Source organism: Pseudorasbora parva, chromosome 14, assembly GCF_024679245.1.
Source record: "Pseudorasbora parva isolate DD20220531a chromosome 14, ASM2467924v1, whole genome shotgun sequence".
Classification (NCBI taxonomy): Eukaryota; Metazoa; Chordata; class Actinopteri; order Cypriniformes; family Gobionidae; genus Pseudorasbora; species Pseudorasbora parva.
In genome coordinates, this window is record NC_090185.1 from 5,794,311 (window position 1) to 5,866,399 (window position 72,089).

Consider the following 72,089-nt stretch of genomic DNA (forward strand, 5'->3'; position numbering starts at 1 on the left):
CCCCATAGAGAATCTGTGGGATATTGTGAAGAGAAAGTTGAGAGACGCAAGACCCAACACTCTGGATGAGCTTAAGGCCGCTATCGAAGCATCCTGGGCCTCCATAACACCTCAGCAGTGCCACAGGCTGATCGCCTCCATGCCACGCCGCATTGAAGCAGTCATTTCTGCAAAAGGATTCCTGACCAAGTATTGAGTGCATAACTGAACATAATTATTTGAAGGTTGACTTTTTTTGTATAAAAAACACTTTTCTTTTATTGGTCTGATGAAATATGCTAATTTTTTTAGAAGGAACTGTATAATATATATATATATATATATATATATATATATATATATATATATATATATATATATATATATATATATATATATATATATATAATCACACATTTTTATCAGTTCTAAATGTACCTTAAATTTATATGTTTCTAAGTTTTAATACTCTATGTGTATTATCAACATGAGTATGGACAATTACATGCATGCTTTATGCAAATGTACGTTTATTATTAGTGAAACCATAGGCTACTCAGAACATGAAGACTAGACATGTATCAAAGGTCACAGATGTTTTTCAAAGAACTAGTTCATGTCTCTTAAGCCTAAACTTAAAAATTCAGAATAAGCTGTGATTTCTCTCATTTTAAGAATATTAATAAAGGGAGTTTTTACACTGACAGCTTAATTCAGAACAGTGGGGCACAGTTTGTATGAAAAATTGGTAATGTGAAAGCTGTCATGCGGACCTGAGAGCGCACACCATACCTGGAGGACGTCCATATTCCATGAGTAGGAACATAGTGCGGCCCTTTAAGAGATGCACGCTCTCTTTTGAACTGCCGATATTTTGTGTGTGCGCGCCGCACTGTGCCACGATTCTCGTGAACATTGTGAAGAACACGAACTCGGAAGCGCTATTATTCAGAAAAGTAACCTGCATATTCGTTTTAGCCAATTGTAATGTATTTAGTTCAATAAAATACATCTAGCTACCGTAAGCGGTGATGGTGTAAATGATTTACCTGAGCGAGAGTGAGCTTGCAGTGCATCGCGCTCAGACTGCAGAGAATGAGCTCAGTGAAAAAACACACTTTTCTTTCGACCTGTCCTGGAGTCTAATAAAAGTTCAGCAGAAAATATGGTGTCATACATCTATGGATGATCTCAATTTCTCCAACTATGGGCCACGGATCAAACAGAAAAGACATGCTGCGTTAATCGCGTGTTAATAAAATTAGTACCGTTAAAATGTATTTACGTTAACACGTTTATTTTGACAGCCCTAATATATATATATATATATATATATATATATATATATATATATATATATATATATGAATGCAGTGAAATTGTTATATTCCTATAGGTAGATGTGGATCAGCTGTCAGCCGATGAGAGCTTGACTAACATGACCTGCCAGAACTGATGCTAATGGTGAGTTCACACTGCCCGATTTTAGGCCTGATTTTGGCTCGCAAACAGGTTTTTGCAAAATTGCCCACAATGCCCTAAATCATAGGAAAATCATTTGACAATAAAAATCCATTGTTTTGGTCTTGAATGAGCTTGTGTGTAAAAGAAGTTCAAGCATTTTTAAAAAACTCCTTGCCCTCGTCCTTATCCCACTCCTCACTCTCGCCCTCACTCTTGTCCCACTCCTCGCCCCACTCCTTTGCCCCACTCCACACCCTCATCCCACTCCTCACCCTCGCCCCACTCCTTTGCCCCACTCCTCACCCTCACCCCACTCCTCACCCTCACCCCACTCCTTTGCCCCACTCCTCACCCTCACCCCACTCCTCACCCTCGCCCCACTCCTTGCCCTTATCCCACTCCTCACCCCACTGCTTGCCCTTATCCCACTCCTCACCCTCACCCCACTCCTCACCCTCGCCCCACTCCTTGCCCTTATCCCACTCCTCACCCTCACCCCACCCCTCACCCTCGCCCCACTCCTTGCCCTTATCCCACTCCTCACCCTCACCCCACTCCTCACCCTCGCCCCACTCCTTGCCCTTATCCCACTCCTCACCCTCACCCCACTCCTCACCCTCGCCCCACTCCTTGCCCTTATCCCACTCCTCACCCTCATCCCACACCTCTCCATCGGTCCACTCCTCACTCTCACTCCTCGCCCTTGCCCTGGTACTCATCTTCTTCTCCCTTGTCCTGGTACTCATCTTCCTCTACCTCATGCAGGCATTTTTCTTACTTTCTTTGTGTTGCTCTGTATTGTTCCTTTTCCACACACGATCAGTCCAAAGAGGAACACCTGAAGAATTCTGATAAAGAATTTGATATATTAGTGTTTCAATTAACAATGTATACAGCTGTTTACTTTGACTTTAGCCTATAAGGTTAGGTTTAGAATATGGTGTTATCTGTTCTGACATACAGTGTTAAAGAATTGCTAAATTTGGCAGTAAAAATCCATTATTTTAGTCTTGAATGAGCTTGTGTGTAAAATAAGTTCAAGCATTTTTAAACAACTCCTTGCCCTCGTCCCACTCCTCACTCTCGCCCTCACTCTTGTCCCACTCCTCACCTCCTTCCCACTCCTCACCCTCATCCCATGCCCCACTCCTTGCCCTCATCCCACTCATCACCCTTGCCCCACTCCTCGTTCTCACTCCTCGCCCTAACTCTTGCCCTTGCACTGGTACTCATCTTCTTCTCCCTTGTCCTGGTATTCATCTTCCTCTACCTTGTGCAGACATTTTTCTTACTTTCTTTGTGTTGCTCTATATTGTTCCTTTTCCACACAAGATCAGTCCAAAGAGGCCCTCATTTACTGTTTATGGTCATGTAAATAAAAAAAGAATATCAACACCTGAACAATTCCTAGACGGTTTCTCTATACCAATGGAATAAAATACAGGGGATATATTTGTGTTTCAATTCACAATATCAGAATCAGAATCAGAATCAGAATCAGAAAGAACTTTATTGCCAAGTGTGCTTTCACACACAAGGAATTTTTTTTGGTGCTGAAGCTTCCAGTGCACATAAACAATACAATACAACACGGTAATAAAAAAATTCTAAGAATAAAAATATGAAGAAAAATATGAACCGTATAAGGTCACGGTTACGTTTAGTCAGAAGACGTAGATTATGAGCATTTACAGTATTTGGGTGGAGAGAATAAATATAAATAATAAATAATATAAGTAATATAAGTAATCACCTGAGTTTAGGAGATATTGCACTAAAAAGTGGGAATAATTGCACTTACAGGCATTTGCCTTGGGGGGGGGGGGGTTAACTGTTCAAGAGGGAAATGGCCTGTGGGAAGAAACTGTTCCTATGCCTAGATGTTCTAGTGGCCAGTGATCGGAGTCGCCGTCCTGACGGTAACAGTTCAAACAAGAGGTGTCCGGGGTGAGTGGAGTCTGTGATGATTTTACCCGCTCTCTTCCTCACTCTGGAAGAGTACAGGTCCTGGAGGGTTGGCAGTTTGGCACCAATAATCCTCTCTGCAGTCCGGATGGTACGTTGCAGTCTCCTGATGTCTGATTTGGTAGCTGAACCAAACCAGACAGTGATGGAGGTGCATATAACCGACTCAATGACAGCTGAGTAGAACTGAATCAGCAGGTCCTGTGGCAGGTTGAACTTCCTCAGCTGACGAAGGAAGTACAGTCTCTGCTGAGCATTTTTCACATTGGAGTCGATGTGATTGTCCCACTTCAGGTCCTGAGAGATGGTAGTTCCCAGGAACCTGAATGACTCCACTGCGTCCACAGTGCTGTTCATGATGGTGAGTGGGGGGAGTGCTGGGATGTTCCTCCTGAAGTCCACTATCATCTCCACTGTTTTGAGCGCATTCAGCTCAAGGTTGTTATAACTGCACCAGACAGCCAGCTGTTCAACCTCCAGTCTGTAAGCAGACTCGTCACCGTTCTGGATAAGGCCGATGACAGTGGTGTCATCTGCAAATTTCAGAAGCTTGACAGAGGAGTCTTTAGAAGTGCAGTCATTGGTGTACAGGGAGAAGAGCAGTGGGGAGAGAACGCACCCCTGGGGGGCACCAGTGCTGATTGTAAGAGTGCTGGATGTGAGTTTACCCAGTCTCACTCGCTGCTGCCGGTCTGTCAGGAAGCTAGAGATCCATTGACAGATTGAGGATGGTATGGAGAGCTGGGTCAGTTTGGCTGTGAGGAGATCAGGCATGATGGTATTAAAGGCCGAACTGAAGTCCACAAATAGGATCCTTGCATAGGTCCCAGGTCTGTCGAGATGTTGCAGGATATAATGCAGTCCAATGTTGACTGCATCATCCACAGACCTGTTTGCTCTGTAGGCAAATTGAAGAGGATCCAGCAAGGGTCCAGTGATGTCCTTTAGGTGGGCCAATACCAGTCTTTCAAATGACTTCATGACAACAGACGTGAGAGCAACAGGTCTGTAGTCATTTAGTCCAGTGATTTTGGTTTTTTTGGGGACGGGAATGATAGTGGAGCGTTTGAAGCAGCTGGGAACTTCACACTGCTCCAATGATCTGTTGAAGATCTGCGTGAAGACTGGGGCCAGTTGGTCAGCGCAGGCTTTCAAACAAGCAGATGAGATGCCGTCTGGGCCTGAAGCTTTCTTGGTCTTCTGTTTTTTGAAGACTCGGCTCACGTCCTCCACACAGACCTTAAGCTCAGGTTGGATGGCAGGAGGGGGGAGGAGAGGGGGTGCAGGAGGTGATGGTGAGGGTGTGAAGTGCAGATCAGGGTGGGTGTGAGGTGTGAGACTGGGCTTTTCAAACCTGCAGTAGAATGCATTCAGATCATCAGCCAGTTGTGGATTCTCTACAGCTCGGGGGGATGGTGACTTGTAGTTGGTGATGTTCCTCAGGCCTTTCCAGACTGATGCAGGGTCGTTGGCTGAAAACTGTTTTTTCAGCTTTTCAGAGTAGCTTGTTTTAGCAACTCTGATCTCCTTTGTCAGTCTGTTCCTGGCTTGGTTATACAAGATCTTATCCCCACTTCTGTAAGCATCCTCTTTGGCATGACGAAGCTGTTTGAGTTTCCCAGTAAACCATGGTTTATCATTTGTGAATGATAAGAATGACTGGGTAGGAATGCATGTATCCTCACAGAAACTGATGTATGATGTTACAGTATCTGTGAGCTCATCCAGATCGGTGGTAGCAGCTTCAAAAACAGTCCAATAAGTGCAATCGAAGCAGGCTTGTAAGTCCTGCTCTGCTTCATTAGTCCATCTTTTTACAGTCCTTATTACAGGTTTAGCTGATTTCAGTTTCTGCCTGTAGGTCGGTATAAGATGAACCACACAGTGATCAGACAACCCCAAAGCTGCCCGTTGGACGGAATGATATGCATCTTTTATTGTTGTATAACAGTGGTCCAGTATATTACTGTCTCTGGTGGGACATGTAACGTGCTGTCTGTATTTTGGCAGTTCACGGGAGAGATTTGCTTTGTTAAAATCTCCAAGAATGATTAAAAGAGAGTCTGGGTAGCTTTGTTCTGTTTCAGCGATTTGTTCAGCCAGCTGCTGCAGTGCCGCGTTCACACACGCGTCTGGAGGAATGTAAACATTCACGAGAACGAACGAGGAAAACTCTCGTGGCGAGTAAAAAGGTTTACAGTTTATGAAAAGCGCCTCTAAGTTAGGAGAGCACATCTTCTTCAGCGTTGTTACATCTGAACACCAACTTTCGTTAATGTAGAAACACAATCCACCACCTCTCGTTTTCCCTGTAAGTTCCGTGATGCGATCCGCTCTGAACAGCTGGAAGCCCGGCAGATGTAGTCCGTTGTCCGGAATGGCTTCACTCAGCCAGGTTTCAGTGAAGCACAGTGCAGCAGAGTTATTAAAGTCCCTGTTAATGCGGGAGAGGAGAAGAAGTTCGTCCGTTTTGTTAGGAAGGGATCGGAGATTCGCAAGATGAATACTGGGGAGTGCAGTGCGGAGGCCGCGCGAGCGGAGTTTAACCAGCGCGCCGGCTCGCTTCCCTCGTTTGCGTCCGGCCGCGCGTTTTAAAAACACAGCTGCCCCTCCAACGAGAATGTCCCGCAAAACGTCCGAATATTCAAAAAATGTAGATATGTTGTCTGGTGTGTGTGTCCTAATGTCCAGTAGTTCGTCTTTGGTAAAACGGATCGGAAAAGAATGACTAAGCGCAGAACAAACAAAGAAAAACAACACAATAACAGAGGAGCTCCACACCGAGGCGGCCATCCGCGGCGCCATCATGATGTAAAAGGTCATATAAACAGTTGTTTACTTTGAATTTAGCCTGTAAGGTTAGGCTTAGAACATGTCCCACACCTTTCCCTTGTCCCACTTCTTGCCCTCGTCCCTCTCCTCATCCCACTTTTTACCCGCATCCCACTCCTCAACTGTATCCCACTCCTGGCCCTCGTCCCATTCCTCACCCCATTCCACGCCCTCATCCCACTCCTCACCCATGTCCCAATCCTCGCCCTTGTCCCACTCCTCACCCTTGTCCCACTCCTCACCCTTGTTCCACTTCTCGCCCTTGTCCTACTCCTTGCCCATGTCCCACTCCTCGCCCATGTACAACTCCTCACTCTTGTCCCACTCCTCGCCCTCGTCTTACTCCTTCCTCTCACTCTTGTCCCACTCCTCACCCTTGTCCCACTCCTCGCCTATGCCCCACTCCTCGCCCTTGTCCCACTCCTCGCCCTTGCCCCACTCCTCGCCCTTGCCCCACTCCTCGCCCTTGCCCCACTCCTTGCCCTTGCCCCACTCCTCGCCCTTGCCCCACTCCTCGCCCTTGTCCCACTCCTCACCCTTGTCCCACTCCTCACCCTTGTCCCACTCCTTGCCCTTGCCCCACTCCTCGCCCTTGCCCCACTCCTCACCCTTGTCCCACTCCTCGCCTATGCCCCACTCCTCATCCTTGCCCCACTCCTCGCCCTCGTCCCAATCCTCGCGCTCGCCCTTGTCCAACTCCTCACCCACTGTCCCACTCCTCGCCCTTGTCCTTGCCCTAGGTTTATTTGTTCTGACATACCGTGTTAAAGCATTGGTAAATTTGGCAGTAAAAGAACATTGTTTTTGTCTTGGTTGAGCTTGTGTGTAGTAGAAGTTCAAGCATTTTAAATTTGTGTTAACTATATGCATTTTGTTTCAAAGCAACAATAAATGTGGTAAGTGTATAGCCTACACATACAGATGTTGTGCTAACTGGGTTGAGAGTTTAGGAAATTTGTTAAAAGTATCGACAAAATTGTCATAGTGATAGATAAAAAACTGTAATGACAATAATTACAACATAATTGAATAAATGAATCTGATTCAAGAGAAAAATCAGAAATCACAGCCTAGACTGGACGATAGGAGAAGCTGGGGATGGAGGAGGGTAATTAGCGCCAGAAAAACACAATAAGCTGCTGATAATACTGAATGAACCATATAAATACAGTATGTATATATATATATATATATATATATATATATATATATATATATATATATATATATATATATATATATATTTTTTTTTTTAGGAATGCGGTGATAGGTGTTGTATTCCTATAGGTAGACGTGGAGAGCTTGACTAACATGACCTGCCTGAACTGGCGCTAATGCAGAGTTCACACAAGTTAATTTTAGGCCCGATTTTGATTCGCTGACAGGTTTTTCGAAATTGCAGACAAATGTCCTAAATCATAAGCAAATCGGTGCGTGTGCACACGAGTAACAATAACGCAGAGTTCATTTTCAAAGACGTGATCTAGGAGAATCGCTGACAAGTCACTGACGCCTGTGAGATATTTGGCATGCTTAATATCTGGACCTGTCGGTGATTCAAAATCCTGCTGTGTTTATGTGATGTGTTCATGTGCCAAAAGGAGAGCAAGATACAGGGCAGCAGGAGGTTCAGGGAGGAGTTCCAGACCAGAATATCAGTATTTTAATAAATATTTTTACAATTCTATCAAACAGAAACAAAGCAAGCACAAATATTTGCTTGTCCAGCCGCAGCAGCAGAACATTGCAAAATTATTTATTTACATCAAATTCTTTTCGCAGAACACAATTGTTCCTCCCTGTGTCTCCTTAACCATTGCCCCTCCACAATCTTTTTTCTTTTTCTCATTTTTGCTGCAAATCAGCACAAAGACAATTCGGATCACAAACTTTCTGTAGTTAATCATTTTTAATAGCAGAGCGTGAGCACAAGACACAACAGAACGATCCGACAAAGAACTGACAAGCACAAAGACAATATATACACACACGCTGACAAGTCGCAGCTGCAGCTGATCGCTAATCAGTAATCGTAAACTACCCAGCAACACATGGCAACCAATGACGCACATACATACACACACGCACACCACACATCAGAACAACCTCCACAGACCTGTAAAACGTGACAGTGTTTGGTTGTGAAATGTATTTTGCGGACTGGAAAGAGTTGTCAGTGACTCTTCCTAAGTTCCTTTTGTAAAGTCATGCAGTGTGAAACCTCCTGTTACCGATCCATCGTTCAAAAACACAGATTCATTCACTAACAAAACACCACTGTGTGTGTGTGTGTGTGTGTGTGTGTGTGTGTGTGTGTGTGTGTGTGTGTCAGATGTGTAACTGCTTTTTTGTGGATTTGTTTGGAACTATATTGTGTCTAAATGTAACTCAGTGTTAACTTTTTGTTTGTTGAACTGTTGCATAAAATCATTATCACATTTGCAATCATGCTGATGTTCAGAAAAACGGCACTCTTGCAACATAAGTAAAAAAAAAAAAAAATCAGATTTTATCTCATATATTTTTTCTGTGGAAGATTCAAACCGCATTATAATCAGGCAGTGAAAGCATGCACTCTTAAAGTCATGCGCAGGAGTTTATCTAAATTCTCCTAAACATCCAGCAGAAGCTGTTTATCCACCCAACAGATCAAACCACATTTCTCTGCAGATAACACAAAGAAAAATACTGCAACAACCATTTTGACACCGAAAACAGTGAATAACATTTGTGTTTGCTTATATTATTAAAACAAAATTCATCAGTCAATGTTAATGAGAAAACATTCATTTTTAGAGAAGTTTGCATGTGGTTACCTGAGAGATTTGGTGTTTGGGAAATCTGTGTTTATAACAATTTTTGGAAATGAAGCCAGCGCAAGTTCTGCCAGGAAGACTCAATCGTTACATCACTAATTACTTTCTCATCTATCCAATCACATCCTTTACCGGAGCATATAAAGGTTGTACTTACTCATGTTTGAGTTCCTCCCAACCACCACCAGGATGGGACCTTTCCTCCATCCCCCCCTAGACAACTAGCCAAGCTTTCATATCATCCTCAACACCACCAGACGGGATCTCCCCTCTACCCTGAAGACTTCAGGATGTCTCTCCCTCCATCCATCCCACCACCACCAGATGGCCCCCCTTTTTACTTCGTGGGGGGGGGGGGGGGGGGGGGTGAGCTGCGCCCCTGCCTGTATTCAGGCGGGATACGCAGATTCCGTACCCTCGGACTGCGAATCACAAATGGGGCCTAATCCAAAGAACTTGATTGCTTGCTGAGCTCCTAAATAAATGTTATTGTTACAGCATTAATTCTCCCGAGTCTTTCTGGCAGAACTTGTGTTTATAACAAGTTCCATCAAAAAATAAAACCGAGGAGTGGGACAAGGGCGAGGAGTGGGGTGGGGTGTTTTTGTGAGCGCAGACCTTGGTATTTTGGCAAATCTGAGTAAAGCAACTCTTTTGAAACTCTAGTTAAAACATGTGAGTTTACCTTGGTCTTTTCATCTTAAGAAACAGAGAAGTGTCAAGGCCTGGATCAATGTTTGATTAATGTATGATCAATTTATGATGAGTGTCAATTTATGACAATTACAGTTGGGTAGAGTGTCATAGAGTGGGTATAGATTAATAAGTAGGTTTTAAACTTGACAAAAACCAAAAGTATTATGTTTGGATTGTTAGGGGTTGTTTTGACCCATAGACCAGATATGCGAAATGATGACCAGGAGTCAGGATGTTCAATCATCAGAGAGAATTTTACTGAAGAATAGTTTGCAGTTTCATCGTTAGAGTCAGCTTCAGAGTCTCTCAGGAAGGTGTCAGGCCAGACTCTACTCTACCTTACACAAAATTACCACACCAGTTATACCAATTTCAAGGGCATGATTTACATCATTATGGACACGTGGAATATTCCTGATTGGCATAAAGTCTTAACAATGTGTCACGCGAGAATAGATAGGAGACGTTGTTGTTGTTAATCAGGATGTATACATCAGACAATCCCAAGATTGGGGTAGTGTTGACTTCAGGGGAGTCCTAGAAAGACGCCAAGAGGTCTAGGGTGTGAGAAAAGCGGTCCAATCCAGTCGGAAGACCTACACGGAACATGTAACACACACACACAAGACTCTAGGGCACATCTCTCCTCCAAGGTTAGCGCAGCAGTGAGCTTATCAACAGGACAAGATATCAACACCACATGACAAACGAATCTCCAGAAAGAAAAGTATGACTAATGTCATCTACCTCATTCTATAAAAAAATATAAAGACAAAAATGTACTTCTATCAATGGGAAAAATCACACTATATAAATGGGAAGAAATCACGATTGGGAGACTCAAATCCTCCCACCCCTTCCTGTCCTGGGGTTACCAACAACAGGCAGGATTCACCTCTTGGAAGTTCTAACTTTCTCTCCAAGGCCCTGTTGGTCAGGACCCAGAGATAGAGGTCAGGCTATCTATGTCAGGGCACATAGATAGGGGTCAAACTGTCTTTGTCAGACTGTCTCTGGAAAGCATATTAGACACCATACAGCAGACATAGAGTCAAAATCATATTAAATAATAGTTAAATGTATTAATGATCACATAAAATTGATTGTCAATAATTCATTATTTTGAAAGGATAATAACTGATTATTTAATTCATGAGGTTATTAAAATCATTCAAAAGGATAAGATGCATATGATGAAGATGCATATGATGAAGAGGCAAGGGTGTCGGCCCACTACCCCTTCAGGATCAAACAGGTAGAGGAAATAAGACTTAAGGCCATTTTGATGTGCTAATAATTTGCGTAATGGTTTTATTTTTTGATCAGCTGTTTGTGTAATGAGTGCTTCCACACTGAATGCGAATGTGCTGCAGCAGAAAAACAACATTTATTTTTTCCATTTCGTTTTTTTTTAATCTAGTGGCGACAGAAACGGCTTCAACCATTCACATAAAAGGAAACAAAGGATGACAAAATGTCCAGTTGATGTCACGAGCTATTCAGTCAACGTTAACCTTTGCCAGGTGTGGTGTTTCAAAGTGAACGTGTTGCCATCAGTACTGTGCCACTTAAAGGAAGTGTATGTAAGATTGTGGCCAAAAACTGGTACTGCAATCACTCCCCTCCCCCTGACTCGAGGTTGCCAGATTGGCTGCAGGACCAGCAGGAGCATTTGTAGATCTGCAGCTGTGTTAACTAGAGAAGATCTGGCAACCCGGATGCCCAAACACTACTGACTTCGTGATTGGTCCATAGGTTGAGGGCGGAGCTTCAGGCCAAAACACAACATGTCAACATCAACATCAGTTGAGGGCAATAACGACAACTTTTAGATAACAATATTCTGGCCAGACTACTGTTGTCAGTGATATAAGTATTTGAAATTAACACGATTTCGTAATGTCTAGTGACATCTCAGGGCCATTTTATGATTCATTAAAATACATTTCTTACATACAGTTCTTTTAAATGTAACATTGTGACTCCAGATCAATTGGTCCCTGAAGTGCGCGGTTTGTCTTGTCGGATGCGCTGCTGTCTCTGGAGGAGCTCCTCAAATTGTCCCACAGACTTTCGAAAGTACAGTATTGTTCAAAATAATAGCAGTACAATGTGACTAACCAGAATAATCAAGGTTTTTCGTATATTTTTTTATTGCTACGTGGCAAACAAGTTACCAGTAGGTTCAGTAGATTCTCAGAAAACAAATGAGACCCAGCATTCATGATATGCACGCTCTTAAGGCTGTGCAATTGGGCAATTAGTTGAATTAGTTGAAAGGGGTGTGTTCAAAAAAATAGCAGTGTGGCATTCAATCACTGAGGTCATCAATTTTGTGAAGAAACAGGTGTGAATCAGGTGGCCCCTATTTAAGGATGAAGCCAACACTTGTTGAACATGCATTTGAAAGCTGAGGAAAATGGGTCGTTCAAGACATTGTTCAGAAGAACAGCGTACTTTGATTAAAAAGTTGATTAGAGAGGGGAAAACCTATAAAGAGGTGCAAAAATTGATAGGCTGTTCAGCTAAAATGATCTCCAATGCCTTAAAATGGAGAGCAAAACCAGAGAGACGTGGAAGAAAACGGAAGACAACCATCAAAATGGATAGAAGAATAACCAGAATGGCAAAGGCTCAGCCAATGATCACCTCCAGGATGATCAAAGACAGTCTGGAGTTACCTGTAAGTACTGAGACAGTTAGAAGACGTCTGTGTGAAGCTAATCTATTTTCAAGAATCCCCCGCAAAGTCCCTCTGTTAAAAAAAGGCATGTGCAGAAGAGGTTACAATTTGCCAAAGAACACATCAACTGGCCTAAAGAGAAATGGAGGAACATTTTGTGGACTGATGAGAGTAAAATTGTTCTTTTTGGGTCCAAGGGCCACAGGCAGTTTGTGAGACGACCCCCAAACTCTGAATTCAAGCCAAAGTACACAGTGAAGACAGTGAAGACAGTGAAGCATGGAGGTGCAAGCATCATGATATGGGCATGTTTCTCCTACTATGGTGTTGGGCCTATTTATCGCATACCAGGGATCATGGATCAGTTTGCATATGTTAAAATACTTGAAGAGGTCATGTTGCCCTATGCTGAAGAGGACATGCCCTTGAAATGGTTGTTTCAACAAGACAATGACCCAAAACACACGGGCAAAGTCTTGGTTCCAAACCAACAAAATTAATGTTATGGAGTGGCCAGCCCAATCTCCAGACCTTAATCCAATTGAGAACTTGTGGGGTGATATCAAAAATGTGAATGAATTGTGGAATGTTGTTAAAGAATCATGGAGTGGAATAACAGCTGAGAGGTGCCACAAGTTGGTTGACTCCATGCCACACAGATGTCAAGCAGTTTTAAAAAACTGTGGTCATACAACTAAATATTAGTTTAGTGATTCACAGGATTGCTAAATCCCAGAAAAAAAAGTTTGTACAAAATAGTTTTGAGTTTGTACAGTCAAAGGTAGACACTGCTATTTTTTTGAACACACCCCTTTCAACTAATTGCCCAATTGCACAGCCTTAAGAGCGTGCATATCATGAATGCTGGGTCTCATTTGTTTTCTGAGAATCTACTGAACCTACTGGTAACTTGTTTGCCACGTAGCAATAAAAATATACTAAAAACCTTGATTATTCTGGTTAGTCACATTGTACTGCTATTATTTTGAACAAGACTGTAAGTGCAGAACCGGCTATGATAAAGTTTTAGCTCCTGTACAAGATTAGCAGACTCCCCTTCAGACTCTCTGTTCTTTAAGACAGGGTACACCCAAAACCTTCTTTTCGGCTTTTAAATAAGATGAAAAGCTCGTCTTCACTGAATGATGAAGTGTCCATGTTTTGTCAGCTGTTGCCGCGAATGTTTTGGAAAGTTGGAGCTCTGAAACGTCGCAAATTCATGTCGCGGCTTATGTGAATGTTTTTGACGCGATATATTCGCATGCAGATATTTGCTTATTCGCTTCGTTTTTTCGTTACGCGTCCAGTGTGAAAGGGCCTTTAGGCAAAACAGTTATGGGAAGAAGTTTGTCAGTTATTAAGAGATTTTTTACCATAACTCTAGTAAACACCAATGCAAAACAACGGACTATAAAGATAAAATAGGCAGGGGCTACTCTTACTGGGGTCCCAACAAGTAAAAAATACAAAACTGCATTAATCAACTACAAGTCAATGAAACATACAAACCCAAAATTCATTCCAAATATCAAAATCAACAATTTACTATATATTGTGCCATTAAATCTTCCTTTAAAGATTTTTTTAGAAGTAATTTTACTTAAAAAAACAAGAATTTAGAGAGGAGAAACATTCAGAGACTGTGATGATGGACTTCCACAATTATTAAAGGGACAGTTCACCAAAAAAATGAACATTCTGTCATGAATTATTCACCCTCAGGTTTTATTCACCGCCAATATCAAGATATTTTTAAAGACATCAGAGTACTCTCTAACCAATCAATACAAAGCTGTTTAATGAACACTTTTAAGGTCCAGAAAGGTAGTAAAGACATTTTTAAAACAGTCCATGTGAGTGGTTTATTATGAATCAACAAGAATATTTTTTATGTGCGCCAAAACAAACAAAAATACAACTTTATTTAACCATTTTGTTCTAGCCTGTCATACCCCCTTTTCACGAGCATAAATCGGGTGCTATTTCAGCGCTAGTGCTGCACGAATGTAGGACCGTAAAGCCATGTACATCAATAGTAACGCAACGTTCACCATTGTTGATGGAAGGCTTGTTCGAGATGCATCGATCCTACATTGGCATCAAAACAGCGAATCCAACACATTCATGCAGCTCGCCGTAATTTGTACAGATGGCGATTGCAATCGAGCAGCTGCTATTTTAAAATCATCTTTTTGGTCATGGTAACCCCGCACCAGGCTGCTTACGCAAGCGGTTCTTACTTCTAGACCAGCAATGTTTTGTGCTACTTTAGAACCACTTTTCCTGGTTCAGAGCTGGTGCTTTGGGTGTCAAAAGACAAAAAACTGATTTGAAACTAGGCTCTGGCTCTCAAACTGCCTTGGTGGAAAGGGGTATCAGTGTCCTACGCAGTTTCCGCTTTAAACGGCGCAAGCGCTTTCCGTCCTACGGCAGCCGAGGCTGTTCACGTGAGCACCGCGACACGTGTGTGAAGATGACGCGGGAGCTACACTGTACTGAAATGGTCTGATCTACTCTACTCCTACTGCTTTGCCCGGCCCCTTAGATCATCTGAGCTTGGTCTTTATTCCATTCTTCGTTTTCAGTTGTCCACTGTAGATGGAAGGTTGTTTAGTATTAAAAGATTATTTTTATAATGTAAAGCTTATATGTGGCACTGCTGAAATTGTTAGAATACACATCAAGTCTGTATTCCTGCAGGAGCCGCTCAACATAATAAATGTAATAAAACATGGAGAGACTCTTGAACCTCAGAGTGAGAAAACTTTATTGATAAAGGCAAGCACATATATATGACAGATATACAGCAGAAGAAGTGAGATCTGTGTGACTCTTATATGAGAGAAATATTAACATCAGTTTCTCGAATAGGATATTAACAAATCTAAGACTTAAAGAGAGCAGAAATAATCATCAGTATTTGTTATGACAAAAACACACTTGAAGAATCTTTCAAGTTCAGCTTTCTGCTTTCGATTTCAGTACTTCCTGGAAAAGATTAGCCTTAAAATAATAAAATCTCACAAATATAAAAATATTCAGATAGTGGGAAATGACAAATCAATCATGAACCTGATGTGTGAATATGAGCTTGATCTCGTTCAGCTCTTCTGGATCTGATCTCATAAACCACAAGCATGACAGTAGCCACGCCCACCAGAGCAGAGAGGACCAATCGGATCACAGCTTCAGTGGGACCACAGCAGTGGACTGAGGAATAAAAACATCAAACTGAGATCAGCTCAGTCAATAAACGCTAATATCAGCGCTGACATCAACTAATATCAGCCGTGCTGCCGTACCTGCACATGTGTGACAGAGTTGAGTGATGTCCAGATGTTGAGTCTGGTGGCTGATGGGATTGTTCAGCACACAGCTGTAGGTGTTTTTATCCTGATATTCCACCTCCAGAGGTAGAGAGAGACTGATGCTGAGATCAGACGCACTGATGCTGGACAATAAACTGTTTCCTTTGAACCAGGAGAGAGTCACATGACTCACATTCACCACTGATGAACACACCAGTGAACAATATGAGGATGATGAAGATGAAGAACAGTTTGAAGAGTTACTGCTGATGACAGGAACAGGCAGACGAGCTGAAAACAAGAGAGAATAAAGAGAAATGAGGATGAGTGAAGATATTCAAGCAGACGAGGAAGAAACATGGAGAGGAACCAAAACTGATCAAAAGTAGAGCATTTAAAACTCTGATAGAGAAAGTGAAATATAAACCTGATGTTAATGTGAAAAGGGAATTAGTCATGATAAGATGCTTCTTTAGATCTAGTTATATAAATTAACAAAACAAAAAAATTAAACTAATATTTAACTCACCATAGACAGTGAAACGAAAATAAGAACGCCGTCTCCAAAAGTTGATCTCTAGTTTATAATCTCCAGCATGTTCAGTTGTGATGTTTGTGATGGTCAGAGATCCAGTTTGATTGTCCAGCTTCAGTCTGTCTCTGAATCTCCCATCAGGACCATCATTTTCAGAGACTCTGTCGGTCCCATAATTGATTTGAGCGATTAAAGTGTTATGATCTCCAAATCTCCACTGAATCACATCATCCTCTATTTCAGTGAGCTCAGAGTCTAGAGTGACTGAATCTCCCTCCATCACTGACACTGAATCCCGAAACAAACAAACACACACACACACACACACAGAGAGAGAGAGGGGGGGGGGGGGGGGGGGGGTGTCACGGATAAACAGATTATAATGGTTTATTAAATTAAATAGTTTAACATACATTTGAAATAATATCATAAAACAAACAAAAAAGAAGCAAAATCTTGTTTCAATTAATTTATTTTTTGTCATTAAAAAACAGGTGTAAATGTTTTTGACCTCACCAATGACAGTGAGATAAAATTCAACCCTCACTCTGTTGATCTTTAGATCATAATCTCCAGCATGTTTCATTGTGATGTTTGTGATGGTCAGAGATCCAGTTTGTTTGTCCAACTTCAGTCTGTCTCTGAATCTCCCATCAAGAACATCATCATATACAGAGAAGCTGTCGGTCTGTTTATTGATTTCAGCGATTAAAGTGTATCTAAATCTCCACTGAATCAGATCATCATCCTTCAGTTCAGTGAGATCAGAGTCTAGAGTGACTGAATCTCCCTCATTCACTGATATTTGAACTGTCACACTCACACACACACACACACACACACACACACACACACACACACACACACACACACACACACACACACACACACACACACACACACACACAGACACACACACACACACAGAAAACAAACAAAAACAAAAGTTTACATGAATATCATCATTAAACAACAGAAGCAAAATAGATTTTGGATTAATAATTAAATCTCTGTGCTGATTCAAATCTAAAACAGGAGAAACTGATATTTAACTCACCAAAGACAGTGAGACGTAAATTCTTCAACCTCTCCCTCACACCGCTCATCTGTACTTTATAATGTCCATCATGTTCAGTTTTGGTGTTTGTGATGGTCAGAGATCCAGTTTGATTGTCCAGCTTCAGTCTGTCTCTGAATCTCCCATCAAGAACATCATCATATACAGTGAAGCTGTCGGTCCGTTTATTGATTTCAGCGATTAAAGTGTTTCCAAACCACCACTGAATCAGATCATCATCCTTCAGTTCAGTGAGATCAGAGTCTAGAGTGACTGAATCTCCTCTTTTCACGGACACTGAATGAACAGGATCACTACCGAACACTTCTGAAATGTTTTTTCACAGAATAAAGCTTTAAAATCACTTGATATTGGTTTGATGAAGCTTCACTAAAATACTTTTATTCATTTAAATGTGAAGATTATGATATTCTGCAGCAGCACAAAGACAAAAGATGATGAATGAAAAGAGAAATAGATTTATATATGGAACAATAACTAAAGACACTTTTACTTTAATGTTTAATTTCACACTCAGTCTAATGCTGTCGAGTATCTGAGCTTCATATTTATATTACTTTATTTAATGAGATTTAATTTGATCTGACAGTAAAATAACGATTGAATTATTTCTATATGAGACGAACTGTAACGTGTTTGTTCTGTTCAGGGTCAGTTCTTCGTACGTCACCTAAAACATCTGAGATGATTTGACAGATCCCAGATCTTTTAATCCTGGTAAATGATCTCTGGCTAATTTGGTTCTTCAAACTAATTTGTGGATTGGATTAACATCTCTGGATTAAGTTATCTGAGATTACTGCGTGGTCTCATGTTCTCTAAAGAGGGCAGATGATCGATACTCGAAACCACGTTCAGCAATGCAGCGATTGGCTGGCGGCAAGACAGCAACGAAATAACATCATATAACTAAAAGGGTGGTAAAACACGATTTCACTTTTCTAACTTTAGCTAGTGTGTAATGTTGCTGTTTCAGCATAAACAACATCTGCAAAGTTACAACGTTCAAAGTTTAAAGCAAAGGGAGATATTTGCTTTTAAAGAAATCATTTTCTAAGGTCTACAGAAAACGGCCGGTAGGGAACCACGGCCTTTTCCTCCAGGGTTGGTGACAATAGCGGCTCCAATATTTACATAAACCTCTCCTATGAGAATATTACATAAGGGGGCCGAGGCCATTTTGCAATGCCGACGAAATGCTGTTATTTTTATCCGGATTGCAGGTCCACTTTGTTCAGCCTTCCAAGGGACAGGGGAGTTAGGGATCAATTGTTTTAGCACGTTGACTGTGTTTAAACATATAACGGCAGCGCGGACGCCCACAGCCTGTGATAACTTTACCAATCAAGTAACACAATCATTTTCTACCATGTTCCCTCACGTAATGTCACATAAGGTGGATACAGGGTGATTGGGACACTTTTCCCAAGTCATCTCAATGCCAAAGAGTGTCCCAATCACCTTGAACTGGATGTGAAGTGGATGATCTTGTCTTGAAAATCCAGCAGGCTCTGTCAGTGTTCTAATATAACGGCGGCGCGGACGCCCACAGCCCGTGATAACTTTACCGATCAACTAACACAACCATTTTCGACCCTGTTCCCTCACATAATGTCACATTACATGCACTCACCTAAAGGATTATTAGGAACACCAGTTCAATTTCTCATTAATGCAATTATCTAAAAAACCAACCACATGGCAGTTGCTTCAATGCATTTAGGGGTGTGGTCCTGGTCAAGACAATATCCTGAACTCCAAACTGAATGTCAGAATGGGAAAGAAAGGTGATTTAAGCTATTTTGAGCGTGGCATGGTTGTTGGTGCCAGCCGGTCCGAGTATTTCACAATCTGCTCAGTTACTGGGATTTTCACACACAACCATTTCTAGGGTTTACAAAGAATGGTGTGAAAAGGGTCATCCAGTATGCAGCAGTCCTGTGGGCGAAAATGCCTTGATGATGCTAGAGGTCAGAGGAGAATGGGCCGACTGATTCAAGCTGATAAAAGAGCAACTTTGACTAAAATAACGTTACAACCAAGGTATGGAGCAAACATTTGTGAAGCCACAACACGCACAACCTTGAGGCGGATGGGCTACGACAGCAGAAGACCCCACTGGATACCTCATCTCCACTACAAATAGGAAAAAGAGGCGACAATTTGCACGAGCTCACAAAAAAATGGACAGTTGAAGACTGGAAAAATGTTGCCTGGTCTGATGAGTTTCGATTTCTGTTGATACATTCAGATGGTAGAGTCAGAATTTGGCATAAACAGAATGAGAACATGGATCCATCATGCCTTGTTACCACTGTGCAGGCTGGTGGTGGTGGTGTAATGGTGTGGGGGATGTTTTCTTGGCACACTTTAGGCCCCTTAGTGCCAATTGGGCATCACTTAAATGCCACGGCCCACCTGAGCATTGTTTCGGACCATGTCCATCCTTTATGACCTCTGATGGATACTTCCAGCAGGATAATGCACCATGTCACAAAGCTTTAATCATTTCAAATTGGTTTCTTGAACATGACAATGAGTTCACTGTCCTAAAATGGCCCCCACAGTCACCAGATCTCAACCCAATAGAGCATCTTTGGGATGTGGTGGAACGGGAGCTTCGTGCCCTGGATGTGCATCCCACAAATCTCCATCAACTGTAAGATGCTATCCTATCAATATGGGCAAACATTTCTAAAGTATGCTTTCAGCACCTTGTTGAATCAATGCCACGTAGAATTAAGGCAGTTCTGAAGGCGAAAGGGGGTCAAACACAGTATTAGTATGGTGTTCCTAATAATCCTTTAGGTGAGTGTATATCAGGTGAAGTGGATGATCTTGTGTTGTAAATCCAGTAGGCTTCGAGTCTCTGTAAGTGTTGAAAACATGCAATGGCGGCTTCCCGCCCACAGCTCGTGATAACTTACCGATCAACTAACACGTGCACTAGCCGGTTAGCGAATCAGAACACAGTTGGAAGAGCTAACCAATCTGAGCCCATTGCGTATTTTTGAGGGACTGGCTTCATAGAACCCAGAAACCATCAGACCGTTTTTACAAGGAGGGACAGAGGATTGTAGAATAAAGGTAAAAAATGAAAAATAATGCAATTGTTCAAAACCGAAGCATGAACACGTTACAGTGCACCCCACAAATACAATATAGCCTTTGAAAGAATGTGTTTTACCACCACTTAAAAAAAGACACCTGGTGAAAAACTTGACCAAACTGTTGGACCTTTATAAGGAAACAGCCAAGCAACCAAAACTACCCCAGTTATAATAGATAAATGAAATGTGTACCGTTTTAAAATATGATTCCCAATAATTTATATTACTTTTATATTTGAAGCAGATTTGTTACGTTTATCAAAGTTTCTGAAGGGTCACGATCAAGTTACCTGCATCAAGCCATACCATAATCTCTATAACCACTCAAATGAATGCACTGTAGACTCCAACAAAATTATAAAGTAATTGTAGCGGAGGGGGCGTGGTTTCGCGAGGTCTGTAGCGGGAGAGAAGGTACGGGCCAGAGCGGAGAGTAAGTTGGTCAAGTGCAAATGAATAACAACAATAATTCTATATTCTATAATAAATCTAATTGCAGTAATTGCCGTGGAGAGACAGCACAAAGCCGCTGCGGGAGGAGAGGAAGAGAGAGAGAGTTTGGACTGGGACTAGTTGATCACCCTGAGCCTGAGACGATATATTGAAGAGTTTACGAGTTGTGAGATTGTGTTGGAGAGACAGAGTTTTACGCCCTTGTGCGTGTTTGTGTTTACCTGTTGTGTTTGAGAAATAAAAGTGTTACTAGTCCCAGTCATACCGATCCCGCCTTCTTCTTTCCCCACAAAAAAATTCCACCAAAAATAATTATATCAATCAAGTGGTTGTGTCTATATTATAGACTACACAACATTATATTGTAGCGCACAGACTCTTCATAGTTGTGAAATTGCTGTATTGTTTTGCACCGCCAGCGATGAGGTTAACACCGAGAGTTCAGAGGGGTGGGAACAAAAGCGAGAGAGTTAGATGGGTGCGCTTGTGTGTGACTGTGTGTTTTTCTTCGTTCCTATTAAAGTTCAAGAACAGAGCCTTCCTTGTCTGTCATTTTTTAGACATTACAATATGATGTCAATATAATACAATATTTTATAATAATATAATATATTTTTTTATTAATTATTATTATATTATTATTATTATTATTATTATTATTATTATTATTATTATTATTAAATTATTATTATTATATTATTATTATTATTATTATTATTATTATTATTATTATTATTATTATTATTAAATTATTATTTCCCCTAGTTCAGTAAGGAAATCTTGTAATAACGCAGCAGTGGCTGGGACAGATTTTAACTATCAATGCTGCTTAAAAAAATACAATCTAATCCTGTTTACATGAAATAAGCTCCTGAACTTGTTTAAGTTTACGGACCTGTTGCTATGACAGCAAGCCCAGGATGAGCGTCGAAGAACCAAACAATCCAAGATCGTGCTAAATCGTCAACAATCAAATCCAGCTAACTGAGATGGTGACGTATGCAGAACGAGCCCCTGGTTTAGTTTTCTCTCTGTTTCCATTGGCCTGTGTTCTCTATCATTAGTTCATTAATCCCAGTCCTGTTTCTGTTCTTCCCATGATCTCCCTGTTATTTAAACCCCGAGTTCTGTTCAGCTCATCGTCCGGTATCGTCTACGTTACGTGCTTGTGTTTCTCCCCATGATTCTCCTGTGTATTGTGTGGATTATTAGAGTAAAGACTGTTCTTTGAGTTATTTCCTGAGTCGTGCGCTTCACTACAGCCACCGTTGCTGACACTAACAGTGAATGTTAATCTTTTCTAACTCATTTAACCAGTAATTTATCACATGATACCAGAACAGAAACAACTGAAGCCATAAAAACACATTTAAAACTCACCATCCAGACGCCACAAACACGAACAGAGCAAAACTAATCTGAGAAACATTTTCTTCATCGGTTCACTGAAAAGCCCACGATAGTTACTCTTCAAATGTCTGAAAGATTGATCTAATACACAAATTAACTGTGATATTTATCAGGTTAGGTGTGAATCCTCCCCCAACCTCAGTTAGTTTCCGCTCACACATCTCCTTTAGCATAATGAAACAATTTTTTGCTGATCTTACATTTTCAAATGAATTCTGGCCCTAAAGATAAGCCATTTCCTGATACACATGCTCCGTTTCCAAGAGTTAAAATTACAAATGAATGCATACTCCACAAGACATGTTTGATTTCGCCATCCAGATGCTCAAAGTTGATCGGGAGAATGCACATTTTAAACAGCTTACTGTACAGGTCAGTTATTGGTCCACAGTACTTTAAAAAGCATGGCATCCCTTCCTCTACCCAGAGATCTTGGGTGTTAAAAGAGATTTGTGTCCTGTATAGTGGAGAGTTTGACTGTATTAATAATAGAGACTGAGAGTATTGCTTGTTTGTTTAAATTGAACACTGTTTGTATCGGAGGAATTTTGTTGGTATATTTGACCCTTTGCCCCGATTTTTTGACACTGATTTGGACTGTCCTTTAGTTTGTTTGCCTGATTATAAATATATTGTAAATACTGATTATTTGGAAAAGTAGGGAGTCTGACACATTTTTTGTCTATCTGGAGCAGGTTTATATCAAGGATGACTCTGTACATGTGTCTGTGATCGCAGGATCGCAGGACTACATCTGTACATGCAGGACTGTGATCGTAGGGACGCAATGGGCAATCCAACTCCAGGAAAGACGACTCGACCAAGAACCCCAGGGAACAGGAACGCACACCACACACACACAGGAATCCTGTAACGATCTGACAATGATAGTGGGTGAGTGGGGTGAATAAATAGGGGAGATAATTAGGTGCAGCTGGAGATGATGATGAGAGCAATCAGTAGCCACGCCTCCAACAGCACCACACAAACACAGTGGGAGAATGAGTCACTGAACCCATGAACCGTGACAGTACCCCTCCCCCTAGGAGCGTCTCCTGACGCTCCCAGGAGGACCTACCTGTCGATTGTAATCATCGATGAGGGAGTAAGCAGGAACTAGCAAGAACCCAACTCCTCTCCTCCGGACCGTAATCCTCCCAGTCCACAAAGTACTGAAATCCGCGTCCCCTCCGTCTCGAGTCCAGAATACGGTTGACCGAATAAGTGGGTTCCCCATCTACGAGTCACGGCGGTGGGGGAACCGGGGCAGGCGGGTTAATAGGAGAATGAAAAACAGGCTTTAATTTGGATACATGGAACATGGGATGAATCCTCCCGTACGGTGGAGGTAGTTTGAGGCGGACTGCTACTGGACTAATGATCTTGGTAACAGGAAACAGACCAATAAATTTGGGAGCCAATTTATTACATACGGAGCGCAGAGAAATATTCTTGGATGAAACCCACACCTTTTGACCAACGACGTAGACGGTAGGCTTAGACCAGTGGGGATTGGCTTGGGCCTTGGTGCGCACCCCTACCTGGAGAAGAGTCTCACGGGCTCTGCTCCATGTATGGCGACACCTCTGGACGAAGGCGTGAGCGGAGGGGACTGCGACTTCGGATTCCAGACTAGGAAATTTTGGTGGCTGGTACCCTACACTACATTCAAATGGAGAAAGGCCCGTGGACGACACTGGTAACGTGTTATGTGCGTAATCAACCATTGACAGTTGTTTACTCCAGGAGGAAGGATTCTTGGACACCAAACATCGCAACATTCTTTCAAGATCCTGGTTGTTCCGCTCGGTCTGACCATTGCTCTGGGGATGGAAACCCGAGGACAGACTTACAGTCGCTCCCAGTAATCTACAAAACTATCTCCAGAATTTGGATATAAATTGGGGCCCCCTGTCGGAAACCACGTCTATCGGGAGGCCATGTATTTGAAAGACGTGATCAACGACAGCCACCGCTGTCTCCTTGGCAGAAGGTAATTTTGGCAAGGGAATAAAATGAGCAGCCTTCGAGAACCGGTCAAAATGACAGTCTTGCCCTGGGAGGGCGGGAGGGCAGTAATAAAATCTAGCGCAATGTGGGACCAGGGTCTTGAAGGAACTGGCAGCGGTTGGAGTAACCCATCTGGAGGATGATTGGAAGTCTTACCAATGGCACAAACCGAACAAGCCAAAGCAAATTCCCGAATGTCACGAGCCATACAAGGCCACCAGAATCATTGCTTAACCAAAAAATCGGTTCGATTAACTACTGGATGACAAGCCACATTAGAACAATGACCCCATCGTACAACTTCGGACCGTACACTCTCGGGCACAAATAATCGACTCAGTGGTCCGTCGGTTGGAGGCATTACCCCTTCTAAGGCCGATTTGACCCTCGATTCGATCTCCCAAAGGAATGTGGAGACAATGAGTCTCTCAGGTAAAATACACTCTGGAGTGGACGGACATTCGGAGCGATCAAAAATGCGAGATAAAGCATCAGGCTTGATGTTTTTGGAGCCCAGGTGGTAAGAGAGAGAAAAATCAAAACGACCGGAAAAAAGGGACCACCGTGCCTGCCTGGAATTGAGTCTTTTAGCAGTTTTGATGTACTCCAAATTCTTATGATCGGTCTAAACAATAAAAGGAACCCCCGACCCTTCTAGCCAATGACGCCACTCTTCCAATGCCAGTTTGACAGCCAACAACTCTCTGTTACCAATGTCTTCGGTAGGTGACATGCGATGGGAAAAAAACGCGCACGGGTGCATCTTGTCATCCGAGGAAGAGCACTGTGAAAGAACCGCACCTACCCCCACCTCCGACACATCGACCTCCACCACGAACGGACGTGATGGATCACTGACTGTGCATGAAATGTGCATTTCTCCGCCTTGACAAAAAGCCCATTCGCTAGCAAACTCTGGAGCACTCGTCTGATGTGCTGAACATGTTCCTGGTGTAGTGGACAGCATACTCTAGGGCCCAGTTTATGGCAGGACCCCTATTTGCCCGTAACAGTGGACAAAGGTTTGCTACATTTTGATTGGATCTTGTTGGACTAGCACAAACAAAATGTCCAATGGCATCAGATAAAGATGCTTGGACAACAGCCAGACACCTCTTTGAGGGCAAGAAGAAGACCTCTAGTACCAAGCCCAGGAAGGACAGGACTTCTCATTGGTCCACATGCAGTTTCTGCTCTTCACCCATCTAGAGACGGATCCCGAATGTCCTGATTTGTGACGGCCATAAACATTCCTCGGGACTTCAGCAGTAGTGGGTGAAACAAAGAAAGACCAACACTGATCCATCCAAATCCATTCACAACTATGTTTGGAAACCTTAAGACTGATGTAAACTACACACATCCATCTCATACTTATTCAGAGAAATAAGTATTCTCAGTGACAGCTATTTGTAATGCAACATCTTCCACAAATTCAGCTGTTAATGAACAAATGAATGAACACATGACAGTTCAATCTTTTTCCATCATGCTTGGTGCCTATGTGTTTAGTATATTGCCAAGGGTATTCTGATGGTGGTTTGGAAAGTGAGAAATGCATTGATGAACTTTAAAGACCATTTAAAGACTTCTAACTGTGTACAGTATCCAAATGAGTTCCACAGGGGAAAGAAGGGTGGGCCACACTGTGTGCCCTCTCTGATGCCAGCAGCCAATAGCAGCACTGGAATGGAGAAGCGCCAAATTGCAATCTCCTCCTATTCGGGAAAGGATAAAGGTACCCTTTCAATAGACACTCCAAGTTCTGAGTCTGTCCGCTGAGGATTAGACTGAAACAGTTCACCAGGTTCTGAGTCTCCTCCACGCGAGAGACAAACAGTTCACCAGGTTCTGAGTCTGTCCGCCGAGGATTAGACTGTGACAGAGCAACCAGGTTCTGAGCCTCCACATGCGAGAGACAAACAGTTCACCAAGTTCTGAGTCTGTCCACCGACAATTAGACTGTGACAGAGCAACCAAGTCCTGAGCCTCTGGTTTAACCAGAGAGACAACACAAGTTTCGAGGATTGTAGAAAAAATTCATTTTCATTAGGCCTTAGTAGGCCTCACTAGGCCTTAGCTGCAGTATAAGCTGGCCTCAGCTGGGCACCAAGAAACCAAGGTCTGCCGCTTGTAAGAAACATCAAAGCGTGAGAAACAGGAGTTGTTACATTAGTTGCAAGGGAAAATGGGTGAGAAGCGCTGGGCCACTGTCATGTACTGGGAAGGCGGGGAAGGCCCACAGACAAATATGATACATTGTTGATATATAATTGTGGAAAAAACCAGGAGGTGACTGTAAAAAGAATAGTGCCTAATGGATGAGAACGAAAAACTAGTGGCAGTCGGCCACCATTACAAAGAAGACTAGATAAGTTTATGAATAGAGCAACTGTGGCAAAAAGTGTGGGGAGTAATGCACCTCCCATGAAACCTTGAGCTAGAACTGTATTAAAGTGTGAGCTGAGGAAGAGATGGTCAGATGTTCAGCTGGCATCTCACTTTGTTGTTCATACAATAAAGTTAATTTCTTCTGAGACCTGGAACTTCGACTCTGATAGATTTTTCTTTAAAGAGTTAGAGACAAGTTAGAACTTAGAATTTGCCACGACAGGATCTGAATCTACAGCTTGTGAGGCAGCAACAGATACGACAACATTCTGAGCCTCCAGCCTTTGAGGAAAGAGACATTAACCAACACTACGTTCAGATTTTTAGTCCATGAGACGACTACAGCACGTCCCGAGTCTCCATGCTAAAGAGACCAGAGCAGACTGACCAACTTCTGTCAGTGTCTGGTCCAAAGAGGCAGAAGACACACAGAGACATTTGCAACAAGGTTAAGCTCAGGAGAGCAAACCTTCACTTCAAGGTTCCTTCGTCTGCGTGTTCCAGGTTAAGGACCTTCTGCACCTACTTCAGGGCCTCATCTGCGTGTTCCAGATTTTAGGACCCTTTGGTGCCCCAGGAGATCAGCATCCCACAGACCTTTGTGTTCAAGGCTGTTGAAACCGATTCCAGCTCCTTTCTTCACTGCACTGTCTCCCAGCAAAACCAGTGGAAGAAGTCATCACCATCGGACTGCTTACTCAACCACGTGGAACGTAAATATCACTTAACCAAACCTCTTTCTAGAGACCTTGGCATTGTTGATTATTATCAGTATATGATTTTCTAATTTACATTAGAGGCAATATAACTGATGCTAGTTAATAACAAATAATCTTTCGTTTATTTGTTTAATGCATAATAAGGTTCTTCACCTTAGTTTCAGAGAAAAAACTGTTTATCTTTCCATAAGATAACGTAACTCTTCTATAGCCACACTTAACTTACTCACATGTATTTTACGCATTTTACGCACTTTATTCCTTTATCATTCATTGTATTCATTTAGTAGTTGTGTTAATTGTTCTGTTTATCTTTTGTTAATAAAATCTATTTTATTAAAATTGTGTCTTCCTTGTGCTGATAAAGCAGAAAAGCCTCTACAAGTTAGAAATCTCACCAATCTTTCAGATAAATCAGCTGACCAACTCTCCCCCCTTTACATTCATTATAAATGACTGGGCAGCCTCCTGTGCGGAGTGTTCTCATACAGCCAAGGTAAAAGGCCTTGACTAGTGTCCCAAACTAACAGGGGGGAAGGTGGTCATCTGATGTACTCATAACCACACCTTAAGTGACGTGTGATCCAAATTCACAACGTCAGCGGTGACGTGAGTACCAATCACTACCTTACTTAGTGTCTTTGGGTGGACAAAAGTAAAAATCACTACACTGGAGAGAAGAGGAAAAAATCAATATGTCGTCCAGGTAGACATAAATGGACTGATCGACCATATCTCTCAGCACATCATTGACGAGTGCTTGGATGACCACAGGGGAGTTAGACAGCCCGAAAGGCATGACTAAATTTTCAAAATAGCCCCTGGGGGCATTAAACGCAGTCTTCCATTCATCCCCCTCCCTTATGCGGACCAAATAATAGGCATTACGTAAATCCAGTTTTGTGAATATAGATGCTCCTTGCAACCTCTCGAAGGCTGAAGACATCAACGGCAAAGGATAAGTATTCTTAACCGTGATGTTGTTCAACCCTGGGTTATCAATGCAAGGTCGCAAGGAATCATCCTTCTTACCCAGAAAAAGGAACCCCGCCCCCGCTGGAGAAGAGGAAGGCCGGATGAACTTGGAAGCTAGCAAATCAGAAATGTATTTATCCATGGCCTCCCTTTCTGGAACAGAAAGTGAGTATAACTTGCCTTTAGGCGGAGACGTACCTAGCTGTAATTCTATGGCACAGTCATAAGGACGATGAGGGGGTAGAGAAGCAGCCCGGGACTAACTGAAACTCCTGGGCACGTTAGACAGGTTCACCGACTCATCCTGCAACACAGAACTAGACACATACGTGCAGGCAGACACAAGACAAGGGGCATAACGCTGATTGGTCCATGCAGATATGGAGTTGAGTCCCCAGTCAACCCGAGGATTGTGCTTGACTAGCCAGGCGTGACCGAGGACGATGGGAACCAGCGAAGAGTCCGTCAGCAGAAAGTCAATACTCTCCGTGTGGTTCCTTGAAGTCACCAGACTAAGGGAATGTGTAATGGCAGGTAGATGCTGTCCATTAAGGGCGTGAACAGTGATGGGATGGTGAAGTGGAACAATGGGTATCTGGAGCCGTACAGCGAGAGAATACTCTAAAAAGTTACCTTCGGCTCCAGAGTCCACAAGTGCCTGACAGTCATGAGTCCTGTTTGCCCATTGCAGTCTTCCCGAGAGTAGGGTGGTGGACGAGGATTTCCCCAGCATGGACTTACCCGACTGTAACCTCTTATCTACTGTCGGGCTTGATCTTTTACAGAGCAGTTGCTGAGGAAATGCCCCGCTGCACCACAGTAGAGGCAAAGGCCTGCGATCGCCGATGTTCCCTCTCCTCCCGGGAAAGCCGAGCTCGTCCGACCTGCATGGGCTCGTGATCGACCTGTGGGCTGACCGTGTTCTCCCAGGTGATCTCGTAGAATCCAGCGCCGCGTCTTGAACGTGAACGTTGATCCTGAAGCTCTAGCCCAGTGTCGACCCGTAACGCCAGATCCATCAGCCCGTTGATATCCTTAGGTAGGTCCAGAGCATATATCTCTCTGTGAACACGGTCAGCCAGCCCATGCAGGAACATGTCCCACTGCGCCTCCTCGTTCCAGCGGCACTCAGCAGCTAGAGTCCGGAAGTCGATCATGTAATCTCGGGTCGATCACCCTGCTGCAAACTAGCCAGTCTCCGCGCTGCCTCACAACCCGCTACTGCGCATTCAAAGACCCGCCTCATTTCCTCTGAGAGTGCCAGGAACGAGGAACAGCATGGATGGTCATTGGCCCACACCGCCATTTCGCAACGAGCGGCACATCCCGATAGCAACGTCAACACTAGTGCCACCTTTGAGGCCTCCGTGGAGAAGGTAATTGGCTGTAAATAGAAGTATACAGAGAACCAAGTCAAAAATGATCTGCACAGATCAGGTTCACCTGAATATCAGTCAGGTTCCTGACTGCTGGGGATAACCGCTGGAGTGCGGGGAATGGGCGGTGGTATGGGCGCAGTGGGTGGTGTTAGTTGTTGCATCTGACTGGTGAGCTCGGACACCTGCGTCACTAATGCCTGCATGGCCCGTGCTGTATTAGCTGCCTGATTCTCTTGATGCTCCATGCGCTGGTTGCTGGCAGTCAGATAGTCCTGTAATTGGTTAGCACTCGCTAGATCCATCTCTGCTCAGATCGTTCTGTCAGCTTAGGTGTACTGGAAAAATACACAAGATCCAAAAGCAAGTTATAGGCTTTAATGAACCGACTCTCACAAAAAAGAAGAAAAGCAGGAAGTCACAAGCAGAAGGACAGACAGGATCCCAGGCAGGAGATGCAGGTATGAAGGACTGTGATCGCAGGGACACAATGGGCAATCCAACGCCACTGATCCTCCAGGAAAGACGACCCGACCAAGAACCCCAGGGAACAGGAACGCACACCACACACACACAGGAAGCCTGTAACGATCTGACAATGATAGTGGGTGAGTGAGGTGAATAAATAGGGGAGATAATCAGGTGCAGCTGGAGATGATGATGAGAGGAGCAATCAGTAGTTACGCCTCCAACAGCACCACACAAACACAGTGAGAGAATGAGTCACTGAACCCATGAACCGTGACAGTACATGGCTGCATTCATAAATTTCCCTTAATCCTGACTAGTCTCCCAGTACCTGTTGTTGAAAAACATCCCCACAGCATGATGCTGCCACCACCATGCTTCACTGTAGGGATGGCATTGGCCAGGTGATGAGTGGTGCCTGGTTTCCTCCAGACATGATACTTTTCATTCAGGGCAAAGAGTTCAATCTTTGTTTCATCAGACCAGATAATTTTGTTTCTCATGGTGTGAGAGTTCTTTTGGCAAACTCCAGGCTGGCAGTCGTGCTGTCTGGCCACTCTACCATACAGGTCAGATTTGTGGAGTGCTGCAGAGATGGTGGTTCTTCTGAAATATTATCCTCTCTCCACAGAGAAAAGCTGGAGCTCTGTCAGAGTGACCACCAGGTTTTTGGTCACCTCCCTGACTAAAGCTGTCTCCCCTAATCACTCAGTTTGGCTGGGCGGCCAGCTCTAGGACGACTCCAGCTGGTTCCAAATGTATTCCATTTATGGATTATGGAAGCAAATGCCCATACTTCCATTTACTTTCAGTGTGGCATGCCCATCAAAACCCAGCATTCAGGAGAGAGCCTCAAAACCAGTGTGAAAAATAGACTATTACTTATTAGCGAGAAAAGGAGAACACCTACAAGAGAAGCTTTTCCCGAGGTTGGTTCAATTGAAAGACTTGGATAACTGTGGATAAAGACCTCACATATAAACATATCTGTCCAACTTACTCTTTGAACCCCACATACATACAATCTCAGAGAGAAATATAAACAAAGCCTTACAAATATATATCTATATTTTTTTAAATCTGATACTTAAAGAGGAGCAGAAGCTTAAATATTCATCGTATTTATTCATCGTACATGTCGTATTTATTATGACAAAAAACACACTTGAAGAACCTTTAAAGTTCAGTGGTCTGTTCAATTCTTCCTGAAAAAGAAGAACATATAAAATAGATAAATGAATAAATCCTATAAATATTTGTAAAGCAAAATTAGTTTGTAAGAAATTACATCAATCATGAACCTGATTTTTGAATATGAGCTTGATCTCGTTCAGCTCTTCTGGATCTGATCTCATAAACCACAAGCATGACAGTAGCCACGCCCACCAGAGCAGAGAGGACCAATCGGATCGCAGCTTCAGTGGGACCACAGCAGTGGACTGAGGAATAAAAACATCAAACCGAGATCAGCTCAGTCAAAAAAACGCTAATATCAGCGCTGACATCAACTAATATCAGCCGTGCTGCCGTACCTGCACATGTGTGTTGAGTCTGGTGGCTGATGGGATTGTCATGAGATGATGATGATGATGATGATGATGATGATGATGATGATGATGATGTTGATGATGATGATGATGGCTATTCTGTGCTGACAACAGTTACAGGCAGACTAGCTAGAAAACATGAGAGAACAAAGATTAATATGAAAAAAATCTAATCAACAGTCTTATTTTTGGTCCAATCGGTGTGTTGAGTGAGTGGTTATATGATCTATCATCTCAAAACTATAAATTACAGGTGCTGGTCATATAATTAGGATATCATCAAAAAGTTGATTTATTTCACTAATTCCATTCAAAAAGTGAAACTTGTATATTATTTTCATTTATTACACACATACTGATATATTTCTAAAGTTTATTTCTTTTCATTTTGATGATTATAAGGAAACTAAGATAACTAACATAACTAATGAACTAACTAATGAAGACTATTGAAGACACCTGGTGCCACACTCGAATCAGCTAATTAACTCAAAACACCTGCAAAGGCCTTTAAATGTTCTCTCAGTCTAGCTCTGTAGGCTACACAATCATTGGGAAGACTGCTGACTAGACAGTAGTCCAAAAGATGACCATTGCCACCTTGCACAAGGAGGGCAAGACACAAAAGGTCATTGCAAAAGAGGCTGGCTGTTCACAGAGCTCTGTGTCCAAGCACATTAATAGAGAGATGAAGGGAAGGAAAGGATGTGGTACAAAAAAATGTGTACAAGCAATAGAGATAACCACACACTGAAGAGGATTGTGAAACAAAACCCATTCAAAAATGTGGGGGAGATTCACAAAGAGTGGAATGCAGCTGGAGTCAGTGCTTCAAGAACCACTACACACAGACGTATGCAAGACATGGATTTCATCTGTCGCATTCCTTGTGTCAAGCCACTCTTGAACAACAGACAGCGTCAGAAGCATCTCGCCTGGGCTAAAGACAAAAAGGACTGCTGAGTGGTCCAAAGTTATGTTCTCTGATGAAAGTAAATTTTGCATTTCCTTTGGAAATCAGGGTCCCCGAGTCTGGGGGAAGAGAGGAGAGGCACACAATCCATGTTGCTTGAGGTCCAGTGTAAAGTTTCCACAGTCAGTGATGGTTTGGGGTGCCATGTCATCTGCTGCTGGTGTTGGTCCACTGTGTTTTCTGAGGTCCAAGGTCAACGCAGCCGTATACCAGGAAGTTTTGGAGCACTTCTAGCTGCTGACCAACTTTATGGAGATGCAGATTTCACTTTCCAAAAGGACTTGGCACCTGGACACAGTGCCAAGGCAACCAGTACCTGGTTTGAGGACCATGGTATCCCTGTTCTTAATTGGTCTTAAGTAATATTCTAATTTACTTAACTTAAGAGATAGTGAATTTGTGATTTTCCTTAGTTGTCAGTTAGAATAATCAAAATTAAAATAAATAAACATTTGAAATAAATCAGTCTGTATGTAATGAATGAATATGATATACAAATGTCACTTTTTGAATGGAATTGGTGAAATAAATAAACTTTTTGATGCTATTCAAATTACATGACAAGCACCTGTATTCACTGACTGAGTCATTGTGCTGGTTGCCTGTGTTCTGGCGATTTGTGCTACCGGATTCGATTTTGCAACCTCCCAATAAAACAGCAAGGAGCATAATTTGACAACGAAAAATGCTATTTATCAGATTATGCTTTGAGCATGATATTAATGTGGTTGAAGTCTTTATTAACATCTAGACTGACCCAACCTCGAAACCTACAACAATACACATACTGTGTTGGTGCCACGATCTGATAGCTATCATTATTTGTTAGAACACCTCTTTTGGAGCTCTTGAGACTAATCTATTTCTGAATCAACTGATTTGTGAATATTGAGGTTATATTTAATTTGTATGTACTTTATTGTTTATTTTTACAGGGACAATGAACAATTAACAGTAATTGCACCAGATTTAGCTAACAGCTAATTTATGCATGCTTTCACTTATGCATATTCAGGAATTTTATATGTAAAAAACAAGGAATTTACAAGAGCTTAAGCTTGATTTTAAAAACTGTGAAGCTGTCAATGCTTTGGATGTTTATGGGTAAGGAATTCCATATCCCCCCCTACTGTAACCAAAAAAGCTGTTTGACCAAAGACTGTTCTGTGGTATCAGGGCTTCGCAAGCAGATGCTCTAGTTCTTCCGGAACTGCAGTTATGGGCCAGGTATCTCCTAAGAGGAGGGGGAGCAAGATTATGGACATTTTTGTACATCAGGCAAACATCAGAGTAAAAATGCAAAATTATTACAAATGTAAAAATTCAACAAAAAATTCTAAATGGTACAATGATGATTGACCCTTGTTTTTTGTCTAGCACTTTCAGAATAGGTTTATGGTGAGAGTACACAGACTTGAGAGTAGTCACACCTCCCTGTGACCAAGTTGTTATACAATATACGAGAAATGAGGGAGAATCAAGATATGTACAAATAGTAGGGCAGCTGATTAAGACAGCTGTTGCCTGATGTTTTTAAAATGATTTAAATGAAATGTAGCATTATTTATAACCGTCTTACTTGTTTTTTAAAAGACAGTTGTTGGTCAGTTATTATTCTTAAATATTTGACGTGTCACAGATTTGATTGCTTCACCATTAAATACAGTGTCTGGGATCACTGAGTTGTGTTTTCATGCAGTGAAATACATGCAAACTGTCTTGCTTACATTAAGAGACAAGCAAGTTACTTATTTAACCAGTTAGAGACTTTTGCCATTGCAGATGTCAGTTTGCTTGCTGCAAGTTCTTTAATTCTTGCATGTGTAAGCACAGTATCATCTGCATACAGTATAATGTTAACACCTGGATGAAGATCATTAATATAAATACTAAATAAAATGAAGTACAGCTATCAAAGGAAGAACACTTATCAACCACTCTTGTACATTGTGTAGTGGACACCAGAATTCCAGGGCCCAGTTTATGGCCAGGCCCCTCTTTGCCCATAACAGTGGACAAAGGTTTGCTCCATTTTGATTGGATCTTGTTGGACTAGCACAAACAAGATGTCCAACCCATCAGATAAAGATGCTTGGACAACATCCAGACACCTCTTTGAGGGCAAGAAGAAGACCTCTAGTACCAAGCCCAGGAAGGACAGGACTTCTCATTGGTCCACATGCAGTTTCTGCCCTTCACCCATCTAGAGACGGATCCCTAATGTCCTGATTTGTGACGGCCATAAACATTCCTCGGGACTTCAGCAGTAGTGGGTGAAACAAAGAAAGACCAAAACTGATCCATCCAAATCCATTCACAACTATGTTTGGAAACCTTAAGTCTGATGTAAACTACACATATCCATCTCATACTTATTCAGAGAAATAAGTATTCTCAGTGACAGCTATTTGTAATGCAACATCTTCCACAAATTCAGCTGTTAATGAACAAATTAATGAACACATGACAGTTCAATCTTTTTCCATCAGGTTTGGTGTCTATGTGTTTAGTATATTGCCAAGGGTATTCTGATGGTGGTTTGGAAAGTGAGAAATGCATTGATGAACTTTAAAGACCCTTTAAAGACTTCTAACTGTGTACAGTATGCAAATGAGTTCCACAGGGGAAAGAAGGGTGGGCCACACTGTGTGCCCTCTCTGATGCCAGCAGCCAATTGCAACACTGGAATGGAGAAGCGCCAAATTGCAATCTCCTCCTATTCGGAAAAGGATAAAGGTACCCTTTCAATAGACACTCCAAGTTCTGAGTCTGTCCGCTGAGGATTAGACTGTGACAGAGCAACCAGGTTCTGAGTCTCCTCCACGCGAGAGACAAACAGTTCACCAAGTTCTGAGTCTGTCTGCCGAGGATTAGACTGTAACAGAGCAACCAGGTTCTGAGTCTCCTCCACGCGAGAGACAAACAGTTCACCATGTTCTGAGTCTGTCCGCCGAGGATTAGACTGTGACAGAGCAACCAAGTTCTGAGCCTCTGGTTTAACCAGAGAGACAACACAAGATCCGAGGATCTGAATCTACAGCTTGTGAGGCAGTGACAGATACGACAACGTTCTGAGCCTCCAGCCTGTGAGGAAAGAGACATTAACTAACACTACGTTCAGAGTTTTAGTCCAGCGAGACGACTACAGCATGTCTCAAGTCTCCATGCTAAAGAGAGTTCAGAGCAGATTGACCAACTTCTGAGTGTCTGGTCCAAAGAGGCAGAAGACACAGAGAGACATTTGCAACAAGGTTAAGCTCAGGAGAGCAAACCTTCACTTCAAGGTTCCTTCGTCTGCGTGTTCCAGGTTAAGGACCTTCTGCACCTACTTCAGGGCCTCATCTGCGTGTTCCAGATTTTAGGACCCTTTGGTGCCCCAGGAGATCAGCATCCCACAGACCTTCGTGTTCAAGGCTGTTGAAACGGATTCCAGCTCCTTTCTTCACTGCACTGTCTCCCAGCAAAACCATTGGAAGAAGTCATCACCATCGGACTGCTTACTCAACCACGTGGAACGTAAATATCACTTAACCAAACCTCTTTCTAGAGACCTTGGCATTGTTGTATATTATCAGGATATGATTTTGTAATTTACATTACAAGTAATATAACTGATGCTAGTTAATAACAAATAATATTTCGTTTATTTGTTTAATGCATAATAAGGTTCTTCACCTTATTTTCAGAGAAACAACAGTTTATCTTTCCATAAGATAACGTAACTCTTCTATAGCCACACTTAACTTACTTACATGTATTTTATGCATTTTACGCACTTTATTCCTTTATCATTCATTGCATTCATTTAGTAGTTGTGTTAATTGTTCTGTTTATCTTTTGTTAATAAAATCTATTTTATTACAATTGTGTCTTCCTTGTGCTGATAAAGCAGAAAAGGCTCTACAAGTTAGAAATCTCACCAATCTTTCAGATAAATCAGCTGACCAACTCTCCCCCCTTTACATTCATTATAAATGACTGGGCAGTCTCCTGTGCCGAGTGTTCTCATACAGCCAAGGTAAAAGACCTTGACTAGTGTCCCAAACTAAGAGGGGGGAAGGTGGTCATCTGATGTACTCATAACCACACCTTAAGTGACGTGTGATCCAAATTCACAACGTCAGCGGTGACGTGAGTACCAATCACTCTCTTACTTAGTGTCTTTGGGTGGACAAAAGTAAAAATCACTACAATTGTTTCCTATTAATCAGGTATGATTTCATCCAGGTCAAGGCAGTAGCAGAAAATGTATAATTCTGAAGTTTGCAAATTAAACAGTTATGATTTACTGTATCAAATGAGGTGGGTTGGGGTGTGAACAAAGTCCCCTCTGAACCAATATGACCCCTGATTGTTCAGAATCCAGAGGATGGGCCAATATTTGAGTATTATCTCAGAACACGAACAAAGAGTTATAGCAAGTTACGTCGAGACAAAAAACAGACAACATGAAGAATATATGATCGATAAAGACGATCATGGCAGACGAAGATCTGAAAATGGGTTCAATTCATGCAAGCCATCTAGAACTCTCATCTCACTTTCCTTTTGTTTACTTTCGTTAAGTGTATTTTTTTCTCGTGACTCTCATGTTCTAAGTAAGGTTTCACTGCAAAGTTTCTCTCAAAGAATCTCCAGCGAGTGCACTTCAACTTCAAACATCCATGAGACTTTCCATCCATCCAGGCACCAACACGCCACGAGATTGGCTTGACATTGATCCAAAGACACGACAAGACCCTCTGAATCACCAAACTTGGGAAATCCCTCTCCAGCCAGGACCAAAAAGGGAATTCACATTCAAAGATGACAATAGATACAAACACAAGTAATGGCTCCAGATTCTAAACTGAACTGGTGCATTGATATCAAATTGAATAACCACGCCTAAGCAACGATGAAGGAGGGCTAAGCTAATGATCGGTGGTTCATTCAGGGCATGTTTTAAGTGCATATTTTGCTAGAAATTTGGGACTTCCTAATTTCTCTGTCTTAAAACTTATTCTTGCCTCGCTTTATTTTCAATTTCTGCAATGTGTGTGAATCTGTGTGTGTGTGTGTTAGATATTAGGTTTACGTGTTAGAGTACCCAGATAGCATTGTGACATTGAGTCAGTGTACAAACAGAAACAGGGTTTTTCACAGATAAACAGATTATAATGGTTTATTAAATTAACCGCTCGATGCGTATGATCACACCGGTGTGATTAGAATGTTCAGCGCATCATGTGATCAACTGCTAAATTCAAATGCGCTTTCACACTGACCCAGAGATAGACACACTCAGCGCTCATCATATACAACAACTGTTCAGTGTTTTACATAACATAGTGTATTTTTTAGGCATTTAAATATACATAAGTACTAGCAAAACAATACATTTATTGTTTAAAATATACACTGATGTCTATGGAATCTAGCCTAGAAATCTAGATGCACCCTAGCGGCAGCAAATTTAATCTGCCCGCAAGTGTCGTCTAGGAAATCTCAATACCCTTCTGAGCTGTATTCCTCACAATCTGGATGGGGCAATCACGTCGGGTATAGAGTCGGCGGGCGGGGCCATAATGACGAGCCGAGTTGCGCTTGCGTGCTTCTAGTAGTAACACAGAAACTGGCAAACGGCGGCGGTCTTTCGAATCAGCTTTGACCGCGACTCTGGAAGACTTGGAGTTAAGCTTTTCTCTGAGAAAAGAACAAAGAACGGCACTAAAGTCATTCTTAAAAAGGGAAGATGTGTTCAGAGTTTAGCCGACCGGATACGGTGAATGTTTAATCTATCAACAAGCTCTGTTTCACCTTCGTTGCTCTGGTTGGTGTAGCGCTATCATATCGTGTGCAGAGGGAGTTTGAAAGACAACCGTTTATCCCGCCCCTCGGATTGAGCCCTGTCTATGATGAGTTTCCAGACCAAACATCTTGATGTGGGTCTGGCTTGTCAGGCTATATGGAATCTGCAATAACAATCCTTTGTAACTATAAAGTAAACTTTATATATATATATATATATATATATATATATATATATATATATATATATATATATATATATATATATATACGCACGCACGCACGCACACACACACACACATATATACACACACACACACGTCCTTCTCAAACAATTAGCATATTGTGATAAAAGTTCATAATGTAATGATAAAAATTCAACTTTCATATATTTTAGATTCATTGGACACCAACTGAAATATTTCAGGTCTTTTATTGTTTTCATACTGATAATTTTGGCATACAGCTCATGAAAACCCAAAATTCCTGTCTCAAAAAATTAGCATATCATAAAAAGGTTCTCTAAACGAGCCATTAACCTAATCATCTGAATCAACTAATTAACTCTAAACACCAGCAAAAGATTCCTGAGGATTTTAAAACTCCCAGCCTGGTTCATTACTCAAAACCGCAATCACGGGTAAGACTGCCGACCTGACTGCTGTCCAGAAGGCCATCATTGACACCCTCAAGCGAGAGGGTAAGACACAGAAAGACATTTCTGAATGAATAGGCTGTTCCCAGAGTGCTGTATCAAGGCACCTCAGTGGGAAGTCTGTGGGAAGGAAAAAGTGTGGTAAAAATTGCTGCACAACGAGAAGAGGTGAGCGGACCCTGAGGAAGATTGTGGAGAAGGACCGATTCCAGACCTTGGGGGACCTGCGGAAGCAGTGGACTGAGTCTGGAGTAGAAACATCCAGAGCCGCCGTGCACAGGCGTGTGCAGGAAATGGGCTACAGGCGCCGCATTCCCCAGGTCAAGACACTTTTGGGCTACAGAGAAGCAGCACTGGACTGTTGCTTAAATTTTGCATGTCATTCGGAAATAGAGGTGCCAGAGTCTGGAGGAAGACTGGGGAGAAGGAAATGCCAAAATGCCTGAAGTCCAGTGTCAAGTACCCACAGTCAGTGATGGTCTGGGGTGCCATGTCAGCTGCTGGTGTTGGTCCACTGCGTTTTATCAAGGGCAGGGTTAATGCAGCTAGCTATCAAGAGATTTTGGAGCACTTCATGCTTCCATCTGCTGAAAAGCTTTATGTAGATGAAGATTTGGTTTTTCAGCACGACCTGGCACCTGCTCACAGTGCCAAAACCACCGGTAAATGGTTTACTGACCATGGTATTACTGTGCTCAATTGGCCTGCCAACTCTCCTGACCTGAACCCCATAGAGAATCTGTGGGATATTGTGAAGAGAAAGTTGAGAGACGCAAGACCCAACACTCTGGATGAGCTTAAGGCCGCTATCGAAGCATCCTGGGCCTCCAGAACACCTCAGCAGTGCCACAGGCTGATCGCCTCCATGCCACGCCGCATTGAAGCAGTCATTTATGCAAAAGGATTCCCGACCAAGTATTGAGTGCATAACTGAACATAATTATTTGAAGGTTGACTTTTTTTGTATAAAAAACACTTTTCTTTTATTGGTCTGATGAAATATGCTAATTTTTTTAGAAGGAACTGTATAATATATATATAAAACTTAAAAACATATACATTTAAGGTACATTTAGAACTAATAAAAATGTGTGATTATATATATATATATATATATATATATATATATATATATATATATAATCACACATTTTTATCAGTTCTAAATGTACCTTAAATTTATATGTTTTTAAGTTTTAATACTCTATGTATATTATTAACATGAGTATGGACAATTACATGCATGCTTTATGCAAATGTACGTTTATTATTAGTGAAACCATAGGCTACTCAGAACATGAAGACTAGACATGTATCAAAGGTCACAGATGTTTTTCAAAGAACTAGTTCATGTCTCTTAAGCCTAAACTTAAAAATTCAGAATAAGCTGTGATTTCTCTCATTTTAAGAATATTAATAAAGGGAGTTTTTACACTGACAGCTTAATTCAGAACAGTGGGGCACAGTTTGTATGAAAAATTGGTAATGTGAAAGCTGCCATGCGGACCTGAGAGCGCACACCATACCTGGAGGACGTCCATATTCCATGAGTAAGAATATACTGCGGCCCTTTAAGAGATGCAGGCTCTCTTTTGAACTGCCGATATTTTGTGTGTGTGTGCCGCACTGTGCCACGATTCTCGTGAACATTGTGTAGAACACGAACTCGGAAACGCTCTTATTCAGAAAAGTAACCTGCATATTCGTTTTAGCCAATTGTAATGTATTTCGTTCAATAAAATACATCTAGCTACCGTAAGCGGTGATGGTGTAAATGATTTACCTGAGCGAGAGTGAGCTTGCAGTGCATCGCGCTCAGACTGCAGAGAATGAGCTCAGTGAAAAAACACACTTTTCTTTCGACCTGTCCTGGAGTCTAATAAAAGTTCAGCAGAAAATATGGTATCATACATCTATGGATGATCTCAATTTCTCCAACTATGGGCCACGGATCAAACAGAAAATGCAAGCTGCGTTAATCGCGTGTTAATAAAATTAGTGCCGTTAAAATGTTTATTTTGACAGCCCTAATATATATATATATATATATATATATATATATATATATATATATATATATATATATATATATATATATGAATGCAGTGAAATTGTTGAATTCCTATAGGTAGATGTGGATCAGCTGTCAGCCGATGAGAGATTGACTAACGTGACCTGCCAGAACTGATGCTAATGGTGAGTTCACACTGCCCGATTTTAGGCCTGATTTTGGCTCGCAAACAGGTTTTTGCTAAATTGCCCACAATGCCCTAAATCATAGGAAAATCATTTGACATGAAAAATCCATTGTTTTGGTCTTGAATGAGCTTGTGTGTAAAAGAAGTTTAAGCATTTTTTAAAAACTCCTTGCCCTCGTCCTTGTCCCACTCCTCACTCTCGCCCTCACTCTTGTCCCACTCCTCACCTTAGTCCCACTCCTCACCCTCGCCCCACTCCTTTGCCCCACTCCACACCCTCATCCCACTCCTCACCCTCGCCCCACTCCTTTGCCCCACTCCTCACCCTCACCCCACTCCTCACCCTCGCCCCACTCCTTGCCCTTATCCCACTCGTCACCCTCACCCCACTCCTCACCCTCGCCCCACTCCTCACCCCACTCCTTGCCCTTATCCCACTCCTCACCCTCACCCCACTCCTCACCCTCGCCCCACTCCTCACCCCACTCCTTGCCCTTTTCCCACTCCTCACCCTCGCCCCACTCCTCACCCCACTCCTTGCCCTTATCCCACTCCTCACCCTTACCCCACTCCTCACCCTCGCCCCACTCCTTGCCCTTATCCCACTCCTCACCCTCACCCCACTCCTCACCCTCGCCCCACTCCTTGCCCTTATCCCACTCCTCACCCTCATCCCACTCCTCACCCTCGCCCCACTCCTCACCCCACTCCTTGCCCTTATCCCACTCCTCACCCTCATCCCACTCCTCACCCTCGCCCCACTCCTCACCCCACTCCTTGCCCTTATCCCACTCCTCACCCTTATCCCACTCCTCACCCTCGCCCCACTCCTTGCCCTTATCCCACTCCTCACCCTCACCCCACTCCTCACCCTCGCCCCACTCCTTGCCCTTATCCCACTCCTCACCCTCATCCCACACCTCACCATCGGTCCACTCCTCACTATCACTCCTCGCCCTTGCCCTGGTACTCATCTTCTTCTCCCTTGTCCTGGTACTCATCTTCCTCTACCTCATGCAGGCATTTTTCTTACTTTCTTTGTGTTGCTCTATATTGTTCCTTTTCCACACACGATCAGTCCAAAGAGGAACACCTGAAGAATTCCGATAAAGAATTCCGATATATTATATATAATAATCTATCGGAAGAATTCCGATATATTAGTGTTTCAATTAACAATGTATACAGCTGTTTACTTTGACTTTAGCCTATAAGGTTAGGTTTAGAATATGGTGTTATCTGTTCTGACATACAGTGTTAAAGAATTGGTAAATTTGGCAGTAAAAATCCATTATTTTGGTCTTGAATGAGCTTGTGTGTAAAATAAGTTCAAGCATTTTTAAACAACTCCTTGCCCTCGTCCCACTCCTCACTCTCGCCCTCACTCTTGTCCCACTCCTCACATCCTTCCCACTCCTCACCCTCATCCCATGCTCCACTCCTTGCCCTCATCCCACTCCTCACCCTTGCCCCACTCCTCGTGCTCACTCCTCGCCCTAACTCTTACCCTTGCCCTGGTACTCATCTTCTTCTCCCTTCTCCTGGTATTCATCTTCCTCTACCTTGTGCAGACATTTTTCTTACTTTCTTTGTGTTGCTGTGTATTGTTCCTTTTCCACACAAGATCAGTCCAAAGAGGCCCTCATTTACTGTTTATGGTCATGTAAATAAAAAAAGAATATCAACACCTGAACAATTCCTAGATGGTTTCTCTATACCAATGGAATAAAATACAGCGGATATATTTGTGTTTCAATTCACAATATAAACAGTTGTTTACTTTAAATTTAGCCTGTAAGGTTAGGCTTAGAACATGTCCCACACCTTTCCCTTGTCCCACTTCTTGCCCTCGTCCCTCTCCTCATCCCACTTTTTACCCGCATCCCACTCCTCAACTGCATCCCACTCCTGGCCCTCGTCCCATTCCTCACCCCATTCCACGCCCTCATCCCACTCCTCACCCATGTCCCAATCCTCGCCCTTGTCCCACTCCTCGCACCTTGTCCATCTCCTCAACCTTGTCCACTCCTCGCCCTTGTCCCACTCCTCACCCTTGTCCCACTCCTCACCCTTGTCCCACTCCTCACCCTTGTCCCACTCCTCACCCTTGTCCCACTCCTCACCCTTGTCCCACTCCTCGCCTATGCCCCACTCCTCATCCTTGCCCCACTCCTCATCCTTGCCCCACTCCTCATCCTTGCCCCACTCCTCATCCTTGCCCCACTCCTCACCCTTGCCCTCATCCTACTCCTCACCCTTTTCCAACTACTTGCTTTTGTCCCACTCCACAGAGAACTGGAGACGATAGGAGAAGCTGGGGATGGAGGAGGGTAATTAGCGCCAGAAAAACACAATAAGCTGCTGATAATACTGAATGAACCATATAAATACAGTATATATATATATATATATATATATATATATATATATATATATATATATATATATATATAAATTTTTTTTTTTTTTTTTTTTTAGGAATGCGGTGATAGGTGTTTTATTCCTATAGGTAGACGTGGAGAGCTCGATTAACATGACCTGCCTGAACTGGCGCTAATGCAGAGTTCACACAAGTTAATTTTAGGCCCGATTTTGATTCGCTGACAGGTTTTTCGAAATTGCAGACAAATGTCCTAAATCATAAGCAAATCGGTGCTTGTGCACACGAGTAACAATAACGCAGAGTTCATTTTCAAAGACGTGATCTAAGAGAATCGCTGACAAGTCACTGACGCCTGTGAGATATTTGGCATGCTTAATATCTGGACCTGTCGGTGATTCAAAATCCTGCTGTGTGAACGTGATGTGTTCATGTGCCAAAAGGAGAGCAAGATACAGGGCAGCAGGAGGTTCAGGGAGGAGTTCCAGACCAGAATATCAGTATTTTAATAAATATTTTGGACCCACTTTATATTAGGTGGCCTTTACTACTATGTACTAACATTGTAATTAATCATTTGATACAATGCACTTATTGTGTACATACATGTTTTTACATCGTACTTACATTTTAAAAATACCTGCATGTAATTACGTCTGTAATTAGTTTCTGTAGTTACATTTGTAATTACAGTGTTGGCACTTACCTTACACCTAACCCTACCCTTAAACTTACTCATACCACCACACCTGACCCTAACTTTACCCGTATCCCACCTCAATATCAGCAAAAGTGTTTTGCAACACAATTTGAACACAGTAAGTACATTGTACTTATTTTTTGATGTAAGTACAAAGTACTTAAGGCCACCTAATATAAAGTGGGGCCAATATTTTTAAAATTCTATCAAACAGAAACAAAGCAAGCACAAATATTTGCTTGTCCAGCCGCAGTAGCAGAACATTGCAAAATTATTTATTTACATCAAATTCTTTTGGCAGAACACAATTGTTCCTCCCTGTGTCTCCTTAACCATTACCCCTCCATAATCTTTTTTCTTTTTCTCATTTTTGCTGCAAATCAGCACAAAGACAATTCGGATCACAAACTTTCTGTAGTTCATTATTTTTAATAGCAGAGCGTGAGCAAAAGACACAACAGAACGATCGGACAAAGAACTGACAAGCACAAAGACAATAAATATATACACACACGCTGACAAGTCGCAGCTGCAGCTGATCGCTAATCAGTGATCGTAAACTGCCCAGCAACACATGGCAACCAATGACGCACATACATACACACACGCACACCACACATCAGAACAACCTCCACAGACCTGTAAAACGTGACAGTGTTTGGTTGTGAAATGTATTTTGCGGACTGGAAAGAGTTGCCAGTGACTCTTCCTAAGTTCCTTTTGTAAAGTCATGCAGTGTGAAACCTCCTGTTACTGATCCATCGTTCAAAAACACAGATTAATTCACTTACAAAACACCACTGTGTGTGTGTGTGTGTGTGTGTGTGTGTGTGTGTGTGTGTGTGTGTGTGTGTGTGTGTGTGTGTGTGTGTGTGTGTCAGATGTGTAACTGCTTTTTTGTGGATTTGTTTGGAACTATATTGTGTCTAAATGTAACTCAGTGTTAACTTTTTGTTTGTTGAACTGTTGCATAAAATCATTATCACATTTGCAATCATGCTGATGTTCAGAAAAACTGCACTCTTGCAACATAAGTAAAAAAAAAAAAAATCAGATTTTATCTCATATATTTTTTCTGTGGAAGATTCAAACCGCATTATAATCAGGCAGTGAAAGCATGCACTCTTAAAGTCATGCGCAGGAGTTTATCTAAATTCTCCTAAACATCCAGCAGAAGCTGTTTATCCACCCAACAGATCAAACCACATTTCTCTGCAGATAACACAAAGAAAAAACACTGCTACAACCATTTTGACACCGAAAACAGTGAATAACATTTGTGTTTGCTTATATTATTAAAACAAAATTCATCAGTCAATGTTAATGAGAAAACATTCATTTTTAGAGAAGTTTGCATGTGGTTACCTGAGAGATTTGGTGTTTGGGAAATCTGTTTTTATAACAACTTGTGGAAATGAAGCCAGCGCAAGTTCTGCCTGGAAGACTCAATCATTACATCACTAATTACTTTCTCATCTATCCAATCACATCCTTTACCGGAGCATATAAAGGTTGTACTTACTCATGTTTGAGTTCGCAGAGACTACCGCTTCAGCACCACCATCCTCCCAACCACCACCAGGATGGGACCTTTCCTCCATCCCCCCCTACACAACCAGCCAAGCTTTCATATCATCCTCAACACCACCAGACGGGATCTCCCCTCTACCCTGAAGACTTCAGGATGTCTCTCCCTCCATCCACCCCACCACCACCCGATGGCCCCCCTTCTTACTTCGTGGGGGGTGGGGGGGGGGGGGGGGTGAGCTGCGCCCCTGCCTCTGTATTCAGGCGGGATACGCAGATTCCGTACCCTCGGACTGTGAATCACAAATGGGGCCTAATCCAAAGAACTTGATTGCTTGCTGAGCTCCTAAATAAATGTTATTGTTAAAGCATTAATTCTCCCGAGGCTTTCTGGCAGAACTTGTGTTTATAACAAGTTCCATCAAAAAATAAAACCGAGGAGTGGGACAAGGGCGAGGTGTGGGGTGGGGTGTTTTTGTGAGCGCAGACCTTGGTATTTTGGCAACTCTGAGTAAAGCAACTCTTTTGAAACTCTAGTTAAAACATGTGAGTTTACCTTGGTCTTTTCATCTTAAGAAACAGAGAAGTGTCAAGGCCTGGATCAATGTTTGATGAATGTATGATCAATTTATGATGAGTGTCAATTTATGACAATTACAGTTGGGTAGAGTGTCATAGAGTGGGTATAGATTAATAAGTAGGTTTTAAACTTGACAAAAACCAAAAGTATTATGTTTGGATTGTTAGGGGTTGTTTTGACCCATAGACCAGATATGCGAAATGATGACCAGGAGTCAGGATGTTCAATCATCAGAGAGAATTTTACTGAAGAATAGTTTGCAGTTTCATCGTTAGAGTCAGCTTCAGAGTCTCTCAGGGCGGTGTCAGGCCAGACTCTACTCTACCTTACACAAAATTACCACACCAGTTATACCAATTTCAAGGGCATGATTTACATCATTATGGACACGTGGAATATTCCTGATTGGCATAAAGTCTTAACAATGTGTCACGCGAGAATAGATAGGAGACGTTGTTGTTGTTAATCAGGATGTATACATCAGACAATCCCAAGATTGGGGTAGTGTTGACTTCAGGGGAGTCCTAGAAAGACGCCAAGAGGTCTAGGGTGTGAGAAAAGCGGTCCAATCCAGTCGGAAGACCTACACGGAACATGTAACACACACACACACAAGACTCTAGGGCACATCTCTCCTCCAAGGTTAGCACAGCAGTGAGCTTATTGTCACGTCACAAACAAGGGAAAAGGGTGCGAGGACTCAAGTGCAGAAAATGATCATTTATTATAAAATAAAACATAAACTCAAAACAACAACCCACGAGGGGGAAAAACACATAATAGAATAATATAAATACAAACTTAAACAAACCAACAGAATCACGGGGAGGACGGAAGACGCAGACATTACACAAGGATCCAACACAGACTGACCAACACAAGGAGATTATAAAGGGAACAAACAAGGCAGATACTGAGGGAGAACAGGTGGGGCAAATTAACCAATAATCAGATAACAAGGGGGAGGGAACTGACAGGGACACGAGCACATGCTCCACATAACAAAACCCACAAGTGCACACAAGACAGGACAGGCATGTGACATTACCCCCTCCTTAAGGAGCGGCTACCAGACGCTCCACTAGGGACGGGAGGGACAGACCCGGGCGGGACGGGAGGGACAGACCAGGGAGGGACGGGAGGGACGGGAGGGACAGACCAGGGAGGGATGGGAGGGACAGACCAGGGAGGGACGGGAGGGACAGACCAAGGAGGGACGGGAGGGACAGACCAAGGAGGGACGGGAGGGACAGACCAGGGGGGCACGGGAGGGACAGACCAGGGGGGCACGGGAGGGACAGACCAGGGGGGCACGGGAGGGACAGACAAAGAAGGTACAGACAAGGGAGGGGTAAACAAGGGAGGAACGAGGAAAACAAAAAGTTCAGGAGGCCATGGTGGCCCACAAAGTTCGAATGGCCAGGGAGGCCCACAAAGTTCGAATGGCCAGGGAGGCCCACCAAGTTCAAGCGGCCGGGGCGGCCCATAGAGTTCAGGCAGCCAGGGAGGTGCGGTGAGAGCAGGGCGCCAGAGAGGCGCGGTGAGTGCAGGGGGCGCCAGGGAGGCGCGGTGAGAGCAGCACGCTTTAGTGGCGTGGTGAGAGCAGGACGCCTCAGCGGCGCGGTGAGAGCAGGACGCCTCAGCGGCGCGGTGAGAGCAGGACGCCTCAGCGGCGCACGGAGAGCAGGACGCCTCAGCGGCGCACGGAGAGCAGGACGCCTCAGCGGCGCACGGAGAGCAGGACGCCTCAGCGGCGCACGGAGAGCAGGACGCCTCAGCGGCGCACGGAGAGCAGGACGCCTCAGCGGCGCACGGAGAGCAGGACGCCTCAGCGGCGCACGGAGAGCAGGACGCCTCAGCGGCGCACGGAGAGCAGGACTGCTCAGGGGCGCAGGGAGAGCTGGGCGCCTCAGGGGCGCAGGGAGAGCAGGGCGCCTCAGCGGCGCAGGGAGAGCAGGGCGCCTCAGCGGCGCAGGGAGAGCAGGGCGCCTCAGCGGCGCAGGCAGGGCGTTGGGGAAACTTCTCCAGTCCAGCAGTATCCACCGGCACTGGGACCACCGGAATACGATCTGCTGGCATTGGGACCACCGGAACATGATCTGCCGGAACTGGGACCACCGGAACACGATCCACCGGCACAGGGACCACCGGAACACGATCCACCGGAACTGAGACCACCGGCACACGATCCACCGGAACTGGGACCACCGGAACTGCCTCCGGGGCTTCGGATAAAGCCCTGTGCTCCTTCCACGCATGCAGGACTGCCACCACAAAGCATCCCATCACAGCCCTCCAGGCCGTTTCCGGACTCGGGACCACCGGAACACGATCCACCGGCACAGGGACCACCGGAACACGATCCACCGGCACAGGGACCACCGGAACACGATCCACCGGCACAGGGACCACCGGAACACGATCCACCGGCACAGGGACCACCGGAACACGATCCACCGGCACAGGGACCACCGGAACACGATCCACCGGCACAGGGACCACCGGAGCAAGATCCACCGGCACAGGGACCACCGGAGCACGATCCACCGGCACAGGGACCACCGGAACATGATCCACCGGCACAGGGACCACCGGCGCACGCTCCGCCGGTACTGGAACCACCGGAATACGATCCGCCAGCATAGGGACCACCGGAATACGATCCGCCGGCAAAGAGACCACCGGAATCCGATCCACCGGTACTGGGACCCCTGGAATCGGGACCACCGGAGCAGGTACGGAGGGAGCCTTTCTCCTCCTCCTCCGTTTCGGGACCACCGGAGCAGGGACCACCGGAACACGGTCCACCGGCATAGGGACCACCGGAACACGTTCCACCGGTACAGGGACCTCCGGAACACGATCCACCGGAATAGGGACCACCGGAACACAGTCCACCGGCATAGGGACCACCGGAATACGATCCGCCAGCATTGGGACCACCGGAACACGATCCGCTGGCACTGGGACCACCGGCACAGGGACCACCGGCACAGGCACGGAGGGAGACTTCCTTCTCCTCCTCCGTTTCAGGACCACTGGAGCAGGGACCACCGATCTTGGGACTGCCAGGGCAGGGGCCATCTCCCTGGCAGCTCTCTCCTGCTGGCAGGCGATAGCTTCCACCATTGCCTCAAATGTGCCTCCGTCATATGCCCTTCTGAGCCACCACTCCATGGGCTCATCTAGGGCATAATTAAAAAGGTCCTTGAGTGCAGAGTCACTGAGCCTCAGCCCCTTGGCGGTCTCCAGGAACTTCTTTGCAAAATTCCTAATCTCCATTCCCTCCTGGTGAAGTAGGTGGAGGACTCGAAACCGTAGAATCCGCTCATAGTGAGGACAGGTGGTGAGCGATTCCGGGATCGAGTCCTCTCTCTGCTGAGTCCTCAACATGGTTGGATCCTTCTGTCACGTCACAAACAAGGGAAAAGGGTGCGAGGACTCAAGTGCAGAAAATGATCATTTATTATAAAATAAAACATAAACTCAAAACAACAACCCACGAGGGGGAAAAACACATAATAGAATAATATAAATACAAACTTAAACAAACCAACAGAATCACGGGGAGGACGGAAGACGCAGACATTACACAAGGATCCAACACAGACTGACCAACACAAGGAGATTATAAAGGGAACAAACAAGGCAGATACTGAGGGAGAACAGGTGGGGCAAATTAACCAATAATCAGATAACAAGGGGGAGGGAACTGACAGGGACACGAGCACATGCTCCACATAACAAAACCCACAAGTGCACACAAGACAGGACAGGCATGTGACACTTATCAACAGGACAAGATATCAACACCACATGACAAACGAATCTCCAGAAAGAAAAGTATGACTAATGTCATCTACCTCATTCTATAAAAAAATATAAAGACAAAAATGTACTTCTATCAATGGGAAAAATCACACTATATAAATGGGAAGAAATCACGATTGGGAGACTCAAATCCTCCCACCCCTTCCTGTCCTGGGGTTACCAACAACAGGCAGGATTCACCTCTTGGAAGTTCTAACTTTCTCTCCAAGGCCCTGTTGGTCAGGACCCAGAGATAGAGGTCAGGCTATCTATGTCAGGGCACATAGATAGGGGTCAAACTGTCTTTGTCAGACTGTCTCTGGAAAGCATATTAGACACCATACAGCAGACATAGAGTCAAAATCATATTAAATAATAGTTAAATGTATTAATGATCACATAAAATTGATTGTCAATAATTCATTATTTTGAAAGGATAATAACTGATTATTTAATTCATGAGGTTATTAAAATCATTCAAAAGGATAAGATGCATATGATGAAGATGCATATGATGAAGAGGCAAGGGTGTCGGCCCACTACCCCTTCAGGATCAAATGTAAACCTAAGTTATATCTGTCTGTAAAGAGTGTGCCTATTGAACAGGTAGAGGAAATAAGACTTAAGGCCATTTTGATGTGCTAATAATTTGCGTAATGGTTTTATTTTTTGATCAGCTGTTTGTGTAATGAGTGCTTCCACACTGAATGCGAATGTGCTGCAGCAGAAAAACAACATTTATTTTTTCCATTTCGTTTTTTTTTAATCTAGTGGCGACAGAAACGGCTTCAACCATTCACATAAAAGGAAACAAAGGATGACAAAATGTCCAGTTGATGTCACGAGCTATTCAGTCAACGTTAACCTTTGCCAGGTGTGGTGTTTCAAAGTGAACGTGTTGCCATCAGTACTGTGCCACTTAAAGGAAGTGTATGTAAGATTGTGGCCAAAAACTGTTACTGCAATCACCCCCTCCCCCTTACTCGAGGTTGCCAGATTGGCTGCAGGATCAGCAGGAACATTTGTAGATCTGCAGCTGTGTTAACTAGAGAAGATCTGGCAACCCGGATGCCCAAACACTACTGACACACTTCGTGATTGGTCCATAGGTTGAGGGCGGAGCTTCAGGCTCAAACACAACATGTCAACATCAACATCAGTTGAGGGCAATAACGACAACTTTTAGATAACAATATTCTGGCCAGACTACTGTTGTCAGTGATATAAGTATTTGAAATTAACACGATTTCGTAATGTCTAGTGACATCTCAGGGCCATTTTATGATTCATTAAAATACATTTCTTACATACAGTTCTTTTAAATGTAACATTGTGACTCCAGATCAATTGGTCCCTGAAGTGCGCGGTTTGTCTTGTCAGATGCGCTGCTGTCTCTGGAGGAGCTCCTCAAATTGTCCCACAGACTTTCGAAAGTAAGTGCAGAACCGGCTATGATAAAGTTTTAGCTCCTGTACAAGATTAGCAGACTCCCCTTCAGACTCTCTGTTCTTTAAGACAGGGTACACCCAAAACATTCTTTTCGGCTTTTAAATAAAATGAAAAGCTCGTCTTCACTGAATGATGAAGTGTCCATGTTTTGTCAGCTGTTGCCGCGAATGTTTTGGAAAGTTGGAGCTCTGAAACGTCGCAAATTCATGTCGCGGCTGATGTGAATGTTTTTGACGCGATATATTCGCATGCAGATATTTGCTTATTCGCTTCGTTTTTTCGTTACGCGTCCAGTGTGAAAGGGCCTTTAGGCAAAACAGTTATGGGAAGAAGTTTGTCAGTTATTAAGAGATTTTTTACCATAACTCTAGTAAACACCAATGCAAAACAACAGACTATAAAGATAAAATAGGCAGTGGCTACTCTTACTGGGGTCCCAACAAGTAAAAAATACAAAACTACATTAATCAACTACAAGTCAATGAAACATACAAACCCAAAATTCATTCCAAATATCAAAATCAACAATGTACTATATATTGTGCCATTAAATCTTCCTTTAAAGATTTTTTTAGAAGTAATTTTACTTAAAAAAACAAGAATTTAGAGAGGAGAAACATTCAGAGACTGTGATCATGGACTTCCACAGTTATTAAAGGGACAGTTCACCAAAAAAATGAACATTCTGTCATGAATTATTCACCCTCAGGTTTTATTCACCGCCAATATCAAGATATTTTTAAAGAAATCAGAGTACTCTCTAACCAATCAATACAAAGCTGTTTAATGAACACTTTTAAGGTCCAGAAAGGTAGTAAAGACATTTTTAAAACAGTCCATGTGAGTGGTTTATTATGAATCAACAAGAATATTTTTTATGTGCGCCAAAACAAACAAAAATACAACTTTATTTAACCATTTTGTTCTAGCCTGTCATACCCCCTTTTCACGAGCATAAATCGGGTGCTATTTCAGCGCTAGTGCTGCACGAATGTAGGACCGTAAAGCCATGTACATCAATAGTAACGCAACGTTCACCATTGTTGATGGAAGGCTTGTTCGAGATGCATCGATCCTACATTGGTATCAAAACAGCGAATCCAACACATTCATGCAGCTCGCCGTAATTTGTATAGATGGCGATTGCAATCGAGCAGCTGCTATTTTAAAATCATCTTTTTGGTCATGGTAACCCCGCACCAGGCTGCTTACGCAAGCGGTTCTTACTTCTAGACCAGCAATGTTTTGTGCTACTTTAGAACCACTTTTCCTGGTTCAGAGCTGGTGCTTTGGGTGTCAAAAGACAAAAAACTGATTTGAAACTAGGCTCTGGCTCTCAAACTGCCTTGGTGGAAAGGGGTATCAGTGTCCTACGCAGTTTCCGCTTTAAACGGCGCAAGCGCTTTCCGTCCTACGGCAGCCGAGGCTGTTCACGTGAGCACCGCGACACGTGTGTGAAGATGACGCGGGAGCTACACTGTACTGAAATGGTCTGATCTACTCTACTCCTACTGCTTTGCCCGGCCCCTTAGATCATCTGAGCTTGGTCTTTATTCCATTCTTCGTTTTCAGTTGTCCACTGTAGATGGAAGGTTGTTTAGTATTAAAAGATTATTTTTATAATGTAAAGCTTATATGGGGCACTGCTGAAATTGTTAGAATACACATCAAGTCTGTATTCCTCCAGGAGCCGCTCAACATAATAAATGTAATAAAACATGGAGAGACTCTTGAACCTCAGAGTGAGAAAACTTTATTGATAAAGGCAAGCACATATATATGACAGATATACAGCAGAAGAAGTGAGATCTGTGTGACTCTTATATGAGAGAAATATTAACATCAGTTTCTCAAATAGGATATTTACAAATCTAAGACTTAAAGAGAGCAGAAATAATCATCAGTATTTGTTATGACAAAAACACACTTGAAGAATCTTTCAAGTTCAGCTTTCTGCTTTCGATTTCAGTACTTCCTGAAAAAGATTAGCCTTAAAATAATAAAATCTCACAAATATAAAAATATTCAGATAGTGGGAAATGACAAATCAATCATGAACCTGATGTGTGAATATGAGCTTGATCTCGTTCAGCTCTTCTGGATCTGATCTCATAAACCACAAGCATGACAGTAGCCACACCCACCAGAGCAGAGAGGACCAATCGGATCACAGCTTCAGTGGGACCACAGCAGTGGACTGAGGAATAAAAACATCAAACTGAGATCAGCTCAGTCAATAAACGCTAATATCAGCGCTGACATCAACTAATATCAGCCGTGCTGCCGTACCTGCACATGTGTGACAGAGTTGAGTGATGTCCAGATGTTGAGTCTGGTTGCTGATGGGATTGTTCAGCACACAGCTGTAGGTGTTTTTATCCTGATATTCCACCTCCAGAGGTAGAGAGAGACTGATGCTGAGATCAGACGCACTAATGCTGGACAATAAACTGTTTCCTTTGAACCAGGAGAGAGTCACATGACTCACATTCACCGCTGATGAACACACCAGTGAACAATATGAGGATGATGAAGATGAAGAACAGTTTGAAGAGTTACTGCTGATGACAGGAACAGGCAGACGAGCTGAAAACATGAGAGAATAAAGAGAAATGAGGATGAGTGAAGATATTCAAGCAGACGAGGAAGAAACATCGAGAGGAACCAAAACTGATCAAAAGTAGAGCATTTAAAACTCTGATAGAGAAAGTGAAATATAAAACTGATGTTAATGTAAAAAAGGAATTAGTCATGATAAGATGCTTCTTTAGATCTAGTTATATAAATAAACAAAAACAAAAAAATTAAACTGATATTTAACTCACCATAGACAGTGAAACGAAAATAAGAACGCCGTCTCCAGTTGATCTCTAGTTTATAATCTCCAGCATGTTCAGTTGTGATGTTTGTGATGGTCAGAGATCCAGTTTGATTGTCCAGCTTCAGTCTGTCTCTGAATCTCCCATCAGGACCATCATATTCAGAGACTTTGTCAGTCCCATAATTGATTTGAGCGATTACAATGTTATGATCCCCAAATCTCCACTGAATCACATTATTCTTTATTTCAGTGAGCTCAGAGTCTAGAGTGACTGAATCTCCCTCCATCACTGACACTGAATCACGAAACACACACACACACACAGAGAGAGAGAGAGAGAGAGAGAGAGAGAGAGAGAGAGAGAGAGAGAGAGAGAGAGAGAGAGAGAGAGAGAGGGGGGGGGGTTGTCATAGATAAACAGATTATAATGGTTTATTAAATTAAATAGTTTAACATACATTTGAAATAATAGCATAAAACAAACAAAAAAGAAGCAAAATCTTGTTTCAATTAATTTAATTTTTTGTCATTAAAAAACAGGTGTAAATGTTTTTGACCTCACCAATGACAGTGAGATATAATTCAACCCACACACCGTTGATCTCTAGATAATATTCTCCTGCATGTTTCATTGTGATGTCTGTGATGGTCAGAGATCCAGTTTGATTGTCCAGCTTCAGTCTGTCTCTAAATCTCCCATCAAGACCATCATCATATACAGTGAAGCGGTCGGCCCGTTTAATGATTTCAGCGATTAAAGTGTTAAATCTCCACCGAATCTCATCATCATCATTCAGTTCAGTGAGATCAGAGTCTAGAGTCACCGAATCTCCCTCATTCACTGATATTTGAACTTTATCATCACACACAAGCACACACACACACACACACGGAAAACAAACAAAAACAAAATTTTACATGAATATTATCACTAAACAACAGAAGCAAAATAGAGTTTGGATTAATAATTAAATCTTTGTGCTGATTAAAATATAAAACAGGAGAATCTGATATTTAACTCACCAAAGACAGTGAGAATGAAATTCTTCAACCTCTTCCTCACACCGCTCATCTGTACCTCATAATGTCCAGTATGTTTAGTTTTGGTGTCTGTGATGGTCAGAGATCCAGTTTGATTGTCCAGCTTCAGTCTGTCTCTGAATCTCCCATCAAGAACATCATCATATACAGTGAAGCTGTCGGTCCGTTTATTGATTTCAGCGATTAAAGCGTATCCAAACTTCCACTGAATCAGATCATCATCCTTCAGTTCAGTGAGATCAGAGTCTAGAGTGACTGAATCTCCTCTTTTCACGGACACTAGATTAAGAGGATCACGACCGAACACTTCTGAAATGTTTTTTCACAGAATAAAGCTTTAAAATCACTTGATATTGGTTTGATGAAGCTTCACTAAAATACTTTTATTCATTTAAATGTGAAGATTATGATATTCTGCAGCAGCACAACGGCAAAAGATGATGAATGAAAAGAGAAATAGATTTATATATGGAACAATAATTAAAGACACTTTTACTTTAATGTTTAATTTCACACTCAGTCTAATGCTGTCGAATATCTGAGCTTCATATTTATATTACTTTATTTAATCAGATTTAATTTGATCTGACAGCAAAATAACGATTGAATTATTTCTATATGAGACGAACTGTAACGTGTTTGTTCTGTTCAGGGTCAGTTCGTCGTACGTCACCTAAAACTGATGATTTGACAGATCCCAGATCTTTTAATCCTGATAAATGATCTCTGGCTAATTTGGTTCTTCAAACTAATTTGTGGATTGGATTAACATCTCTGGATTAAGTTATCTGAGATTACTGCGTGGTCTCATGTTCTCTAAAGAGGGCAGATGATCGATACTCGAAACCACGTTCAGCAATGCAGCGATTGGCTGGCGGCAAGACAGCAACGAAATAACATCATATAACTAAAAGGGTGGTAAAACACGATTTCACTTTTCTAACTTTAGCTAGTGTGTAATGTTGCTGTTTCAGCATAAACAACATCTGCAAAGTTACAACGTTCAAAGTTTAAAGCAAAGGGAGATATTTGCTTTTAAAGAAATCATTTTCTAAGGTCTACAGAAAACGGCCGGTAGGGAACCACGGCCTTTTCCTCCAGGGTTGGTGACAATAGCGGCTCCAATATTTACATAAACCTCTCCTATGAGAATATTACATAAGGGGGCCGAGGCCATTTTGCAATGCCGACGAAATGCTGTTATTTTTATCCGGATTGCAGGTCCACTTTGTTCAGCCTTCCAAGGGACAGGGGAGTTAGGGATCAATTGTTTTAGCACGTTGACTGTGTTTAAACATATAACGGCAGCGCGGACGCCCACAGCCTGTGATAACTTTACCAATCAAGTAACACAATCATTTTCTACCATGTTCCCTCACGTAATGTCACATAAGGTGGATACAGGGTGATTGGGACACTTTTCCCAAGTCATCTCAATGCCAAAGAGTGTCCCAATCACCTTGAACTGGATGTGAAGTGGATGATCTTGTCTTGAAAATCCAGCAGGCTCTGTCAGTGTTCTAATATAATGGTGGAGCGGACGCCCACCGCCCGTGATAACTTAACCGATCAACTAATACAACCATTTTCGACCCTGTTCCCTCACATAATGTCACATTACATGCACTCACCTAAAGGATTATTATGAACACCAGTTCAATTTCTCATTAATGCAATTATCTAAAAAACCAACCACATGGCAGTTGCTTCAATGCATTTAGGGGTGGGGTCCTGGTCAAGACAATCTCCTGAACTCCAAACTGAATGTCAGAATGGGAAAGAAAGGTGATTTCAGCTATTTTGAGCGTGGCATGTTTGTTGGTGCCAGACGGGCCGGTCTGAGTATTTCACAATCTGCTCAGTTACTGGGATTTTCACACACAACCATTTCTAGGGTTTACAAAGAATGGTGTGAAAAGGGTCATCCAGTATGCAGCAGTCCTGTGGGCGAAAATGCCTTGTTGATGCTAGATTTCAGAGGAGAATGGGCCGACTGATTCAAGCTGATAGAAGAGCAACTTTGACTGAAATAACGTTACAACCGAGGTATAGAGCAAACATTTGTGAAGCCACAACACGCACAACCTTGAGGCGGATGGGCTACGACAGCAGAAGACACCACTGGATACCTCATCTCCACTAAAAATAGGAAAAAGAGGCGACAATTTGCACGAGCTCACAAAAAAATGTTTTCCAGTTGAAGACTGGAAAAATGTTGCCTGGTCTGATGAGTTTCGATTTCTGTTGATACATTCAGATGGTAGAGTCAGAATTTGGCATAAACAGAATGAGAACATGGATCCATCATGCCTTGTTACCACTGTGCAGGCTGGTGGTAGTGGTGTAATGATGTGGGGGATGTTTTTTTAGCATACTTTAGGCCCCTTAGTGCCAATTGGGCATCACTTAAATGCCACGGCCTACCTGAGCATTGTTTCGGACCATGTCCATCCTTTATGACCTCTTTATGATGAGGATAATGCACCATGTCACAAAGCTTTAATCATTTCAAATAGGTTTCTTGAACATGACAATGAGTTCACTGTCCTAAAATGGCCCCCACAGTCACCAGATCTCAACCCAATAGAGCATCTTTGGGATGTGGTGGAACGGGAGCTTCGTGCCCTAGATGTGCATCCCACAAATCTCCATCAACTGTAAGGTGCTCTCCTATCAATATGGGTCAACATTTCTAAAGAATGCTTTCAGCACCTTGTTGAATCAATGCCACGTAGAATTAAGGCATTAAGTTCTGGCGAAAGGGGGTCAAACACAGTATTAGTATGGTGTTCCTAATAATCCTTTAGGTGAGTGTATATCACGTGAAGTGGATGATCTTGTGTTGTAAATCCAGCTGGCTTCGAGTCTCTGTAAGTGTTGAAAACATGCAATGGCGGCTTCCCGCCCACAGCTCGTGATAACTTACCGATCAACTAACACGTGCACTAGCCGGTTAGCGAATCAGAACACAGTTGGGCCAGCTAACCATTCTGAGCCCATTGCGTATTTTTGAGGGACTGGCTTCATAGAACCCAGAAACCATCAGACCGTTTTTACAAGGAGGGACAGAGCATTGTAGAATAAAGGTAAAAAATGAAAAATAATGCAATTGTTTAAAACCGAAGAATGAACACGTTACAGTGCACCCCACAAACACAATCTAGCCTTTGAAAGAATGTGTTTTACCACCACTTAAAAAAAGACACCTGGTGAAAAACTTGACCCAACTGTTGGACCTTTATAAGGAAACAGCCAAGCAACCAAAACTACCCCAGTTATAATAGATAAATGAAATGTGTACCGTTTTAAAATATGATTCCCAATAATTTATATTAATTTTATATTTGAAGCAGATTTGTTACGTTTATCAAAGTTTCTTAAGGGTCATGATCAAGTTACCTGCATCAAGCCATACCATAATATCTATAACCACTCAAATGAATGCACGGCTCAGATTAACTGTAGACTCCAACAAAATTATAAAGTAATTGTGGCGGAGGGGGCATGGTTTCGCGAGGTCTGTAGCGGGAGAGAAGGTGCGGGGAGTAAGTTGGTCAAGTGCAAATGAATAACACCTGTGTCTAATTGCAGTAATTGCCGTGGAGAGACAGCACAAAGCCGCTGCGGGAGGAGAGGAAGAGAGAGAGAGAGTTTGGACTGGGACTAGTTGATCACCCTGAGCCTGAGACGATATATTGAAGAGTTTACGAGTTGTGAGATTGTGTTGGAGAGACAGAGTTTTACGCCCTTGTGCGTGTTTGTGTTTACCTGTTGTGTTTGAGAAATAAAAGTGTTACTAGTCCCAGTCATACCGACCCCGCCTTCTTCTTTCCCCACAAAAAAGTTAAAAACCACGAACCTGACTACAGTAATGATTCCACCAAAAATAAATATATCAATCAAGTGGCTGTGTCTATATTATAGACTACACAACATTATATTGTAGCGCACAGACTCTTCATAGTTGTGAAATTGCTGTATTGTTTTGCACCAGCAGCGATGAGGTTAACACCGAGAGTTCAGAGGGGTGGGAACAAAAGCGAGAGAGTTAGATGGGTGTGCTTGTGTGTGACTGTGTGTTTTTCTTTGTTCCTATTAAAGTTCAAGAACAGAGCCTTCCTTTTCTGTCATTTTTTAGACATTACAATATGATGTCAATATAATACAATATTTTATAATAATATAATATATATTTTTTTAATTAATTATTATTATATTATTATTATTATTATTATTATTATTATTATTATTATTATTATTATTATTATTATTAAATTATTATTGCCCCTAGTTCAGTAAGGAACTCTTGTAATAACGCAGCAGTGGCTGGAACAGATTTTAACTATCAATGCTGCTTAAAAAAATACAATCTAATCCTGTTTACATGAAATAAGCTCCTGAGCTTGTTTAAGTTTACGGACCTGTTGCTATGACAGCAAGCCCAGGATGAGCGTCGAAGAACCAAACAATCCAAGATCGTGCTAAATCGTCAACAATCAAATCCAGCTAACTGAGATGGCGACGTACGCAGAACGGGCCCCTGGTTTAGTTTTCTCTCTGTTTCCATTGGCCTGTGTTCTCTATCATTAGTTCATTAATCCCAGACCTGTTTCTGTTCTTCCCATGATCTCCCTGTTATTTAAACCCTGAGTTCTGTTCAGCTCATCGTCCGGTATCGTCTACGTTACGGGCTTGTGTTTCTCCCCATGATTCTCCTGTGTATTGTGTGGATTATTAGAGTAAAGACTGTTCTTTGAGTTATTTCCTGAGTCGTACGCTTCTATACAGCCACCTTTGCTGACACTAACAGTGAATGTTAATCTTCTCAAACTCATTTAACCTGTAATTTAGCACATTATACCAGAACAGAAACAAGTGAAGCCATAAAAAACACATTTAAAACTCACCATCCAGTCGCCACAAACACGAACAGAGCAAAACTAATCTGAGAAACATTTTCTTCACCGGTTCACTGAAAAGCCCACGATAGTGACTCTTCAAATGTCTGAAAGATTGATCTAATACACAAATTAACTGTGATACTTATCAGGTTAGGTGTGAATCCTCCCCCAACCTCAGTTAGTTTCGGCTCACACATCTCCTTTAGCATCATGAAACAAGTTTTTGCTGATCTTACATTTTCAAATGAATTCTGGCCCTAAAGATAAGCCATTTCCTGATACACATGCTCCGTTTCCAAGAGTTAAAATTACAAATGAATGCATACTCCACAAGACATGTTTGATTTCGCCATCCAGATGCTCAAAGTTGATCGGGAGAATGCACATTTTAAACAGCTTACTGTACAGGTCAGTTATTGGTCCACAGTACTTTAAAAAGCATGGCATCCCATCCTCTACCCAGAGATCTTGGATTTTAAAAGATATTTGTGTCCTGTATAGTGGAGAGTTTGACTGTATTAAGAATAGAGACTGAGAGTATTGCTTGTTTGTTTAAATTGAACACTGTTTATATCGGAGGAATTTTGTTGGTATATTTGACCCTTTGCCCCGATTTTTTGACACTGATTTGGACTGTCCTTTAGTTTGTTTGCCTGATTGTAAATATATTGTAAATACTGATTATTTGGAAAAGTAGGGAGTCTGACACATTTTTTGTTTATCTGGAGCAGGTTTATATGAAGGATGACTCTGTACATGTGTCTGTGATCGCAGGATCGCAGGACTACATCTGTACATGCAGGACTGTGATCGTAGGGACGCAATGGGCAATCCAACTCCAGGAAAGATGACTCGACCAAGAACCCCAGGGAACAGGAACGCATACCACACACACACAGGAATGCTGTAACGATCTGACAATGATAGTGGGTGAATGAGGTGAATAAATAGGGGAGATAATTAGGTGCAGCTGGAGATGATGGTGAGAGCAATCAGTAGCCACGCCTCCAACAGCACCACACAAACACAGTGAGAGAATGATTCACTGAACCCATGAACCGTGACAGTACCCCTCCCCCTAGGAGCGTCTCCTGACGCTCCCAGGAGGACCTACCTGTCGATTGTAATCATCGATGAGGGAGTAAGCAGGAACTAGCAGGAACCCAACTCCTCTCCTCCAGACCGTAACCCTCCCAGTCCACCAAGTACTGAAATCCGCGTCCCCTCCGTCTCGAGTCCAGAATACGGTTGAACGGATAAGTGGGTTCCCCATCTACGAGTCGCGGTGGTGGGGGAACCGGGACAGGCGGGTTAATAGGAGAATGAAAAACAGGCTTTAATTTGGATACATGGAACATGGGATGAATCCTCCCGTACGGTGGAGGTAGTTTGAGGCGGACTGCTACTGGACTAATGATCTTGGTAACAGGAAACAGACCAATAAATTTGGGAGCCAATTTATTACATACGGAGCGCAGAGGAATATTCTTGGATGAAAGCCACATCTTTTGACCAACGATGTAGATGGAAGGCTTAGACCAGTGGGGATTGGCTTGGGCCTTGGTGCGCACCCCTACCTGGAGAAGAGTCTCACGGGCTCTGCTCCATGTATGGCGACACCTCTGGACGAAGGCGTGAGCGGAGGGGACTGCGACTTCAGATTCCAGACTAGGAAATATTGGTGGCTGGTACCCTACACTACATTCAAATGGAGAAAGGCCTGTGGACGACACTGGTAACGTGTTATGTGCGTAATCAACCATTGACAGTTGTTTACTCCAGGAGGAAGGATTCTTGGACACCAAACATCGCAACATTCTTTCAAGATCCTAGTTGGCCCGCTCGGTCTGACCATTGCTCTGGGGATGGAAACCCGAGGACAGACTTACAGTCGCTCCCAGTAATCTACAAAACTATCTCCAGAATTTGGATATAAATTGGGGCCCCCTGTCGGAAACCACGTCTATCGGGAGGCCATGTATATGAAAGACGTGATCAACGACAGCCACCGCTGTTTCCTTGGCAGAAGGTAATTTTGGCAAGGGAATAAAATGAGCAGCCTTCGAGAACCGGTCAAAACGACAGTCTTGCCCTGGGAGGGCGGGAGGGCAGTAATAAAATCTAGCGCAATGTGGGACCAGGGTCTTGAAGGAACTGGCAGCGGTTGGAGTAACCCATCTGGAGGACGATTGGAAGTCTTACCAATGGCACAAACCGAACAAGCCAAAACAAATTCCAGAATGTCACGAGCCATACAAGGCCACCAGAATCGTTGCTTAACCAAAAAATTGGTTCGATTAACTACTGGATGACAAGCCACATTAGAACAATGACCCCATCGTACAACTTCGGACCGTACACTCTCGGGCACAAATAATCGACTCAGTGGTCCGTCGGTTGGAGGCGTTACCCCTTCTAAGGCCGATTTGACCCTTGATTCGATCTCCCAAACGAATGTGGAGACAATGAGTCTCTCAGGTAAAATACACTCTGGAGTGGACGGACATTCGGAGCGATCAAAAATGCGAGATAAAGCATCAGGCTTGATGTTTTTGGAGCCCAGGCGGTACGAGAGAGAAAAATCAAAACGACCGGAAAAAAGGGACCACCGTGCCTGCCTGGAATTGAGTCTTTTAGCAGTTTTGATGTACTCCAAATTCTTATGATCGGTCCAAACAATAAAAGGTACCCCCGACCCTTCTAGCCAATGACGCCACTCTTCCAATGCCAGTTTGACAGCCAACAACTCTCTGTTACCAATGTCATAACTACGTTCGGTAGGTGACATGCGATGGGAAAAAAACGCGCACGGTGCATCTTGTCATCCGAGGAAGAGCACTGTGAAAGAACCGCACCTACCCCCACCTCCGACACATCGACCTCCACCATGAACGGACGTGATGGATCACTGACTGTGCATGAAATGCGCATTTCTCCGCCTTGACAAAAAGCCCATTCGCTAGCAACCTCTGGAGCACTCGTCTGATGTGCTGAACATGTTCCTGGTGTAGTGGACAGCATACTCTAGGGCCCAGTTTATGGCAGGGCCCCTCTTTGCCCATAACAGTGGACAAAGGTTTGCTACATTTTGATTGGATCTTGTTGGACTAGCACAAACAAAATGTCCAATGGCATCAGATAAAGATGCTTGGACAACAGCCAGACACCTCTTTGAGGGCAAGAAGAAGACCTCTAGTACCAAGCCCAGGAAGGACAGGACTTCTCATTGGTCCACATGCAGTTTCTGCCCTTCACCCATCTAGAGACGGATCCCGAATGTCCTGATTTGTGACGGCCATAAACATTCCTCGGGACTTCAGCAGTAGTGGGTGAAACAAAGAAAGACCAAAACTGATCCATCCAAATCCATTCACAACTATGTTTGGAAACCTTAAGACTGATGTAAACTACACACATCCATCTCATACTTATTCAGAGAAATAAGCATTCTCAGTGACAGCTATTGTATACTATTTGTAATGCAACATCTTCCACAAATTCAGCTGTTAATGAACAAATGAATGAACACATGACAGTTCAAACTTTTTCCATCATGTTTGGTGTCTATGTGTTTAGTATATTGCCAAGGGTATTCTGATGGTGGTTTGGAAAGTGAGAAATGCATTGATGAACTTTAAAGACCATTTAAAGACTTCTAACTGTGTACAGTGTGCAAATGAGTTCCACAGGGGAAAGAAGGGTGGGCCACACTGTGTGCCCTCTCTGATGCCAGCAGCCAATAGCAGCACTGGAATGGAGAAGCGCCAAATTGCAATCTCCTCCTATTCGGGAAAGGATAAAGGTACCCTTTCAATAGACACTCCAAGTTCTGAGTCTGTCCGCTGAGGATTAGACTGTGACAGAGCAACCAGGTTCTGAGTCTCCACATGCGAAAGACAAACAGTTCACCAAGTTCTGAGTGTGTCCACCGAGGATTAGACTGTGACAGAGCAACCAAGTCCTGAGCCTCTGGTTTAACCAGAGAGACAACACAAGATCCGAGGATCTGAATCTACAGCTTGTGAGGCAGCAACAGATACGACAACGTTCTGAGCCTCCAGCCTTTGAGGAAAGAGACATTAACCAACACTACGTTCAGATTTTTAGTCCATGAGACGACTACAGCACGTCCCGAGTCTCCATGCTAAAGAGACCAGAGCAGACTGACCAACTTCTGTCAGTGTCTGCTCCAAAGAGGCAGAAGACACAGAGAGACATTTGCAACAAGGTTAAGCTCAGGTGAGCAAACCTTCACTTCAAGGTTCCTTCGTCTGCGTGTTCCAGGTTAAGGACCTTCTGCACCTACTTCAGGGCCTCATCTGCAGATTTTAGGACCCTTTGGTGCCCCAGGAGATCAGCATCCCACAGACCTTCGTGTTTAAGGCTGTTGAAACAGATTCCAGCTCCTTTCTTCACTGCACTGTCTCCCAGCAAAACCAGTGGAAGAAGTCATCACCATCGGACTGCTTACTCAACCACGTGGAACGTAAATATCATTTAACCAAACCTCTTTCTAGAGACCTTGGCATTGTTGATTATTATCAGTATATGATTTTCTAATTTACATTAGAGGCAATATAACGGATGCTAGTTAATAACAAATAATCTTTTGTTTATTTGTTTAATGCATAATAAGGTTCTTCACCACAGTTTATCTTTCCATAAGATAACGTAACTCTTCTATAGCCACACTTAACTTACTCACATGTATTTTACGTATTTTAAACACTTTATTCCTTTATCATTCATTGTATTCATTTAGTAGTTGTGTTAATTGTTTATCTTTTGTTAATAAAATCTATTTAATTGAGATTGACCTGTTATTTTGTAATTGTTGGATATAGAATTTACTGAACCAAAAAGGCCTGCTATATTTCCAAAAATGTCTCGTTTAGTGCGAACAGGTGGAATTTGGACTGCAAGTCTATTTTTGTAATCAGAAACTAAATCATCGATGCGTGACTGTAGCCATGTGTATGTTTTGTCATTAATATCACAGTGCTTTTCGTAGGCAGACAAAATATTAGAGATGTTATACGTCACATGTGTTATTACAAGATTGACATCATGAAGTAAAGTCTTATTCACATTTCCTTTGATCAGACCACCTGGAGGAGTGGGATGTAATTTTGGACACTGTGTGGGTTTCCTGTATCCACAGGTAGTCAAATTAAAGCAATGGTGTAAAGTCCATGAGCAATTGTGAGGGCTAGTAAAATTGTCCAGATTTGCCTCACATTTTCCCACACAGTATGTTCCTTCTTTCCGACTAGTCCAAACAAATGTTTTTACAATACTGCTCGGTGTCCGTTTTGTCAGATTGAACAGAAGTTCCGTAAACTTCAAATGTGTGTTGTTATGTGATGTTGTGTGAGTGCACCTATATGTTGCTGGTTCCAGATCCGTACTTGAATAACATTTTTTAGGATCTGTGCCATAATTATTCTTCTCATAAAATGTGTGCAGTTTACCAATTTCTGAATCTGGGAAAACTTTAAGTTGCTCCCAGGCCGTAATGTTATGGTGAAATCGGGGTGCATGTGTGTAACCAGTGAGGTTTTGGTATGGGAGATGGGTAGAACCTGTGCTACAGCAGATTTTTGTGAAGCAATTTGGTTCCGGTGCTAATCCGGGGGGCCATGTGACTATTTCTTTGTATGTGATTGAAGTATAAGATGTGAATGGCCCCTTGTAATATTTCCATACCCATCTCTCACATCCTAGGGTGTGTGTGAGTGTGATGCGTTGTCCCAGTTCGATGCAGGTTGGTCCGGATACCAACCTGGCGTCCGGACTCCATGGAATTGCAGTGATTGTCCTGCGAAGGAAGAAGATCATAATTAATTCACTGGACCTTTGAATGGTTTACACTGGGACATGTGGTACCATCTTAATTTTCCTCTGATGGTCACAGCCACGCAGCTGTTGCAAACAGCTTTAATTTCATAGGGCCCGTGCCATCTAGGGGAAAATGCGTTTTGTTTCACAAAGACGCGTACCATCACCACATCCCCTTCTGAAAATGTTCTTTCAGTGATTGGGTTAAATTGTGCATCATTTGACAGGTCTGACTGTTTTTGTTTCAGTACAGCCTGTGCGTGCAACACCTTCAATCTTTCTTGCAATTTCACCAACACAGTCTGCTGAGTCGCAAGCATGAGGGGCCCCAGATCTGCTGGGGAAATTTCTGGATCAATGGGTAACTTCATTACCCTTCCAGTCATAAGCTCATATGGGCTAATGCCTGTCGCTTTTGATGGGATTGCTCGCAGCACCGTCAGAACTGTGGGTAAGACATCAATCTACCTGTTTTGGTGTTGTGCTATCTGCTTTGCAATATTTTCTTTTATGGTGCGGTTAACACGTTCAACATTTCCCGAACTTTGTGGCCTGTAAGACACGTGAAGTCTTTGCTTGATGTTTAGAATTTTGCACATGTTTTTCATCACTTGTCCAGTAAAATGAGTCCCCTGATCAGATTCAATTTGAATTGGTGTTCCCCAAAGAGGGATGATTTGGTTCGCTATCACACGTGCCACAGTATTTGCTGTGTTATTTCGAGTGGGAATTGCTTCAACCCATTTCGAGAATTTATCAATTATCACAAGGCAATACCGATACCCCCCTTTGGTACTGGGTAGCGGACCAATGAAATCCAATTGTAAGGATTCCCAGGGCCCTTTCGGTGGTTCTGGCCTACGTAGGTTTGTTCGGCCTGGTTTTCCCTGGTTGATGGTAGCACACAACATGCAGGTGTTGCACCACCTTTCAATGTCCGCCATCATTCCCTGCCACCAAAACTGAGTTTGTATCAACTGTGCTGTTTTTGTTTCCGATACATGCGCATAATCATGATATAATTTGATTATTGGTTTTTGGAGGGCTTCCGGAACGACAAATTTCTTATCTCGGAGTACTATGCCTTCAATTACATTCACCATCTGATCATGTTTCAAGTGTGGCACAAGTTCTCCCTCAGAGACCCACAGCTCTTGTTGATACTGTTTGAGGTCAATGGGTGTGACTTGGGCAGCACTTGCTACAGAAGCAGAGGATGTCTCTTTTTGCCACTGGTCGCCTTTGACTGCGGCCAGCTTAGCCAGTTGGTCAACAACATTATTGTTTTCCTCGTGCACATCTGGATTTTTGCTTATGTGTGCGCGTACTTTCACAATGGACATGGGGTTTTTTCGCGCTTGGACTGCTTTCCATATTGACGTTATGGTGTTGAAATGTTTTATAGGCGTTCCAGCAGAAGTGAGGAATTTTCTCAATTGCCATTGAGCCATAAAATCAGTTACAACCCCAAACGCATACCGACTATCTGTATACACGCAAAGTGGTTCAGGGTGTGCCTTAATCGCTTCTAGCAATGCAATGAGCTCGGCTTCCTGTGCGGATACGTTAGACGGTAATTTAAACAACAATTGTTGTCCAGCATCTGTGTCTGGAAGATTGGGGGCCCACACTGCACATCCAGCATAAAAATGACCATTCTGACAGAATCGTGAACCATCTATGTATACAGGTGCTTGGCCTGGTAATGGTTGGTCATGAACAAGGCTTTGTGCCTCTTTTACAGGCTGGCATGTGTGTGGATTTCCCTCAACATCCCCGAGCAGATGCGGCAAAATTCGTGTGTTTTTTATGGTAATGTCACACGCTTGAATGTCGGCTAGCCATCTCGCTAATCTTTGGGAAGAAACTCCCTTGATTCGGCCCTGTAACAACATTCGTACAGGCGTGTGCATTGTGTGTACAACAACAGGTTGAAAGCCGACAATGGGCTCTGTTGTTTTTAGCATCCAATGCACCGCTAGCACGTGTTGCGTACATGGGTCGAATCCTTGCTCGACCAGAGATTTTTTCCGACTGTAATACGCGATTGGACGCAGTTTTCCCCCATATTCCTGAGCTAAGACTCCGCTTAGTGTTATTTCATGCGTGTCTACTTGAATGTGGAAAACTTTGGATACATTGGGCAACCCAAGGGCAGGCGCGATGCACAAACGCTGTTTTAAATCACTGAATGCTTGTTCATGCTCGTCAGTCCATTCAAGGACATCATTTGGTTTTGTTTTTCCTTTTAGAAGCGAATACAACGGCGCAGCGGTGTTTGCATAATCAGGGATGAAGTCTCGTAAATAGTTTGCTGTTCCCAATACTTTTTGTAACGAGTTTAAAGTATGTGGTCGAGGCAGTTCGGCGATGCATTTCTTTCTATCGTCTGTTAAGGCTCTGTGGCTTTTCGTCAGAGTGTACCCTAAATAGTGTACCTCTTTTAGTGCAATTTGGGCTTTTTCTTTGTTCATTTTAAAGCCTGCGTCACCTAACCTTTGTAACACCTCGTCAACCAGCTGCAAATGGTTCTCAATTTGTTTTCCTGTAGCTATCAAAATGTCATCCACATAGTGAACGACCTGGCCAGTCCCTAGTAAGGGACCGAGGACATCTGCCACAGCTCTGTGGAAAATGGCTGGGCTGTTGTGTAGGCCTTGTGGCATCCGCTCCCAGGTATACTGCATTTGATTTACAGTAAATGCCAATTTCCATTGGTCTTCTCGTTTAACTTTAAGAGACCAAAAACCATTTTTGATGTCAAGCACTGTGAACCACGAAGCATCGGTTGAAACTTGTGATAAGATGGTAGCTGGATTTGCCACTATTGGTGTCGCTTTAGGTAGAACTTTGTTAAGACGCTGATAATCTATGCACAGACACCATTTTCCATTAGGTTTTGGCACTGGCAAGCACGGTGAATTCGTAGTGGAACTGCATCGTCGAACTATTCCTCTTGCCTCAAGCTGTTGTACTATTTCATGAACAGCGACCTCCGCCTCTGGCTTGATGCGGTATTGCTTTTGCGGGGGAGGGGGCTCTCCCTCGATGCATACCTCAATGTCAACAAGGCCGCAATCGTGCTCATGATTAGCCCAAACCTTGCTGTGTTTGCTGAAGAGAAGTTGAATTGGATCTGTACTGGACATGGACATAATGTTTGCATTGCCTTTAGGCAAACTTCCCTTTGTAGTTTTATATGTTTGTAGTTCAATTTGTTTTTCAAAACAATGAATCACAAATCCATGCTCTCTCATAATGTCCATTCCCAGCACAGTTCCTTCACTATTGTCTGGTAAATACCAGAATTGTTCTGTTAGCACTACCACGCCCAAATCAAGTTTAACTGGTTGTGTTTGCGTTGCGGTCATCAAAGTATCGCCTATGCCTTTAATTTGAATAGTTCTCGTGTTTAGGGGTAACGGAAGGTTTGTACAAGAGCAAACGGCTCCAGAATCAATGAGAATGTTAACTAACCGGCCTCCGAGATTAGCTCTTATTTTGATTCGGTTACCACTTGTGACAACGCTTCCCATAGCAACGGAGGCCACGCACCCCTATTGGGGCCTTTTATGTTTTTCTATCAGGGCAGCGAGCTCTGTTTGGAATGCGTCATCTTGGGTTAATTTTCTTTCTTCAGATTGCTTTGCGCTGTTTTCTGAAGTGTTATTCCCTGCAATCAAATCCCCTAAACGCCTGAGTATTTCATTGTTGTCTTTAGAATGCGTTTCCTGATTTAGTTTGCGTTTTAATTGAAAACAGGTTTTGATAGTATGGTTGTTTTTCTTACAAAACTGGCATCGAGGTTGAAATTTAGGGTCAGGATTTTTAGCGCCTCTTCCTTCGGTTAACCATTGTGTTGTTGCCACAAAACGGGTTTTGTTTTGTTTTAGTCTAGCCTCTATTTTGGAAGCCCAATCCACCAATGACCGGTAGGTATTCTCTGGCGGATCGGCTCCGTGAACTAATGCCTGCTGTATATGGGGACCGGCGTTATTTTTCAGGAGTTGTAATAAAACTTCCTGATCGCGTTGTGCATCTTCTAAACCTGAATGCTCTTTGTATGTCACCCATAAACGTTCAGCATAAATTTCAAATGGTTCTTTGTTAGTCTGTTTAATCTCTAAAATCCTATTCCACTCAGCGTGTGTTGGTCCCCTTAACTCTAATAAAGTTTCCTTTAATCTTTCATACACGTCGTCGTCATCCTCATCTTCCTGTTTGATTATGATTTCTCCATTTCTTAATTCGCGGGGAATTTTTGGTTTTAGCTCGTCTGGAATGGTAAGAAGGGCTACTTGCCAAACATCTCTGATCTCTAATTTGTACACCGATGCCTGTAACATTAAGTTGTCCCAGTAGGGTTGGAAAGGACCTTTTCGTGGCATCATTCCCACAACTTCTTTGTGTTTAGTGCATTCTTCGCAAGTTAAAGGACGGCTAATGGTAGTGACTTCATCATCTGCATTCGTCATTGTTTTAAGCACAGCAATTTTCACCGGTTTTCGGAGAACCGAGCCTGATTTAACTCGAGTTATTATGGGACTGCGTTGTTTTCGCTCATCGGGTAATTTTTGCTCTTTCGCGGGTCCTGGAGAAAGCTCACGCTCTCTCAGGTCCAGATGGCCTTGCAAACTGCTCGACAGAAGTGCAACATCATCTTCGTCACTATCGCTATTTTGCCCGTTAGCGTTGCCCATTTTACTGCTTATCGCTGCGACTACCGCAGATACAGGAAATCCTGCTGATTCGCAGCAATCCTCAAGCGCGGATGTGTAATCTTTATCTAATTTAAGCTTCTTTTCAAGCTTTTTCATTTGTGATTCGATCGCGCTGCCCTGTCTTGCCCATGTTTGTTTATCATACACAAATGCTTCGACTTGCGCTCTTAGCTTCTTTAACTCGTCCGATCGTTGCATTTCTAGCTCTTTTATATTGGCTATTACACGTTCGTTTTCTGCAATAGTTTCCAAATCATTTCGACGCAGCAGATAAACGATCGCGACCAGAATTTTCTTAAAAGGAGCCTTTTTTTCCAATTTACGGCCCTCAGTCTGGTACCAAGCTAGAATTTTATCATTGTTCCACTCAAAATCTACACCTTTGTTGCGCAAGCTAAGGAGGAGATCTTTAATGTTCACTCCAAGTGTTTCCATTATCTCCTTATCTACACTCAAACTGCCGCTTCCCTGATAAGCCATGTTGTTTTTCTAATAACCTTAAACACCACCGGATTTCTACGGTCTCCGGTCTATTGTGGGTATACCGACCCGTTCAACAAATGTGTCTATATTGGGTGCGTCTAGGCTTTCCCTCAACACTTTCTAAAAGGTAAACAAAAATGGACTTACCAGGACATTTGTAGACAGAAAAGTAGAACTTCAAACCTCATGCTCACTCGGGTGGATCTGAATTGTCGCGCCAAAAGACGTCACTCGCCTGAGACTGGGAGATCACGTCGGGGTCACCACTTTGTAAACTCCACCTGTTTGGCCCAACGAAGGAATCCAACAGCTGGTCGAAGGAATACTGCGTGTTCGTCTTTTCGGGCGCTTCTATAAAGGACACTGTAATTTATTAAAGTGTGAAGATCCAATTTTAAATCTGACTC

At 42.9% G+C, this 72,089-nt stretch overlaps 1 protein-coding gene across 1 annotated transcript; it reads right to left on the minus strand.

The window, feature by feature from the left end:
- Window positions 1-15,499: 15,499 nt before the first annotated feature.
- LOC137039675 (uncharacterized) lies at window positions 15,500-22,409 on the minus strand. The gene is made up of 6 exons (XM_067414949.1): window positions 22,300-22,409; window positions 17,336-17,662; window positions 16,795-17,088; window positions 16,273-16,566; window positions 15,738-16,034; window positions 15,500-15,645 (listed from the first exon to the last, which is right to left on the minus strand). The coding sequence occupies exons 1-6, from the start codon at window positions 22,355-22,357 to the stop codon at window positions 15,500-15,502; spliced, it is 1,416 nt and encodes a 471-aa protein (XP_067271050.1). The 5' UTR covers window positions 22,358-22,409.
- Window positions 22,410-72,089: the final 49,680 nt, after the last annotated feature.

Coding starts and splice junctions, on each gene's coding strand:
- LOC137039675 (XM_067414949.1), bottom strand. CDS start 22,357: ATGAAGAAAATGTTTCTCAGATTAGTTTTGCTCTGTTCGTGTTTGTGG. Junction 17,663..22,299: donor GTGTTTGTGGCGTCTGGATG/GTGAGTTTTAAA, acceptor AAAACATTTCAG/AAGTGTTCGGTAGTGATCCT. Junction 16,567..16,794: donor ATTTTATCTCACTGTCATTG/GTGAGGTCAAAA, acceptor TTCGGGATTCAG/TGTCAGTGATGGAGGGAGAT.